General features: G+C 41.2%; 3 protein-coding genes across 3 annotated transcripts; all 3 read left to right on the forward strand.

Moving 5' to 3' along the window:
- The first annotated feature begins 2,149 nt into the window (after window positions 1-2,149).
- On the forward strand, window positions 2,150-3,157 carry LOC120930678 (olfactory receptor 10A7-like). The gene has a single exon (XM_040341852.1). The coding sequence runs from the start codon at window positions 2,231-2,233 to the stop codon at window positions 3,155-3,157; it is 927 nt and encodes a 308-aa protein (XP_040197786.1). The 5' UTR covers window positions 2,150-2,230.
- A 13,404-nt stretch (window positions 3,158-16,561) lies between these two features.
- Window positions 16,562-21,510, forward strand: LOC120930679 (olfactory receptor 1-like). The gene is made up of 2 exons (XM_040341854.1): window positions 16,562-16,570; window positions 20,545-21,510. Exons 1-2 carry the CDS (start codon window positions 16,562-16,564, stop codon window positions 21,493-21,495), a joined length of 960 nt encoding a protein of 319 aa, XP_040197788.1. The 3' UTR covers window positions 21,496-21,510.
- A 24,929-nt stretch (window positions 21,511-46,439) lies between these two features.
- On the forward strand, window positions 46,440-47,380 carry LOC120930680 (olfactory receptor 1-like). The gene has a single exon (XM_040341855.1). The coding sequence runs from the start codon at window positions 46,454-46,456 to the stop codon at window positions 47,378-47,380; it is 927 nt and encodes a 308-aa protein (XP_040197789.1). The 5' UTR covers window positions 46,440-46,453.
- Window positions 47,381-69,538: the final 22,158 nt, after the last annotated feature.

The following is a 69,538-nucleotide window of genomic DNA, read 5'->3' on the forward strand; positions in this document are numbered from 1 at the left end:
TATATATATATATATATATATATATATATACACACAGACAAAGATGTGTAAGTCAGTGTGTGTATGTATGTCAGTTACACATTCCATGGGATCAGCATGTAAGGAAGCTCTTAGGGACACTAGCATGTCTTTCAGGGTTGTTTCTGACACATGACCTACATACACCACTGACCTGACCTACATACACTGACCTGACCTACATACACTGACCTGACCTACATACACTGACCTGACCGACCTATATACACTGACCTGACCTACATACACTGACCTGACCTACATACACTGACCTGCTGACCTACATACACTGACCTGCTGTCCTACATACACTGACCTGCTGTCCTACATACACTGACCTCGCCTACATACACTGACCTCACCTACATACACTGACATGTCCTACATACACTGACCTTTCCTACATACACTGACCTACATACACAATCACTGACCTACCTCAGCCGTGGTGTGTGGCGCCGGCACATCCAATGTGCCTGTCATAGAGATGCAGCCAGGGAGGCTTAGGAGCCAAGGAGGAGAGCCATCGAGCAGGAAGCGGGGATGTGGCATGGCGTGGCGTGCAGCCGTGGTGTGCAGCGCTGGCTTACCCAATGTGCCCATCATACATATGCAGCCAGTCAGCCGGAGGAGGCTCAGGAGCCGAAAGAGTCGCTGAACCGAGCAGGGAGCCGGGATGTCGTAAGGCGCGCTGGGCGGCATTGTAATTTCCGCCTTCTGAGCTTGCAGCACCTATGATGGACGTCACACATCCCGCGGTTCCGGATTGGACCAGTGGGACGTCCATCATAGGTGCTGCACCAAAGAGCTGTCCAAGGATGTCAGGACAAGATTGGGTATTCATAGCCTGTCTCCAGACCTTAATCCCATAGAAAATATTTGGAGGGAGCTGAAGGTTCGAGTTAACAAATGTCACCCTTTAAACCTTAATGACTTGGACAAGATCTGCAGAGAGGAGTGTGCAAACCCGGTGGCCAACTACAAGAAACGTCTGACCTCTGTGATTGCAAACAAGGGTTTTGCAAATACTCACTGTAGGTATGGCAGCAGGCAGCATGTGTAGGATTATGCCCCGTACACATGATCAGAAATTCCGTCAACAAAACCGTGGATTTTTTTTCAACGAAATGTTGGCTCAAACTTGTGTTGCATACCAACGGTCACACAAATGTTGTTGGAAATTCCGACTGTCAAGAACATGGTGACGTACAACACGTACAACGAGCCGAAAAAATGAAGTTCAATAGCCAGTGCAGCAATTCTGCTTGATTTAGAGCATGCGTGTTTTTTTGTCCTTCAGAATTGCATACAGACAATCGGAATTTCCACCAAGAACTTTTGCCGTCGGAAAAGGTGAAAACCAGCTCTCAAATTTTTGTTGGCGAAAATTTCAAAAGAAGATGTCCGATGTAGCCTACACACACAAAAGCTTACATCAAAGATTTCTTGTCGGAATTTCCGATTGTGTGTACGGGACATAAGAGTGTGGAAGATATGACATCATTCAGTGTGTGCAGGAGAAGAGTGCAAAGGGTATAATGGCATGTAGTATGTGCAGTAGAGAGGTTATTTTTTATTCTCATTACAGGAATACTGAGGAAGTGAGCAGAATGGGAGATGGGGGTTTACTTACTGATGGTGTAAAGCTGAACGGGTGCCAGGAGCTTCTAATGCATAACAGGAAACAGAGAGTGCTCTTTTCCTACAGAATGATAAAGGAAGGAAAGAAAGCTCTGTTTAGTTGAGTAGCATATATCCCTGCTGGAATGGATACCAATGTCTACTTTCTAGTATACTTGGTTGTATTACCCAATAGAGCAGACCACATTTATTTGCCAAATTCATAAACTGCAGGTCACAAAAATAAGTCTGCAGTGTTCTATGGCACGCTGTACAAGGCTGTACCATGGTTTGACAAATGCCCAACAGAGTCAAGCTATAGATAAATAGCATATATTTGCATAAAAAGTGCATATATTTGGTTAGAGGGGTGGTGGAATAAATGAAAACAATAGGAGAATAATAAGAAAAATAACAATCTGGAAGTCATACAAGGTTAATGGTAACTGTTTTCTTGTATTATTAATATTGACACCTAGAATATTGAAATTATCCTGCAGTTTGTGCACATGTCCACATACCTTGTTTGTCTAAAAATAAACAATGCACTTTCTTCTCTATTTAAAATGAAACTATTGACCACAATCTGACTATGATCAGCAGAGTCATACTCTTGGGATTTCAGGTGTCTCCTCTCTTTCGAAGGATCCTCTTTAGTTTGTTTCTCATAATATATTGTGTGACAATCTATGGAAACCTCCAGACCATAACACTGGTGTCCTACAGCAAGAACCTCCAAACTCCAATGTATACCTTCCTCACCCAACTCTCCATATCAGACATTCTTCTGAGTTCAGATATTGTACCTAGCTTTCTCTATGTTCTACTAAGTAATAGTGGTGTCATGTCCTTTTCCAGCTGTTTAGCTCAATTTTATCTCTTTATATTGACAGAAATCTATGACTTAGTTCTCCTCACTGTGATGTCATATGATCGATTTATGGCTATCTGTAACCCTCTAATGTATAACAGCGTGATGAGCCATGTTTTCTGTGTGCAATTGATTGTTCTGTCATGGTCACTAAGCATTTTTGTTTCACTGATTGAATTCATAACAGTGTACAATTTATGGTTTTGTGGACCAAACATTATTGACCATTTTTTCTGTGATTTGGAACCTCTTTTAGGCCTTTCTTGTTCTGACATCTCCACAGTTCAGATAGAAATTATAATCTTATCTATTCCCGGAATTATATTTCCATTTTGTTTTATTAACATATCTTACATTAAAATTATTTACAGCATTCTAAGAATTTCATCGACTACAGGCAGGCAGAAAGCCTTCTCAACTTGCAGTTCTCACTTGGCTGTGGTCTCTATTTTTTATGGAACGCTGTTCTTTACTTATGTACTGCCCACAAGAGGAAAACCATGGGACCTGAGCAAAATTGTATCACTTTTGTACACTGTTTTCACTCCATTGATAAATCCAATTATCTATAGCTTGAGAAATAAAGATATTAAGTCAGCCTTAGTAAAATCTGTTCACAGCTTCCACTCAAATTTTCTTTCAAAGTAGATCAGTTAAAACAAGTTACTTTTAAAGAAACAATTAATTTGGTCTCGGGTAGCAGAGTTTCTCTAATAAAAAATTACACAGAAAGTTGACAACATAAATGCTGTTTCATTTAATTCTTGTGAAAAAAGTTTAGCCCAGCTCTTGGCTTAGAACCCCCTTTCCTTACATCTCCCCACTCCCTTTAAAAAAAATTGTATGCTTGCCTTTTTTCAGGTGTCTTCAGTCAGTTCTCTTCATCCTGCTATTCCTCATCCTAAATGCTGAAGAGAGTGGTGCCACTGGGTTGAAAGGGAGATTGTTGAATTACAATGGACATCATTGAACCTTGAGGCTGGGTTCACACTTAAAGTGGAGTTCCACCCATATATATATAACATTACATCAGTAGTTTTAAAAAAATGTCATTAGTCCTTTACAATTTTTTTTTTTTAGATGCCTTCAAAGTGTTGTTGCTAGGCAGAATAGTTAATCTTCCCACTTCCTGCACCTAGGTGCTTAATGCTTCCTAACCTACACCGCACAGACTCCTGGGAATGTAGTGGGTGTAACTTTCCAGGAGTCTGTGCACTCCCCAGTCTCAAAGAATCATGTGACTTGGACAGCACAGGTGCTGAAACCTGATCTGACACTGCTTGTGCAGCACTTAGCATGTGCGAGGTCTGCAAGGCTGAAATCCAGGAAGTCATACAGTCTGGCTTCATGATGCCCACACTTAAGATGGCCCCAGTCAATTTCTATTTTATAAAGTGTCTAAATGCTGTAACAACCTAACAAAACAGACCTTAGTTTACAGACTAACTTTACTAGAATACATTTAGCTTGTGTATTACAGGTGTATTTATATTTAAAAAGTGAAATTGTGGCCGGAACTCTGCTTTAATACTGATGCGTCTCACAGCAATGGTGCATCTTCGTTCACCATTTCAGGTATGGTTTCAGCCCAAATTTCTGACTGAATTCGGACCTGAAATGGATCAAAAGATACAAAGGGCTCCTGTGCAAATTGGTACTGGAGTCACAGTGGAAATATGTGAATCGGCTCTGTGACGGAACGTCCCACACTCTGTGCGAGTGCTTCCTTCAGTATATCACTTCCTAAGTCCTGGAACCCGAGACCAATGGATGTAGCTATAGTAACCCCCAAGAACTAGACAACACCAGTCTTGGAGTACATCAGGAATAGCCTTCTTTATTTGAGATCTCACACAAAAAATATATACACAAGGATGACAATACAAACTGTAACCAGAAACCTAATTAACATGAGCTAGTTTACTAATCATTTCCAGACTAGGGGACTCAGAGATATGACCTTTCAGCCTTGACGTCTCCTAGCTCACCGACTATACAATACACATTATCATAAATATCAACACAGAACTCCTTTACACAAAAGAAGAGTTAATTAGCACAAAAACAATGGGTGAATGACTCTTAGAAAACACACTAGACTGATTTACATTATAGCAGACAACAGACAGACAGGTGGCTAAAGTTGATGACATTGGCATCTTCTAACAGTATGTGTCCCAACAGTATGAATCAGTCACTATTTCTAATGTGGCATATACAGGGTATCCATAGTCTGTGTGTCTTTGGGAGACATGGACCTGAATCCAAAGTAACACCATCTCAAGGGTCCTCAGGGATACACCTCACAAAGAGCACTGTTCCCCCAAAATCCAAGGCCCATAATCAGTGGGCAAGAGGCCAGCATTCAGTCCCCTCCGAAAGCCTCTGTGCCCGGTGAGTCCATCACAGGCTCCATAGAGAGACAATCAAAAACTCCTGCTATTGTGAATTGGATGTGGGTTACACACATCCAATTCACAATGGTGTGAACCCAGCCTAAAGGGGGACTGTGCTGGAGAGAAGATGAGTACAGCAGTTAGAATTGCATTGTTTTATTTTTATAAGCTGCATGTTAACATAATTTCCCCATGCACAAATTGGGCTTTAAAAATATGATTTAAATAGAATGCATTGTACCGGAAATATTCCAGTCTTGTAGTGATCATCTGCTGAATATTAAGTTACAACCTTCTTTATAAAGCTTCATTATCCACAACCAACTGCCTTAAGTTGTCATGATGTCCTTCAGCTGCCAAAGTGGCTTGATTTACATCATTTAACCTTGACGAATTACAGTGCTACATCATTTCGTGGGGGGAAATTTACTAAAACCGGTGCACACAAAATCTGATGCAGGTATGCATAGTACCCAATCAGCTTCTAACTTTAGCTTGCTCAATTAAGCTTTGACAATAAAGCCTGGAAGCTGATTGGTTTCTATGCACCAGATTCTGTGTGCACCAGTTTTTGTAAATCCCCCCCCCCCCAGTGAGTCTGCAGTCAAACTACATCAGAGATAGGGCAGTACAGCAACTGGAGCATTTTTATTTTCATGAGGTGACGGGAGACCAATTTTTAGATACTTTGCCCCCAACTGGAATTGTACCTTAAGAATATAAATACAGTACAATAAAATGTATTTTACCTGAAAACACTCCAGTCTTGAAATGTCCATCTGCTGAATAAAATGTTACAACCTTTGTTCAGAAAGCCTCCTCATTTACTGCCAACTGGTCTGTTACACCACCACCACCAGCCTGAACCGTAGATATAAGGCAGGATGGATCCATGCTTTCATGTTGTTTATGCCAAATTCTGACCCTACCATATGAAGGTCCCAGCTAAAATCGAGACTCTTCAGATCAGGCAATGTTTTTTTTAAAGTGGACACCATAGAGATTGAAATAATGGCCGTTCCAATTTTTTATGTTATATGATATTAATAAAAAGGTCTAGGAATCACAAAATTTCAGTAAAATAGTAAATAGATTAAAGTTAATTTTAGGGCATGCAAATGCAATCATTTACCCAATTTTTGGGGTAAAATATAAAATATTATGTTTCACTATATACTGTAGATACCCAAGATGTCAAACCTTAAATTTGCGTGAGCATTTAAAAATAGTAACAAACCTCAGTACCCTACAGTTTAAAAGCCCCTTATAGATTAAAGAGTTGGTCTGGTGTTAGAAATAATGCTCTCACTCTGGCATGCACGGCAATGTGTAACATATGTACTGTATATCACAATCATAATTTTCATGTGTGGGTTTACATTTGTACGTACATGCATGTGTTTTTTGTTTTTTTTTTGGGGGGGGGGTGGATTTTATGTGCTTGATTGTAACTTTAATTTTGTATATATATATATATTTTTTTTTTTCCTTTACTGTATTTTATCACACAGGTGACAAAGGGTTCCCTGTGTGATGATGTTTTGGTTACAGTTTCTCTTTAATGAGACATCCAGGGTCTAAAAGGCCCTGGATGTTTCCGCTTAAACGTAATGCAGTGGATATTACACTGCATTCCATTGTGTCCTGGCCATGCTGGCTGGGGAAAGTGAGATGGGGACCCGGAAGTGACTTCATACATGTCACTAAAAAAAAGGGGAGGACAGCAGATGCATATCTACTCAGCTCCATCCTCTCTACCCAAAGTGGGCACCCATTACTGGGGGTGTTTAGAAGCACCACCTCCTCAGTCACCGGACTGCTTACATCTGACAGCCAGAAATCAGCCTGTCAAATATACCATATTTATCTTCGTATAGCGCGCCCTGGCGTATAGCGCGCACCACCAACCTGGAAGGGAAATTTCAGGACAAAAAGTAAATACTTACAGTTTGAATGCCCCTCTTGCCCGGCGTCCATCGGCAGCCTTGTCCAGTCCGGCGTCCGTCTGCGGCCTCGGTGGTGTCCTCCCCTCTTCTCCCACACTGTTTTTGAGTCGTTTCCCCGCTTCCTGCACTGTGTTTGAATGCCGCCGCCGACATATACCGAGCGCAGTACACTCGGGCACGCTCGGCCACGCTCGGAGGCAGCACAGGGCGTGACCGCGAGGGGAGCTGAGCCTGGCCGAGTGTACCCGAGTGTACTACGCTCGGTATATGTCGGCGGCGGCATTCAAACAAAGCGCGGGAAGCGGGTATTGGCGTATATCACGCACCCACGATTTTCCCCTGATTTTAAGGGAAAAAAAAGTGCGCGTTATATGCCGATAAATACTGTACATACAATCCTGGTGCTTGCACTGTGTGTAAAACCCCCAATGTCAGGTCAAGTTGATGTATGGACCTGACAGTGAAGGGACTGAGCTCATCCTGCTAGGGTGTTTGTTCCAATAAAAGGTTATATCAGAATATCCCATTGGTAGTTGCCTTCAGTTGCCTGGCAGTTTTTTTTATCTCTACAGAAGATGGTGGGACATTTATCTCTGCTCAGGTGGTGGGACATTTACAGGCTTTCATGGAGGTCCTGCAGAGTGAGATTGAGGAAGAATAGGTGACTTTGTGACTCATGGCTACAAGCTAGAATTTAGAGCCTTCCTCCTCAGCACTTCTTGCATTCAAATGATAATTCAGTTCCATAAACAAAGTGTACTCTCTTGCAGGCCCCCATTCATCTTCTATCACAAGAAGTGAATTTTCTAATGCTGGAGGACAAAAGTATTTATGGTTTTCTACTCAAGCTCCTTCACAGTCCCAAAACTGAATGGCAGTGTTCACCCGATCTTAAGTCTCAAGAAGATCAACACACTTTAAGCGGTCGAGAAGAAGCATATGGAACCTGTGGAGCATGTAATAGTATCTCTCCAGCTAGGAGTTTTTTTTTGTTTTGTTTAACATCAGTTGAAACAAAAGATGCTTACCTACACATTCCAGTTTTTCCACATGCTAAAGATTTTGCACTGGCTGCACGATGATGTCATGACACGTTGATGCCTGCATTAATGTGATGTGATGATGTAATAGTGCATGCACATGACCGTGTGGTCATACAATGTGGATTTGCCCAGTACAACCAAGAGGGTGCCACCACATATTCTTTACTTCATCAAAGTTTATTGAAAAGATAATTAAATGTACAGGTACACAGGAAATTATATTATGTACAAAACTTAAACAACTTATGAGTTGGCGAAAGAGAAATACATACTTCATGTTACATTGTAGGGGAAGCAGACATATCTGATATAAACAGGCCCTAAGTCAGGCCTTGGACCCATGCTATGTGTAATGGTTCCCCTACTCATTCCAAAGACCTTTCCAAATGTTAATCAAATAGGAAAGAAATAGTAGGAGAGAAGCCAAAGAAGAGGGGAAAAGAAAGGGGCAAGGTAGACAAGAGAAGACCGAGGTAAAAGGATGAGATTCTTCATGGTATATCTTTGCTTCACGACTATCAATTGGTAAGGTTATGTACCGTTTACTCTGTGATCTATGAAAGGCAGCTGAAGGTGAACCCTTAATCTAAAGCCGGAGGGATGTCCATGGAGGCGTACCGACCAATCAGCTGCATTGATAGCTAAAGCAGAGAGCATAATACAATAAAGATTAATTTGGAACATTGCAGGAACAAGTACCCAGGATAGCCAGGGAACAGTGAGCACAGGGTGTGCAGGGACCCAGAGCATCCCCGCTTAATCGTTCAAAAGGAGCTCGTACTCTTTCGGGTATCTAAAGGCAAACCAAGGAGACCAGGTCTTGTGGTATTTTTCTACATTCTCTGTGGATTGAGCCGCAGTGTCCTCCATCTCACAGATGTCAGCGACCCTGTGTAACCAATCTGACACATTGGGGACCCTAGTGGATTTCCAGTGTAATGGGACCAGCGACTTGGCTGCATTTAGCAAGTGTCTGGAAAGAGACTTTTTATAAGAGCTAAGGGAGAGATGCGAAATGTGCAACAGGCAACATGCCGCGTCAAGGGGAAGCTTGGTCTCCGTAATTTGCCTCATGACCTCCTTGACCTTCGACCAGTAAGGTGCTATTCTATCACACTGCCACCATATATGTAGTAAAGTTCCCTTTTCTTCCTGACACCTCCAACACCTGTCTGAGGACTGGGGAAACCATTGTGAATTCTTTCAGGAGTGGCGTACCACTGCGTCAAGATCTTGAACGCCGTCTCCTGCATTCTTGTGCTGAGAGAGCACTTGTGGGCCAAAATACAGGCCCTGGTCCATTGGGAGTCTGAGATCGGAACGTCTAGGCTGTCTGACCATCTCTCTCTATATTTGTCTGGACCGGAGTCCCTCATAGCCCGCAGCCATGAATAGGCCACAGAGGTCGCTCTAGGAACCTGTTCCCCCCTAAAGCATACCGACTCCAACTCTGTGAGATCCCTAGTGAAATGTCCCTTATTTGTGTGGCTAGCAACAAAGTTACAGATTTGGAAATACAACCACCAGGGTAGGAGAGGTATGTCATTGTCTGCCCTAAGCTGTGTTAGGTCTTTCATCCTTTGGTTTTCAAAACAGTGTAATGCAAGGAGAGGGGTCTCAGGATTGTCAGCTCTCAGAAGTCGGTTCTCCAGTCCAGGTGGGAAGTCCGGGTTGTTTGTTAGTGGGGTGACGGGGCTCAGTGGGGTAGAAAATTTGGGGTACTTGGTCAGTTGGTGAAAGATGCCGAGTGTAGTTACAACCAGTGGGTGGGAACTCACCGTTCTTGGATAAGTGATCTTAGACATCCAGGGAGTGTATTGCAGGGGCGTGGGGACGAGGTGGGACTCAAAACTAACCCAGTCCTTGCTAGCAGAGTGACAGTGCCAATCTATGATTCTGGCAATGTGCGAGGCAAAGTAGTAAGCTTTAAAGTCAGGGATGCCCATTCCCCCCCGCTCCTTAGATTTAGTCAGTAGGGTCGACTTAATGCGCGGTGGTTTATGCGCCAAAATAAATTTCATTTGAATGGAGTGAAGACTTTTAAAAAAACTGAGGGGTATTTTAACCGGCAGTGCCCGAATCAAGTACAGTACCCTAGAGAGAACCTTCATCTTGCAGATAGCTGCCCTACCGAACCAGGAAAACTGCTCAGAATGCCAAGCTCTCAAATCCTGCTCAATATTTTTAAGGAGAGGGGAGAAATTATGCTAAAAAATAGACGAGAGCCTGGGGGTTAGCCATACCCCAAGATATTTGATGGCTGAGGTCACCCATTTGAAGGTACTGTTATTTTGCGCTAGTTTCAGGGCTGTGTCAGGTAATGTGATGTTCATCGCTTCGGATTTAGAATAGTTTATTTTGAGATTAGATATTTGGCCATATGTCGAGAATTCAGTCAAAAGGGACGGTATAGACGCCTGCGGGTCCGATAGAAAAAAAGGAGATCGTCTGCGTAGGCGGCCACCTTAAATTTCTTGCCAGCCAGCTGAAAGCCCTTAATGGAAGAGTTTGCCAGTACCCATCTGATGAAAGGTTCTAAAGAGAGTATGAAGAGCAGGGGTGACAGCGGGCACCCCTGCCTGGTCCCATTGTTGATACTCACCCTGCTGGAGAGAGAACCATTTATTTTGAGTCTAGCCATGGGGTTCCCATACAGCGATAAAATCCATGCCATCATGTGTGGACCCAGGCCCACATGTCTACAGGTTCCCAACATGTAGTCCCACGCCACTCGATCGAAGGCCTTCTCCGCGTCTGTGGACAGGAGAAAGTCCTCGATCTTCCTCTCCCAGGCCGCATAAATGAGGTTAAGAGACTGGTCACATTATCCCTGGCCTCCCTCCCCGGCATAAAGCCCGCCTGGCAAGGACCTATCAGGTTATGCAGAAGGGGTCTCAGTCAATTAGCGACAATCTTCGCCATTAACTTTATGTCCAGAGTCAGCAGTGATATCGGCCTATAGCTTGCGCAGTGTAGGGGATCCTTACCCGGCTTTGGTAGCACTGTAATGTAGGCTGATAAGAAATCAGCCGGTACCTCTCTGTGAGTGGAAAGTGTATTTAGCGCATCCCTGAGGGGAACCGTGAGGATATCAGTGAACGTTTTGTAATATATGGTGCCAAACCCGTCAGGCCCTGGGCTTTTACCCGTCTTCAGGTCCTTGATGGCTAACCCCATTTCAGCTGCGTCTATGGGACTTTCAAGGAGAGAGGCGTCATCCGAAGTAAGCGATGGCAGACCTGAGGTCGTTAAATAGTCACGGATGGCCTGTGCCCTGAGCTCCCCAGCCCCCTGTGGCCCGTGCTGTGTCGGTAAGTTGTATAAATTGGTGTAAAATTCTTGGAAATGTTGTGTAATCTTGTCTGTTTCTCTATCAACTCAACCACTTTTGTTTACTATGCCTGTTATATTGCAGAGGGACTTGGAGCCCTTCAAGGCCCTGGCTAGTAAGTTGCCCGGTTTATCGCCATGCTCATAATAAAGTTTTTTCCTAAAAAATAGGAATCTTTTTGTCCTAAGATCTAATATCTGCCTCAAAGCCTTCCTGGACTCTAGCAGGGACGTCGCTGACTGAATGGATAATGATTGTTTGTGCTGGGCTTCCAGATGGCGAATCTGGCGCACCAACCTCAAAACCTCTCCATCCCTCTCCCTCTTTTTCCGCACGCCCATTTTAATTAACTCTCCTCTAATCATGCACTTATGAGCCTCCCACACCATTAGAGGGTCCACACCAGGTGTAGCATTGTGCTGAAAAAATTCTACGAGAGCCGAGCGTAAATCAGGGAGCAAGGCCGGGTCAGTCAGCAAGGAGGCGTTCAGTCTCCAGATTATAGATCTGACCGGAGGCGTTGTAAGATCTAAGGTGAGGGACACAGGGGCGCGATCAGACTTTGAGTCCCTATGTGTGCACCGGACACTGCGTGTAAATCCTGTTGTGAGATGAATAAGTAATCGATCCTGGAGTATCGATTATGTGGGTTGGAATAAAAAGTGAAATCTTTGTCATCTGGGTGCAGGAAGCGCCATGCATCAACCAGATTAAGGGAGTGTAGTAGTGACTTGATTTTTTTCAGTATCCCGGATGTGATATAGGTCTTTCCAGATGAGGTATCCGTTAAGGGGTTCAGGGGGACATTGAAATCCCCTCCAAGGATCAATCACCCTGAGCTGAAGCCCTCAAGTTCTCTAATCAGTCTCAGGCAAAAGGTCAGGTGCGTTGTGTTTGGGAAATAAGCATTCGCTAAGGTAACCGGAGTCCCCCCCACCTCCCCTTGAGAAAGATGAACCTACCCCCAGGATCCACCAGCTTGTCAGTCAACTCAAAGGAGGCAGTTTTACTGACCAAAATGGAGGTCTCCTTCGTCATAGAAACATCATTAGTGGCATGGTGAGCCTCTATGAAGTAGGAGTCTGTGAGCCTCGGGACCTGGCCCGTCCTAAGATGTGTCTCCTGCAAGAATACAAAATCGGGTCTGCCATTCCTGAGTTCCCTCAGCAGGGTAGAGCGTCTCTCGGGGATATTTAGTCCTCGCTCATTGTGAGAAACCACCGAGGGACTGCGGTCGAGACCAGAATACGCCATGTTCCGTTATCAGAACAAATGTTCCACAGTACTGTAACCCTGAATCAAATACTTAAACAGAGTACGTGAAAATGAGGAAAGATAAGTGATTTTGAAAGTAGAAAAAAAGGGGGAAATAAGAAGGAAGTGGGAATAAGAGAGCGAGTATAAGAGATGAGAGAGTGAGGTGATCACGTCTCCCGAACGTGTATAACGTCCCGGAGCGTTTAGATTAGTGCACCGGTCCGAGCCACACAGGCTCACCATGATACCCTACGGGGGAGCGCGAAATACGCGCCAGCCAGAAAGCAGCTAGACTATGTCTCGGACAGACAATTAACACAAAAGGTTAAATGAAGTTCTATAAAAGAAAGCAGTCGGGCCGCGGCCCTTCAGTAAGCAATGTGCAAGCTAAAGAATCTACTCTGCACGATAGGATCAGCTTATCTAAAAGCAAATATTTCAAAGACCACAGCTCACCTACAGGTGCATCGGTCAAGGGGAGCGGACCGAGACACGAGCCAGTAAGCAGCCCAGTTCAGCCCCCTCCCCCCGAACGAACCACCCAACCACCCAGACACTCCAGCATAACTAACACAAACATAGCAGGTCAGTGACAAACATATGAACAGTGTAAATTAAATAATACAGTAAAATAAAATACAGTTCCCCTTAGACTGATGTTCACTCCATCCACAAATCCGCACATATCATGGCAGTCCCGACCCACGTGGGGGTGTGTATGCACACTTGCAAAACCCCTCTGCGCCTACATGGCGACCTCCTCCCCACCCATTTATGAAAAATAAAAAGTAAAAAAGCAAAAGAAAAAAGATGCAAAAAGGATACCCGTTCTGTGAGGGGGAAGTGGAGGCGTGAATTACGCCAGTGATAGCAAATAACCTACTCAAACAGCTATGACAGTCAAGAACACAACTTAAGATTCGATTGATAATCAATGGTGTACCGCCAGTGGACAGTGGCCCAGAGGGGGGAGAGCGTCCATGGCTCAGGGATAGAAGCCAATTGTATCAACACACTCGATCCCCAGTATGCAGCTGTAGAACCAGCATAGCGCCGTCAGCAACCACGCGGGCACCTGGCATGGAGCACAGATCAGGGGCCATGATAGCGAATCGAAAAAGAAAAAAAGGGGTAACATATGAAAAAAAAAAAAAAAAAAAGGGCAAGCATAGCAGCATGAAAACGCCGTGTCACCAACCTATGTAAACAACTTACAGTGCCTGAGCAGTGAGGCGAAATAGCATCTTGAAGTTCAAGCTTCCAGCAGGCTTCTTGAGGGGTGAGCCCGGGCGCTCAGAGATCCCAGTAGCTGACCATCTTGGCGGGCTTGTTTCTGCCGTTTGGGTACTTGCTTCTCCGGCGATGTCAGGGGAGATCTCGACGGGCTCCGGTCTCTGGGCGGCAAGGAGTATTCTTGATACCATTCCTGCAGCTCGACCCGGCCTAACTGTAGAGCGTTGCAGAAGTCCGGGAGGTCCAAGAGGGTACAGAGCGTGTGCTGCCTGCCTCCATGCGTGACAAGTAAGGCGAAGGGGAAGCGCCAGGTGTAGCGTAACTCTTTCTCTCTCAGCTTGTCTAGTAAAGGTCGTAGGGCCCTGCGGTTCTTAAGAGTTATCTGGGAGAGGTCCTGGAACAGTTTGATGTTCTCCCCGTTAAACACGATGTGCTCGTTCCTACGCGCCTTCAGCATAATCTCCTCCTTGAGGCCAAAGTTTTGCAGGCAACATATAATGTCTCGGGGCGGCTGGGTGTCCAGGCCTCTGATCCTCAGAGCCCTGTGTGCTCTGACGAAATCAATGGCCGTGTCCTCCGGCCGTTCTAGGAGGCTGTTAAACACTCTCTGGAGGACAGGCACAATTTGGTCGGTATCCACCGTTTCCGGTATTCCACGTACTCTAATATTGTTGCGCCTCCCTCTGTTGTCGAGGTCTTCTAAATGCCTGCTCACCTCTATGAAATGGAGGGTTTGTGTAGACACAGCCCTATCCAGCCTCTGAATCGCTCTGTCCCTGTGTCTCCCATTCGTCTCTGCTGTGGCCATCTTGTCTTGCAGAAGGAGGAGGCTAGTTTTCAAGTCAGTAATTGCGGCTGAGAAGGAGGCCTTGATATCTGCCGCAAATCTGGACATATCCGCATAGGTTAGAGGGTGATCAGCCCGTGCGCTCTTTCTGCCAGAGTCCTCAGCCACCGATTGTGAGTCCTCGCTGAAGTCCTCATCCGCATGGACAGGCGCCATCTTTCCTCCCGCTGTGATCTTCAGCACCGTGGCCTGACTTCTGAATAAATCAGAGATTTTTCGCACAGAACTGGCTGCCGACGATCGCCTGGAATGAGTGTGGTGTGAGTGGCGACTCTGCTTGTTCATCCTAATGTGATCCCCATGCAGAGAGATGGGTTAGGGCCGCAAAACCGACGAAGCTCTCAAGCTAAGCTGCCATCTCTCCCGCGCCCCACACATTATAACCAAAATAATAAGTTTTACAAGCTCATTATTACTGTATATTGAATGCAACAATATATCATATAATCAAGAAGAGATAAAGTGACTGACCATATACTATTCATGCAAACGTGTGGGCCATCACACATGCTAGTAGAGATAATGGCTGAAAAAAAGTACGTAAAATATGAAGCAGGCAGTAGATGGACTCAACAGGACACAAAACAGGAGGAATTTTCCAGTATAGTTTAATCAATGTTTCAGCAGGGCACCCAATCTTTCTCAAGATGATGAAAACAAATATTTTTATTTTACTATATACTTATAAATGAGTTTTCCCTAAAATATATTTTTGATTCTTATATTTTTACATACAGTATATAAAGTGAAAAAAGAAAAAAAATCCAACATATATAAAAAGTATCTTTTCAGGATCTTGTCCTGGTTTAGATATATAGACAAAGTCCTCAGGATCTAAGGAAGAGGCCCTGTAATTTGTGGACAGTCCGAGACAAAACATTTACATTCTGATATTTACAAGTGAAAGTGACCCTCATAAGTCCACTTTTCTGCCCGGGGGACAAATTAAAACTCAAGTAGATGTTCTTTTGTAAAACATAAATCTTATGTAAGTAATAAATATAAAAGGAATCACATATATAAATATAAAAGGACATGTAAAATGTCAGTTTGAGAACTTATAAACCAAAAAAAAAGACATTATAGTTTAAACAATTTCTAACGAATCTAGGAAATGTAATTAACTGTTTTCTATTTTATATTTTTTTATGTTTGTCAGTAGGTTTCATTGGAGATTTGAATTAAACATTCCACTGAGTATTCAGACAGAAACTGTTCTTATAAATACGAGCAACTGTGTATAATAACACCACATGGACTTAAGCTCTTACTATTTAAGAGACTGATACTATACCAGAAAAGCCTGCAAGAAAAATCTAAATGACTCTCAAAGTACTTCTAAATATCTATTTCTTATTGATGCAATGCTAATAAATCACTTCAGTTGCATGAAGTAGAATTAAGGAAATGTTATCACAATAAGAATATATCTTTTTTTTTTTATCTTTTACAATAAGAATATATCTACAGAATTAAGTGTGCAGCTTTATTTTCATTCAGAAAGCTATCTTGTAACTTACAAAACTATCACCATTATAACGTTACCACCTAAAATGTCACTTTGTTTTCCCATTTTTGTTTTCATTTTTTATTTACTTTAATCAGTTAAAACACAGAGTTATTTTCACATTTAGCTGAGGGCCTATTAAAATTGACAACTTTTTTTTATACCATGATATGATACCGAACTGTTGTTTTTTTTTTTTTGTGGCAAACATTGCTTTATTCTTGTGACATTGTTTTAAAAAAGGGTATTTGATTTAAAAAAAAAAACAACAAAAAAAAACTAACAAAACTTTTATGATGAAATAGTATTTTTTTTTTTTATATTTTAAAGGCAATTATTTTATTTTTTTTAAGTTTGATCAGTGAAGATTCTAATACAACCACCATTGCTTTGGAAATAAAATAACAAAAAAAATTGTAGCAACAGTTCTAAAAGCCCTGCTGATTGCGAAAGCTAAACCTGTGTGTGATGCTGACACAGAAAGAACTTAAGATGTATGAGGTAAGTCCTGCGTCCTGAACTAATAAAGACATTACCAAGAGAAAATGAAATGCAAAAGAAGTATTAATAGTAGAGTTTTATTTGTTCCTTTTACTTATGCATTTGGTCAAACAGGAAAAGGTTTCCATGCCTCTAGTAGCAATGTTAGTAAATTCCACTCTTTATTGTGACCTTTTCTTTTTTTAGATTTATCTAAAGATGTTTTCCTTTTTTTTTGGGCAAAAACAAATGTTACCTACGCTTAGTAAACAAGAAAAAAAGGGGGAGATTACAGTAAGTTGCAAAATGTTTTTTACCTTAATGCAGGGAATGCATTAAGGGGGAAAAAATACTTTTAAGCCACTTTAAACATGATTGGACAATTGAAATTAACTCAGATTCACCCTGTGTATTTTTGTTCTTGCAATGTGAGCATTGGCTATGTTAAGTGAACAGAGTTTACTAACTTAACAAATCCACCAGGCCCTAAAGTACAGATATAAAATGATTAGAGTTACAAAAGGGAAATAATGTATATGCCAAATAGGGAAAAAGAGAACCCCAAGTCCCCAAACAAGGAGCCTGGAGTAGGGGGATATTTGGTGTGTCATATAATGTAGACATGTGTAATTCATTTCATTCTGTTTAATGAAGATCGACAAATTTGTTAATTTGGAAATATCTGAATTAACGAAAAAACTTTAACAAATGTTTCCAAATATTTGTAAATTTGAATATTCGTCAATTAGAAAAATTTGAAATTTGAAAATCCAAAGACCAGAAAATTTAAAAATTTGAAAGAATAACTAACTAAAATTATAACTATTACTAACTATTAAATGATAGGTATTGGAATTTCCTTTCATATTTGGCTGTTAGTGAACGTAACAAATACAAATTTATCCGAAGTTATGATATATTCAAAATAACGAATGTTGTATCTAAACAAATAAAACAAAATGAATTAATAATAAATAATAATAATAATAATAATAATAATAATAATAATAATAATAATAATAATAATAATAATAACAACTTATTATTTTTATAATTATTATTATTATTATTATTATTATTATTATTATTTACTATTAGTTTGTTCCATTTCATTTGTTTAGATGCGGAATTCGTTATTTCAGATAATTCATAACTTGATAAATTCGGATTCGGATAAATTTGTATTTGTTACGTTCACTAACAGCCACATTTGAAAGGAAATTCCAATACTTATAATTTAATAGTTAGTTACTATTAGTTTGTTAGTTATTCTTTAGAATTTTCAGATTTCCTTTCTTATTTTCGGATTTTTGAATTTTCAAATATTACGAATTTTTGAATTGTGATCATAATGAATGACCCGAAAGACAAAACAAAAACAAAAAAAAATCAAATTAAACAAAAATGAAAACAAACAAATGTGTTTGCAGTGCGCATTTCTAATATAATACACACAAAAGTAAATAAAATAATAATCTAAAATTTAACAAAATATTTATTAGAGTATAAAATATATAACTCTGATAAAAAAAATGATCCATATATATACATGTGATAAAGGTTTGTAAATTACACAATGTAGAGCCTAGTGGACCTACATATTTCACATAAATCTTGTGCTCCTTCAGGATCCACAAGCTCTCTATTAAAAATATCTTTATGCTGGTCACCCAGACCACAGGATTCTTCAATGTGGATGGATTTACTTTACTTTAGCACCCACAGCTCCTCTCTGGCCTTAGTCCTCAGGCTGTTTACGGCCTCTTGCAGTCACACATGTTCTGGCTGCCTCCTGCAGACCCTCTGACTCCTGCAGACCCCCTGTCTTTTATGGGGTGGAGCAGTCTCCAACTGGGAGCCATGAGGTCTTACCATACCCAAAGAGTGTGCTCACGTGAGCACACATTCTGCTGGTCCACAAAACCTGGACACAGTGTTGGAGATCCCGTCCCACCCAAGACACTATGGTATCTCCAAACTACATAGCACCATGCTGGAGTACCGAAACCTGGAGAAACCTGCAAAAGTAGTTTTCTCCAGTCCACATCTATGCTCTACAGTCTTGCACCAAGCCAATATGCATACCCTGTGTCCCCCAAACTACCAATTTTACAGTGACAACATCTCCTACTGTCACAGTATATATGTTTTAAGTTTGGGGAATAAAACTCAAGTATCAGGTGTATTTACAGCATGAGCAGCGCCAGTCCAAACTGTAGTTTTAAGGCGTGGCAGCCCACTTTTATTGAGTACAAATAAAGTTCACTTATATACCAGTTGCCCACGCAGGGGTTTCTTCCACAAACAAGAACACATGAAAATACCAAGCCATCTGGCTTACACGTTGGCAGCACTGCTGCTCCTCTTACCAGTCCTTTGACTGTGTCACTCAGCTCTTTCGCACACTTGGCTCTCTAGCCTTCAGTTGCAGCGCCCTGCTGCATGGCCCACCTCTGGCCTAGGAATTGGGGTTCTCCTGACACCCCTGATAGGAGCCGACCTGACTCCTGGGACCAAGATCCGCTGCCTTGGGGCTCTGGAGTCCTCTGACCCCTTGATGAGACCTCTGTCCCATGGCTTCTGGCTGGGGCCCCCATAAAGTATATGTTTTTATATAGATATCATATTTTCAGGAGAGGAATGTGACAATAGTCAGTATCTGAAGTAGATAATTATTGAGGGTATGGCCTTGGACCAAATGTATAGGAGGATAAGAAAACAAAATGTATAAGAGGATGTGGTAGTCTGTAGTATGCGCTGGATAGGAATGTGAAGAGTATGACAGTAAACAGTACAGTACGTGCAGTAAATGAGTGTGGAGGGTATGAAGGTGGGCAATATGGGCAGGAGAGAAATGTGGAGGTTATGACAGTGGATAGTATGTACAGGGGAGGAGTGTAGAGGGTATTACAGTTGGCAACCTGTGCAGGTTATTATTATGTGGATATGATAGCAGAAACTATATGCAGGAAAGGAGTATCATACAGTGAGGAAAAAAAGTATTTGATCCCCTGCTGATTTTATACGTTTGCCCACTGACAAAGAAATGATCAGTCTATAATTTTAATGGTAGGTTTATTTTAACAGTGTGAGACAGACTGCTTTGCTGTAGCAAATTGGATCATGCTCTGCTGGGGTTTTTTGCCTTCCTCTGGATCAACTGTGGGTATGGAGTTGGGTGTATGGGATTGTATTGTGTTTTTTATTTTGTTTGTTTATTTTTTTTGTGGTTGAACTGGATGGACTTGTGTCTTTTTTCAACCTGACTAACTATGTAACTATGTAACTATGTAACTATGTAACTAAATAAAAATTTCCAGAAAAATGCATTTTGAAAAAGTTATAAATTGATTTGCATTTTAATGAGTGAAATACATATTTTATCTCCTATCATTCAGCAAGATTTCTGGCTCCCAGGTGTCTTCTATACATGTAACAAGCTGAGATTAGGAGCACTCTCCTAAAGGGAGTAACAAACTCCTACAGCTTTTTACCTGTATAAAAGACACCTGTCCACAAAAGCAATCGGTCAATCAGATTCCAATCTCTTCACCATAGCCAAGACCAAAGAGCTGTCCAAGGATGTCAGGACAAGATTGTAGACCTACAAGGCTAGAATGGGCTACAAGACCATCGACAAGCAGTTTGGTGAGAGGGTGACAACAGTTGGTGTGATTATTTGCAAAATGAAAGAAACACAAAATAACCGTCAATCTCCCTTGGTCTGGGGCTCAATGTAAGATACCTCAATGCAATGAGGTATCAGCCCAGAACTATGCATATATTTGGTTAGAGGGGTGGTAGAATATATGAAAACAATAGGAGAATAATAAGAAAAATAACTATCTGGAAGTCATACAAGGTTAATGGTAACTGTTTTCTTGTATTATTAATATTCACACCTAGAATATGGAAATTATCCTGCAGTTTGTGTACATGTCCACAAACCTTGTTTGTCTAAAAATAAACAATGCACTTTCTTTTCTATTTAAAAGGAAACTATTGACCACAATCTGACTATGATCAGCAGAGTCATACTCTTGGGATTTCAGGGGCCTCCTCTCTTCCGAAGGATCCTCTTTAGTTTGTTTCTCATAATATATTGTGTGACAATGTATGGAAACCTCCAGACCATCACACTGGTGTCCTTCAGCAAGAACCTCCAAACTCCAATGTATACCTTCCTCACCCAACTCTCCATATCAGACATTCTTCTGAGTTCAGACATTGTACCTAGCTTGCTCTATGTTCTACTAAGTAATAGCGGTGTCATGTCCTTTTCCAGCTGTTTAGCTCAATTTTATCTCTTTATATTGACAGAAATCTATGACTTATTTCTCCTCACTGTGATGTCATATGATCGATTTATGGCTATCTGTAACCCTCTAATGTATAACAGCGTGATGAGCCATGGTTTCTGTGTGCAATTGATTGTTCTGTCATGGTCACTGAGCATTTTTATTTCACTGGTTGAATTCATAACAGTGTACAATTTATGGTTTTGTGGACCAAACATTATTGACCATTTTTTCTGTGATATGGAACCTCTTCTAGGTCTTTCTTGTTCTGACATCTCCACGGTTCAGATAGAAATTATAATCTTATCTATTCCCGGAATTATATTTCCATTTGGCTTTATTATCATATCTTACATTAAAATTATTTACAGCATTCTAAGAATTTCATCAACTACAGGCAGGCAGAAAGCCTTCTCAACTTGCAGTTCTCACTTGGCTGTGGTCTCTATTTTTTATGGAACACTGTTCTTTACTTATGTACTGCCCACAAGAGGACAGCCTTGGAACCTGAGCAAAATTGTATCACTTTTGTACACTGTTTTCACTCCATTGATAAATCCAATTATCTATAGCTTGAGAAATAAAGATATTAAGTCAGCCTTAGTAAAATCTGTTCACAGCTTCCACTCAAATTTTCTTTCAAAGTAGATCAATTAAAACAAGTTAGGCCTCGTACACACGTCCGGGAATCTTGTCAGGAAAAAACAGTTGTTTTCCCTGATGATTTTCTTGGCAAGAAACTCTTGCCGCTGGAGTGTACTGACTTTCATTTCAAAAGAGCCGAGGTTCTCTTGAAAGGAAAGAACGCGGTGACGTCATTGCGTATGACGAGCGATACCCTTGCTTGCTTTACCCTACCTATACCGTGGAAGCTACCGTGCATGGGTCAAAGTCATTTCGAGCATGCGCGGGTTTCCACGGCGACAGGTAAGTATACACACTCTCGGGTTTCTCTTCAGGAAACGGTGCCAACAAGAATCTCGACGAGAAAAAAGAGAGCAGGTTCTCTTTTTTATCATCGAGATACTGGCCAGATTTCCAGACGAGAAACCTAAATGCCTCATACACACAAATGGAAATCTCGGCAAAAAGCAGTTTTCTGCTGTTTTTTGCAGAGAAACTCGGCCGTGTGTACAAGGCCTTACTTTTAAAGAAACAATTCATTTGGTCTCAGGTAGCAGAGTTTCTCTATTAAAAAATGACATGGAAAGTTGACAACATAAATGCTGTTTCATTTAATTCTTGTAAAAAAGTTTACGCTCTTGGTTTAGAACACCTTTTCCTTACATCTCCCCACTCCCTTAAAGCTTTAGACCCTTTAAAAATTGTATGCATGCCTTTTTTCATGTGTCTTCAGTCAGTTCTCTTCATCCTGCTATTCCTCATCCTAAATGCTGAAGAGAGTGGTGCCACATAATGACATTTCCTACATTTCGGTGTGCCTTGATAACCTGGGCTGAAAGGGAGATTGTTGAATTACAATGGGCATCATTGAACCTTGAGGCTGTGTTGACACTTAATACCGATGTGTTTCACAGCAATGGTGCATCTCCGTTCACCATTTCAGGTATGGTTTCAGCCCAAATTTCTGACTGAATTCAGACCTGAAATGGATCAAAAGACACAAAGGGCTCATGTGCAACACTCCGTGCGAGTGCTTCCGTCAGTATATCACTTCCTAAGTCCTGGAACCCAAGACCAATGGATCTGGCTATAGTAACCCCCAAGAACTAGACAACACCAGTCTTGGAGTACATCAGGAATAGCCTTCTTTATTTGAGATCTCACACAAAAAATATATACACAAAGATGACAATACAAACTGTAACCATAAACCTAATTAACATGAGCTAGTTTACTAATCATTTCCAGACTAGGTGACTCAGATATGACCTTTCAGCCTTGACGTCTCCTAGCTCACCGTCACAGAACCGATACAATACACATTATCATAAATATCAACACAGAACTCATTTACACAAAAGCAGAGTTAATTAGCACAAAAACAATGGGTGAAAGACTCTTAGAAGCCACACTAGACTTATTTACATTATAGCAGACAGCAGACAGACAGGTGGCTAAAGTTGATGACATTGGCATCTTCTAACAGTATGTGTCCCAACAGTATGAATCAGTCACTATTTCTAATATGGCATATACAGGGTTCCCATAGTCTGTGTGTCTTGGGGGGACATGGACCTGAATCCAAAGTAACACCATGTCAAGGGTCCTCAGGGATACACCTCACAAAGAGCACTGTTCCCCCAAAATCCAAAGCCCATAATCAGTGGGCAAGAGGCCATCATTTAGTCCCCTCAGAAAGCCTCTGTGCCGGGTGAGTCCATCACAGGCTCCATAGAGAGACAATCAAAATCTCCTGCTATTGTGAATTGGATGTGGCGAACTCACATCCAATTCACAATGGTGTGAACCCAGCCTAAAGGGGGGACTGTGCTGGAGAGAAGATGACTACAGCAGTTAGAATTGCATTGTTTTATTTTTATGAGCTGCATGTTAACATAATTTCCCCATGCACAAATTGGGCTTTAAAAATATGATTTAAATAGAATGCATTGTACCGGAAATATTCCAGTCTTGTAGTGATCATCTGCTGAATATTAAGTTACAACCTTTTTTATAAAGCTTCATTATCCACAACCAACTACCTGAAGTTGTCATGATGTCCTTCAGCTGCCAAAGTGGCTTGATTTACATCATTTAACCTTGACGAGTTACAGTGCTACATCATTTTGTGGGGGAAAATGTACTAAAACCGGTGCACACAAAATCTGATGCAGGTATGCGTAGTACCCAATCAGCTTCTAACTTCAGCTTACTCAATTAAGCTTTGACAATAAAGCCTGGAAGCTGATTGGTTTATATGCACCAGATTCTGTGTGCACCAGTTTTTGTAAACCCCCCCCCCCCCCAGTGAGTCTGCAGTCAAACTACATCGGAGATAGGGCAGTACAGAAACTGGAGCATTTTTATTTTCATGAGGTGACAGGAGACCAATTTTTAGATAATTTGCCCCAACTGGAATTGTACCTTAAGGGCCAGATTCACAGAGAAAGTACGCCGGCGTATCTACTGATACTCCGGCGTACTTTCAAATTTCCCACATCATATCTTTAGTTTGAATCCTCAAACCAAGATACGACGGCATTTGGGTAAGATCTGACAGGCGTACGGCATTGTACGTCTTCGTTTCTTAGATGCAATACTTCGGCACCCGCTGGGTGGAGTTTGCGTCGTTTTCCGCGTCGGGTATGCAAATTAGCGATTTACGACGATCCACGAACATAAGCGCGGCCATCGCATTTTCTAATGTCGTCTGTAGTCGGCTTTTTCCGGCGTATAGTTAAAGCTGGTATTTTGCGGCGTATAGATAGACTTGCCATGTTAAGTATGGCCGTCGTTCCCGCGTCAAAATTTTAATGTTTTATTTTTTTTGCGCAAGTCGTCCGTGAATAGGGATGGACGTAACTCACGTCTAAGTTAAAAAAATGACGTCGTTGCGACGTCATTTTGCGCAAAGCACGGCAGGAAATTTCTGGACGACGCATGTGCAGTTCATTCGGCATGGGGACGCGCTTCATTTAAATGAAACCCGCCCCCTGATCGCCGATTTTAATTCCGCCGCCAGAAATACACTACGCCGCCGTAACTTAAGGCACAAAATCGTTGAAGATTCGAAATTCCGCCAGGTAAGGTACGGCGGCGTAGCGTATCTCTGATACGCTGCGCGGATCCAATTCTCTCTGGATCTGGCCCTAAGAATATAAATAAAATAAAATGTATTTTACTGGAAAACACTCCAGTCTTGAAATGTCCATCTGCTGAATAAAATGTTACAACCTTTGTTCAGAAAGCCTCCTCATTTACTGCCAACTGGTCTGTTACACCACCACCACCACCACCGGCCTGAACCGTAGATATAAGGCAGGATGGATCCATGCTTTCATGTTGTTTATGCCAAATTCTGACCCTAACATATGAAGGTCCCAGCTAAAATCGAGACTCTTCAGATCAGGCAATGTTTTTTTTTTAAAGTGGACACCATAGAGATTGAAATAATGGCCGTTCCAATTTTTTATGTTATATGATATTAATAAAAAGGTCTAGGAATCACAAAATTTCAGTAAAATAGTAAATAGACTAAAGTTAATTTTAGGGCACGCAAATGCAATCATTTACCCAATTATTGGGGTAAAATATAAAATATTATGTTTCACTAAGTATATACTGTAGATACCCAAGATGTCAAACCTTAAATTTGCGTGAGCATTTAAAATAGTAACAAACCTCAGTACCCTACAGTTTAAAAGCCCCTTATAGATTAAAGAGGTGGTCTGGTGTTAGAAATAATGCTCTCACTCTGGCATGCACAGCAATGTGTAACATATGTACTGTATATCACAATCATAATTTTCATGTGTGGGTTTACATTTGTACATACATACATGTGTTTTTTTTGTTTTTTTTTGGGGGGGGGGGTGGATTTTATGTGCTTGATTGTAACTTTAATTTTGTATATATATATATATATATATATATATATATATATATATATATATATATATATATATATATATATATTTTTTTTTTCTTTACTGTATTTCATCACACAGGTGACAAAGGGTTCCCTGTGTGATGATGTTTTGGTTACAGTTTCTCTTTAATGAGACATCCAGGGTCTAAAAGACCCTGGATGTTTCCGCTTAAATCATCTAAATGTACTGCAGTGGAGATCACACTGCATTCCATTGTGTCCTGGCCATGCTGGCTGGGGAAAGTGAGATGGGGACCCAGAAGTGACTTCATACATGTCACTTCCGGGTCCGTAAGAAAAGGGGGAAGACAGCAGATGCATGTCTACTCAGCTCCATCCTCTCTACCCAAAGTGGGCACCCATTACTGGGGGTGTGTAGAAGCACCACCTCCTCAGTTGCCGGACTGCTTCCATCTGTCAGCCAGAAATCAGTCTGTCAAATATACCGTATTTATCTTCGTATAGCGCGCCCCGGCGTATAGCGCGGGCCCCCAACCTGGAAGGGAAATTTCGGAAAAAAAAAAATACTTACAGTCTGAATGCCCCTCGTTGGTGTCTTGCCCGGCACCCATCGGCAGCCTTGTCCGGCATCCATCTGCGGCCTTGGTGGTGTCCTCCCCGCTTCTCCCGTGCTGTTTTTGAGTCGATCCCCACTTCCCGCGCTGTGTTTGAGCGCCGCCGATGACATATACCGAGCGCAGTACACTCGGGCACGCTCGGCCACGCTCGGAGGCGGAACAGGTTGTGACCACGAGGGGAGTCGAGCCTGGCCGAGTGTACTCGAGTGTACTGCGCTCGGTATATGTCAGCGGCGGCATTCAAACACAGCGCAGGAATCGTATATCGGCGTATATCACGCACCCGCGATTTTCCCCTGAATTTAAGGGGAAAAAAGTGCGCAGTATACGCCGATAAATATGGTACATACAATCCTGGTGCTTGCACTGTGTGTAAAACCCCCAATGTCAGGTCAAGTTGATGTATGGACCTGACAGTGAAGGGACTGAGCTCATCCTGCTAGGGTGTTTGTTCCAATAAAAGGTTCTATCAGCATATCCCATTGGTAGTTGCCTTCAGTTGCATGGCAATTTTTTTATCTCTACAGAAGATGGTAGGACATTTATCTCTGCTCAGGTGGTGCGACATTTACAGGCTTTCATGGAGGTCCTGCAGAGTGAGATTGAGGAAGAATAGGTGACTTTGTGACTCATGCCTACAAGCTAGAATTTAGAGCCTTCGTCCTCAGCACTTATTGCATTCAATTGAAAATTCAGTTCCATAAACAAAGTGTACACTCTTGCAGGCCCCCAATCATCTTCTATCACAAGACGTGAATTTTCTAATGCTGGAGGACAAAAGGATTTATGGTTTTCTACTCAAGCTCCTTCACAGTCCCAAAACTGAATGACAGTGTTCACCCCATCTTAAGTCTCAAGAAGATCAACACGCTTTAAGCGATCGAGAAGGAGCATATGGAACCTGTGGAGCCTGTAATAGTATCTCTCCAGCTAGGAGTTTTTTTTGTTTTGTTTTTTAACATCAGTGGAAACTAAAGATGCTTACCTACACATTCCAGTTTTTCCACATGCTAAAGATTTTGCACTGGCTGCACGATGATGTCATGACACGTTGATGCCTGCATTAATGTGATGTGATGATGTAATAGTGCATGCACATAACCGTGTGGTCATACAATGTGGATTTACCCAGTACAACCAAGAGGGTGCCACCACATATTCTAACTCTCCTAATGGGACCTACCCACCAGATCTAGGCCAATAAAAAATAACACATTATAACCAAAATAATACGTTTTACAAGCTCATTATTACTGTATATTGAATGCAACAATTTATCATATAATCAAGAAGAGATAAAGTGACTGACCATATACTATTCATGCAAACGTGTGGGCCATCACACATGCTAGTAGGGATAATGGCTGAAAAAAGTACGTAAAATATGAAGCAGGCAGTAGATGGACTCAACAGGACACAAAACGGGAGTCATTTTCCAGTATAGTTTAATCAATGTTTTAGCAGGGAACCCAATCTTTCTCAAGATGATGAAAAAAATATATTTTTATTTTTATTTTACTATATACTTATAAATGAGTTTTCCCTAAAAAATATTTTTGATTCTTATATTTTTACATACAGTATATAAAGTGAAAAAAGAAAAAAAATCCAACATATATAAAAAGTATCTTTTCGGGATCTTGTCCTGGTTTAGATATATAGACAAAGTCCTCAGGATCTAAGGAAGAGGCCCCATAATTTGTGGACAGTCCGAGACAAAACATTTACATTCTGATATTTACAAGTGAAAGTGACCCTCATAAGTCCACTTTTCTGCCAGGGGGACAAATTAAAACTCAAGTAGATGTTCTTTTGTAAAACATAAATCTTATGTAAGTAATAAATATAAAAGGAAATCAAATAAGTAAATATAAAAGGAAATGTAAAATGTCAGTTTGAGAACTTATAAACCAAAAAAAAAGACATTATAGTTTAAACAATTTCTAACAAATCTAGGAAACGTAATTAACTGTTTTCTGTTTTATATTTTTTTATGTTTGTCAGTCGGTTTCATTGGAGATTTGAATTAAACATTCCACTGAGTATTCAGACAGGAACTGTTCTTATAAATACGAGTAACTGTGAATAATAACACCACATGGACTTAGGCTCTTACTATTTAAGAGACTGATACTATACCAGAAAAGCCTGCAAGAAAAATCTAAATGACTCTCAAAGTACTACTCATTCTCTATTTCTTATTGATGCAATGCTAATAAATCACTTCAGTTGCATGAAGTAGAATTAAGGACATTTTATCACAATAAGAATATATCTTTTTTTTTATATATATCTTTTACAATAAGAATATATCTACAGAATTAATTGTGCAGCTTTATTTTCATTCAGAAAGCTATCTTGTAACCTATAAAGCTATCACCATTATAAATTTACCACCTAAAATGCCACTCTGTTTTGCCATTTTTGTTATCATTTGTTTTCATTTTTAAAACCCAGAGTTATTTTCACATTTAGCTGAGGGCCTATTAAAACTGTTTTTTTTTTTATACCATGATATGATACCGAACTGTTGTTTTTTTGTGTGGCAAACATTGTTTTATTCTTGTGACATTGTTTTAAAAAAAAAGGTATTTGATTTAGTTATTAAATAAAAAAAAAAAAAACTAACAAAACTTTTATGAAGAATTTGTTTTTCTTTTGTATATTTTAAAGACTTTTTTTTTTTAAGTTTGATCAGTGAATATTCTAATACAACCACCATTGCTTTGGAAATAAAGTAAAATGACAAATTGTAGCAACAGTTCTAAAAGCCCTGCTGATTGCGAAAGCTAAACCTGTGGGTGATGCTGACACAGAAAGAACTTAAGATGTATGAGGTAAGTCCTGCGTCCTGAACTAATAAATACATTACCATGAGAAAATAAAATGCAGATCTGTAAGAATTTATAATGTATTCAACTAGTATTGGCAGATGGTCATTATATATGTATATCTGTTGTGCATACGGAAAATCCCTGTATAATGAATATAAAACAATAAAATAATATTGTAAAGAAAATAAAATGCAAAAGAAGTATTAATAGTAGAGTTTTATTTGTTCCTTTAATTTATGCATTTGGTCAAACAGGAAAAGGTTTTCATGCCTCTAGTAGCAATGTTAGTAAATTCCACTCTTTATTGTGACATTTTCTTTTTTTAGATTTATCTAAAGATGTTTTCCTTTTTTTTTTTAAATGATTAGATTAGATAAAATGATTAGCGTTACAAATGGGAAATAATGTATATGCCAAATAGGGAAAATGAGAACCCCAAGTCCCCAAACAAGGAGCCTGGAGTAGGGGGATGTTTGGTGTGTCATATAATGTAGACATGTGTAATTCATTTCATTCTGTTTAATGAAGATCGACAAATTTGTTAATTCGGAAATATCTGAATTAACTAAAACCCATTTAACAAATTTTTCCAAATATTTGTAAATTTGAATATTCGTAAATTAGAAAAATTTGAAATTTGAAAATCCAAAAACCAGAAAATTAAAAAATTTGAAAGAATAACTAACTAAAAATAACTTACCGTATTTATCGGTGTATAACACACACAGGTGTATAACACGCACCCTAACTTCAAGAGGGAAGTTTCAGGAAAAAAAAGTTCCACAGCCCCCTGCGTATAACACGCAGCCACAGTTTACCCTCTATTTTCAGGGTAAAAAAGTGAGTGTTATACGCCAATAAATACAGTAACTATTACTAACTATTAAATGATAGGTATTGGAATTTCCTTTCATATTTGGCTGTTAGTGAACGTAACAAATGCAAATTTATTCGAAGTTTTGAATTATCCAAAATAACGAATGCCGTATCTAAACAAATAAAACATAATGAATTAATAATAATAAATAACAATAATAATAATAATAATAATAATAACAACTAATTATTATTATTATTATTTACTATTAATGTGTTCCATTCCATTTGTTTAGATGCAGAATTAGTTATTTCAGATAATTCGTAACTTCGGATAAATTTGTATTTGTTACGTTCACTAACAGCCAAATTTGAAAGGAAATTCCAATACCTATAATTTAATAGTTAGTTACTATTAGTTTGTTAGTTAGTTATTCTTTAGAATTTTCAGATTTTCTTTCTTATTTTCAGATCTTTGAATTTTCAAATGTTCGAATTGTGATCATAATGAATGACCCGAAAGACAAAACAAAAAAAACAAACAAATGAAACGAAAATGAAAACAAACAAATGTTTTGGTAGTGCACATTTCTAATATAATACACAAAAAGGTAAATAAAATAATAATATAAAATGTAACAAAATATTTATTAGAGTATAAAATATATTTGTTAGTTGTTTCCCTCCTTTCTTCTCCTCTTTTTTTGCTCTCTCCCTGATTGAATCCTGTAAGTGTATCATTCACTACAAGACCTGCACCACTGGGAATTTTCGTTTTTGGCCATTTTCCTGCGACCTCATCAAGATCCCGTCGGGACTGCCTGCATTAGGAGACGTATCCGGTACGGAGACCAAGGAGGGCAGTTGGCCCACACATGCTCTGAGGACCCCCCACCGTATGGTGAGCTGCGGGTCTACATCAGCTGGTAAGCGTATTTAATCTACCCTTACGTTAACGATTATTTCCTGGGAGATGTGGTGATATTGGAATCTAGGAGAATATAAACACAATTCCTGTGTGTTTGATTGGGACGACAGAGGAGATAACGCTTTCCTCATCCATCCATGAGATTAACAACATCATGTCTATGTGTTGAATTTGGACTACACACTCCACTTTTATGGTGGCACTGATTGCTTTTTATATTTTTCTAATTTTTTGGTTACATGTTTAATGCATTTGCAATCTATAAACCTTTTGGTTATTTGGTCACTATGGGCCAAATTCTCAAAAACATGTGTACATTTAGGATTATCTAACTTATGTCATTTAAGTTACGGCGCCCTAAGTTGGTGTCGTAAGTACCGTATTCTCAGTGCATTTGCGCACAAAACTGCGCCATCCTTAACTTAAGTTTCAATGCGTAAGGCGTGGTTATGGCAAGTGGGAATGAAGTGGGCGTGCTTCATTGTAATGAGCCGTGACCCCATGCAAATGAAGTGCCGGCCGTACTGCGCATGCGCGCACGAATCTGGACCTCACTGCGCATGTGCAGAACTTTGGTCAGCGCAATCAGTGAGATAGGTAAAAGGCCAAGCGTACTTAGTTTGAAGATCGCCCTGTGTCTAAATAGCCCCAGTCAAACAGACTTCAATTGCAAAAGTATTTCCCTGTGTTCCCTTCCTAAAGCAAGTTGCTTCTGCTTTGAACGTTTGTCAGTGTTTGTTGGTAAGATTTGTTTGTGAGAAAAGTGTTTGTGGAGTTGGAGGGTATAGTTGGTGTTTGTTTTTGATAATTTGTTCTTTGTTTTGATTGTTTGCGTGTTTGTTTTTGATAAGTGTTTTTTTTTGGTTGTGTTTATATTTTTTGTTTTCCTTTTTTGCCTGTTTGTTTTCGAATTAATAGTAGCTGTCTGTATCTTTTTTATTTTTGCTTGTTTGTATTTTCTTTGTTGTGTGTGTGTATTGTTGTTTGTTTTTTGGGTGAGTTCCCTGTTGCTGGGTGTTGTCTGTCATGGCTCCCAAGCGCAGGAAGCTTAATTTTACCCTGGCAGAGAAGCATATACTTGCTCAGGGCGTCATTAAATTTGGGCGATTTCTCCATGGCCCTGAGAGCCACACCACCACCCCGGCCAGGAGGAAGGAGATCCTTCAAAAGATCACCGATCGGATCAATGCGGCGGGGGGGGGGGGGAGACCAGGACCATCGCTGGAGTTAAAAAAAAAAAATGACTTGAGGAGCGTGTCCCGGAACAAGCTGGCAACGCTGCATGCCCATACCAGGGGCACTGGAGGAGGGGGACCCTGCCCAGTCAGGATGAGTGAGGAGGAATGGGCAGTGGCCCAGTGTTTCCACCCACAGCAGGTGGTGGGCCTGCCTGGCTTTGACAATGATCCTCTTATGAGGACAGGTAATTTTTTTGAATTTCTATCTGGTGATTAGCATGTGTGGGTGGGGGAAGGGAAGATGTGCCAAGTGTGTGGATCCAACAACCTGTGATTGTTTTGTGTCCTCCCCAGATGGCCAGGAGTTTGCAGCCCCATCAGCCCAGGAGGTGGCAGCCCCATCAGCCCAGGAGGTGGCAGCCCCATCAGCCCAGGAGGTGGCAGCCCCATCAGCCCAGGAGGTGGCAGCCCCATCAGCCCAGGAGGTGGCAGCCCCATCAGCCCAGGAGGTGGCTGGCCCATCAGGTCAGGAGGTTGCAGGCCCATCAGGGCAGGCTGCTGCACCACCCCCAAGACAGGCTCATGCAGAGTCCCAAGAAGGGCAGGATTCGCCATGGGAGGGGAGTGCCCACAACTCCCCTAATTTGGATGTTGAGTGGGAGGAGGATGAGGGGGAGGAAGATGACAATATTCTGATTGGGCAGAAAATAATGATGGGCCAAGATATGACCTTTGAATCATCCCCTGAGGGAACCCCACAGGCGCCCAGCAGTCAGGCCACCATCATGGGTCGCCCCTTCCAACCCTCCTCCAACATGCAGCAGCACCCATGGCTCACTCCAACTCCTCCTCCAAGGCCACAAGCCTCAGGGGCAAGTAGGATGCCGACCCCTGAAAACAGGGGGGGGTTGGTGCGTCTGCCGGTCAGTCTGTTGAGGGACAATGTCCGGCAGACCCGCAGTCTGTCTGCAATACAAAAAACAATGACCAAGGTGGAGCGCAGCCTGGGTGCAATGAGGGAGTCACTGGGTGACGTGGCCACCAACTCCGTGGGGGTCATCACCTGTTTGTGGGACCTGAGGAACGCCACAACAGGTGTGGCCCAGGAGGTGACTGCCCTCACCCAGGCTGTGCAGGCCAATACCCGGGCTGTGCAGGCCAATACGGCTGACATTACTTCCTGTCTGACAAGGATAGCCGTTGCCTTGGAGGGAAGGCCAGCAGGAGGACAGACACCAGGGGAGGCTGCTTCCTCCCCTGTACAGTCCCCCCCCCCTGAAAATACTCCCTCCCCTGCACAGTCCCCCCCCTGAAAATACTCCCTCCCCTGCACAGACCCCCCCCCCGTGAAGATCCCCCAGTCGGCCGTGGCCGTCCCCATGGCCGTGCCCGTGCCCATGCCCGTGCCCGTGGGCAGCCCAGAAGGAGCACTCGGCAACATCCTTAATTTGCAGGGGTACTTTTTTTTTTCTTTTTTTTTACACTGTACTTATGATTTGGTTTATGTGTGTGAATGATGTGTGAATGTGGGGGGGGTGGCATTCCTGAAAACATAAGGGTGTCACCCTCAGTTTTGGTGGAGTAGGGATCCCCAGGACCAGGGAGAAGTCATCCTAGGTTCCTGAATGGTGTATGAATGCACAGTGACATAATTGGAGCCGTGGCGGGGCGTTACTGCTCCCAAGTACCAAAGGGGGGGGGGTACTTGGATCTAATCCAATTCGATGTGCATGTGATGTGTCTGTGCTAGGGACCACAGTGACGTGCATTCATGCATTCTCATTGTGAGATAATTAATGTGCGTTTTGTAACCCAAAAAAAAACATTCTCATTGGCATATAAGTAATGTGCATTTATTTTGCAAAGTAAAGATTTAAAGGTCACATAATCTCTGTGATTTGTTCTGGGCAAAGCAAAAACAAAAATATAATTAGGATCCATTTACTGGGCAAAGATGCCTTCAGACAGTTGTCTCCTGATTGCCTGGCCCTCAGCAGACCGGGTAGAGGGGTTTGGGGGGGGATTGCCTGGGTGGGGGGTTAGGTCAGGACATATCTCCACATGCATGCCCCTTCTTAAAGCAAAATTGTGCAGTATGCAACATGCCCCAATAATTTGGCATACAAAGTCTGGGGAATACAATAGTGTACCCCCAGTCCTGTCAAGGCATCTGAATCTTGACTTTAGCAGGCCAAAAGTCCGCTCTACTATAGCCCGGGTCTGGATGTGCACCTCATTGAATTTTCGTTCTCCGGGTGTTTGGGGGTTCCTAAAGGGGGTCATCAGGTGGGGTCCCAAGGCATATCCTGAGTCACCTGTAAGGGAAAAGACAGGAGGATATTAGTCATGCATGTGCCCCTTGTGATGTCTGCATCATGGGGGGGCATACCTGACACCAATGTCACTCACCAATCAGCCAGCTGTCTCCATAAACGTTCATCTCAAAGTCTCTGTAGATCTTGGTCTGCCTTAGGATGTAACTATCATGGCACGAGCCGGGAAACTTGGCACAAACGTGCCAGATGAGGCCATGGGCATCTACGATCACCTGGACATTGATCGAATGCCAGCCTTTCCTGTTTCTGAACAGGTGTTCAGTATCATGGGGGGGCTGTAGTGCCACATGGGTGCAGTCTATCGCCCGATGGTCTTAGGAAAGCCAGCAATATTATAAAAGTCTGTCATTGCTTGCACACGCTGGTCCTCCTGGGTGGGCATGACAAACTGGTTGCTCATGCGCCGCAGTATGGCAGGGACCACCTGATGTAGACATTTGCTCATGGTTGACTGCACCATCCCAGCCACACCTCCAGATGCTCGCTGGAATGAGCCACTCGCTAAAAAATGGAGGGTTGCCATCACTTTTTCAAGAGGTGTCAGGGCATGGGAACGTAGGGTTGGGGCGATTAGATCCTAATGAAGGAGTTGGGTGATCTCCAGGATGGCCTCCCTATCAAAACGGTAGTTGCCAATCACCTCATAAGCTGGCATTTGCCAAATATCACGCCGTGGACGATAAACTCGCGCCTGTGCCCTCATCCTCCTCCTCTGTGCCCTCCTCCTCCTTTGTGCCTGTAAGGCAGCAAGTGCCGTCAAAATCATCGCTGGTCCTGGCATTTTTAAACAAAAACCTTCACAACTAGAGCTCTAACCTCTAGTCACTACCTTCAGCAAACCCTTCCACAGCATGTGTAAAATTAGGGCTGGTTTTATAATGTGGAAATTTAGTCAGAAAAACTAACAGGTGCGCACAGGGCGGAAAATACGGCACACACACTTAATTCTGAGAATCGCCCTAACTCCCTCATTTGCATCTTTGCCTATCAAAAACAGCGGCGAGCCTAGCGTAATTTGCGCCCGGGAATGCGCAGGTGTAACTAATTTAAGTACGGCTGAAAATACGGAAATCTTTGCTTAAGTCGTTTTGACGATCGTGCGCAAATATACGCGCCGTGTAAATTTAGAAAAATGGAGTTAAGTCTGCGTATCTCTTTTGAGAATTTGGCCCTATATACACACTGTGGGCTAGAAGTCAATTTCCGGCCCATTTTGGGTGTATTACTTGCACCTTTGTTTAATTTATATATAGATTTCACTATTTATATATAGCTACTGGGAACCAGATGTGATATCTGGGCCCATTTTTGGATCACGATCACTTATCACTTGGGGATCCCCTGCCCAGGGATACCTCGTTCTTTGACGCTGTACTTTTTCCTACATATAAAATATATACCTCTGATAAAAAAAAATGGATCCATGTATATATATATATATATATATATATATATATATATATATATATATATATATATATATATATATATATATATATATATATATATATATATATATATATATATATATATATATATATATATATATATATATATATATATATACTGTATATACACGTCATAAAGGTTTGTAAATTACACAATGTAGAGCCTAGTGGACCTACATATTTCACATACATCTTGTGCTCCTTCAGGATCCACAAGATCTCTATATCAAAAATATGGGTACAATGTCTAAAATTACATGGTGTACATCAATCAGTCTGTATGGTGAGATATTATCCAAGTAATGTATAGCAGTAAAGTGTAGATATCTTAAATTAGAAAGGCTCTGCATGTGAGCGGGGTGAGAGCCTATGTTCACATATTGTCCATTGCGGTGTGCTCCATATAATCAAGAAAAGGAGGCACTAAGATCCATGGGAGAAACCACACCACCAGATATAAAATGCCTATTCACACTTAAAAGGGGACCAAAAAGCCACAGCACAATGGATCCACTCATACTTGGAATACCAAGGCATGCACATCGACCATCACACAAAATGGCACCGCCTTGCATCAAACAACATCGGATATTACTGACATGACATCAGGCAATACATCCACTAAGACTCTGGCAAAATGGCGTCCTCCTCCCGCCTAGCGTGATGACGACACCACCCACTGACACATTGCACTAATCTTGGCTTTCCAGGCTCAGAGCTTTTGAGAAAACCAGTATTGGTGAAACGTAACATGTGGGCAGCAAAGTCATCACGCTGGGCAGGACAAGGACGCCATTTTGCTAGCGTCTTGGAGGATGTATTGCCCGATGTTGTGTCATTAATATCTGATGTTTGATGCAAGCTTCATCTTTTTATATGTGAGTGGATTTCTTCTTCTTTGCTCAGGTGTGATTTTGGATCATTCTTCCACACAGTCTTCAAATCTTGAGAGTTTCGTGGGCCTCTTCTATGAACTCTTTAGTTCCATAGATTTTCTATTGGATTCGAGTCAGGTGATTGACTGGGTCACTTTAGCAGCTTTAATTTCCTTTCTTTGAAACCAATTGAGAGTTCCTTTGGCTTTGTGTTTGAGTTTATTAATTGTCTTGATGAAATTTCCACCCTCGTTCACACTGACAAGGGGCAGGATCACTTTCTAATTACTGATAGATTTCAGCTGGTGTCTTGGCCTTCCATGCCTTTTTTGCACCTCCCTTTCATCATGTGTTCAATACCTTTTCCCTGAGTCATGCCATTGTATTACACACAACTTTATTTATGAACATATTTGTTTTAGTTTCTTTATTCGTATGGATTACATGGGTTGTTACTGACATATGGTGAACATTTCATGTCAATACCACCTTTAGAAATATATTTACCAAGAAAAATGGTGACAAGTTCAATACTTATTTTACCCGATATATATATATATATATATATATATATATATATATATATAGTGACATGGTTGCCATTAACTCTCGTTTAAGTGCATTTGTCAGTAATTCAAGCTAGTCAGGAACTACATTTTAGGGCATGGTAGCCTATATTTATTAAAAAGGCAAATATATCGTAATATAAAGGTTTGCCATGCAGGGGTTTCTTCTCTAAAAAATGCACACAGCAGAAAATACTAGCCCACCTGGCTCTCTCTTTAGCAGTACCTCTGCTCTTTATGCTGGTCACCCAGACCACAGGATTCTTTAATGTGGATGGCTTTACTTTACTTTAGCACCTACAGCTCCTCTCTGGCCTTAGTCCTCAGGCTGTTTATGGCCTCTTGCAGTCACACATGTTCTGGCTGCCTCCTGAAGCCCCTCTGACTCCTGCAGACCTCCTGTCTCTCTTGGGGTGGAGCAGTCTCCAACTGGGAGCCATGAGGTCTTCCCATACCCAAGGAGTGTGATCACGTGAGCACACATTCTGCTGGTCCACAAAACCTAGACACAGTGTTGGAGATCCTGTCCCACCCAAGACACTATAGAATCTCCAAACTACAGAGCCACATGCTGGAGTACCGAAACCTGGAGAAACCTGCGAAAGTCGTTTTCTCCAGTCCACATCAATGCTCTGCAGTCTTGCACCAAGCCAATATGCACACCCTGTGAAGCCAATGTGTACACCCTGTGTCCCCCAAACTACCAATTTTACAGTGACAACATCTCCTACATCACAGTATATATATTGTAAGATTGGGGAATTAATCTGAAGTATCAGGTGTATTCACAATGAGCAGCACCAGTCCAAACTGTAGTTTTAAGGCGTGGCAGCCCACTTTTATTGAGTAAAAGAAAAGTTCACTTATACACCAGTTGACCACAAACAAAAATACCAAGCCACCTGGCTTACGCCTTGGCAGCACTGCTGCTCCTCTTACCAGTCCTTTCACTGTGTCACTCAGCTCTTTCGCACACTTGGCTCTCTAGCCTTCAGTTGCAGCGCCCTGCTGCATGGCCAACCTCTGGCCTAGGAATTGGGGTTCTCCTGACACCCCTGATAGGACCCGACCTGACTCCTAGGACCAAGATTCGCTTCCTTGGGGCTGAGTCCTCTGACCCCTTGATGAGACCTCTGTCCAGTGGCTTCTGGCTGAGGGCCCTTGACCCCAGGTGAGACCTTCCAGACACCAAACTGGAAGCTGTCTCCAAAACAAGAGCCATAAGCAATTCTCAGACCTGACTATATAATGACCCTGCACACCTGTGTAGTGAGTCAGGTTGCAGGCATCTAGCAAAACCTGGACCCAGGATTGAATGTTCTGATTCAGAACTACAGAATCTGGAGAGATGCTAGTTCTGAACCTTGTATTAACCCTTAATGAGACTCCTGAGTCACCTTTTACTATAAACTTATAGTGACAGAGCCTCTCTATGTCACTATATATATATATATATATATATATATATATATATATATATATCATTTTTTTATTAGAATCGTATCATTTATACTCCAATAAAGATTTTGTAAAATGTTATATTTGTATATTTTTGTATTATATGACACACCAAACATTCCCCCACTCCAGGCTCCTTGATTGGGGACTTAGGCCCCGTACACACGGTCGGACAAAACCGATGAGAATGGTCCGACGGACCATTTTCATCGGTTCACCTCTGAAGTGGCTGTACGGCCTGATGTGTGTACACACCATCAGTTCAAAATCCGATCGGGTCAGAACGCGGTGACGTAAAACACACGATGTGCTGAATAAAACGAAGTTCAATGCTTCCAAGCATGCGTCGACTTGATTCTGAGCATGCGCGGGTTTTGAACCAATGCTTTTCTGTACTAACCATCGGTTTGTTCCGATAGGGCAGTGGTCCATTGATTCGGTTTTGAAGCATGTTTTAAAATTTTGGACCGAAGGAAAACAGACTGATAGCCTATACACATGGTCGGTTTGGTCCGATGAAAATAAACTTTGGTTCATTCTCATCGGACCAAACCGACCGTGTGTACGGGGCCTTAGGGTTCTCTTTTTTTTTTTGGCTATTATGATATAATGGGGGGGTGGTGTCAGGATTTTTTTTTTATTTGACTGTGACACAGTTTCTCCCTCCACATAAATATTTAGAAATAAAGTATATGTTTTTATATAGATATCATATTTTCAGGAGAGGAATTTGACAATAGTCAGTATCTGAAGTAGATGATTACTGAGGGTATGGTCTTGAACAAAATGTATAGGAGGATAAGAAAAAAAAATGTATAAGAGGATGTGGTAGTCTGTAGTATGCGCTGGATAGGAGTGTGCAGTAAATGAGTGTGGAGGGTATGAAGGTGGGCAATATGGGCAGGAGAGAAATGTGGAGGTTATGACAGTGGATAGTATGTACAGAAAAGGAGTGTAGAGGGTATTACAGTTGGCAGGTTATGATTATGTGGATGTGTGGTAGGTTATGATTATGTGGATATGGTAGAAGACACTATATGCAGGAAAGGAGTATTATACAGTGAGGGAAAAAAGTATTTGATCCCCTGCTGATTTTGTATGTTTGCCCACTGACAAAGAAATGATCAGTCTATAATTTTAATGGTAGGTTTATTTTAACAATGAGACAGGGGCATTGCTAGGTGGCAAAAAGACCAGGGGTTTCAGCCCGAAGCCGGCACCGGGCATGTGTGTGTGTGTGTATATATATATATATATATATATATATATATATATATATATACAGGCCTCAAAATTTCAAGTCCTGAGCTACTAGCCAGGCCTTAAGAGTTACTCGCCACCTGTTGCCCCACCCAAATTCTACCTTGCCCCGCCCCTTAAACATGCCCTTGTAAATTATCTCATGAAATAACACTGTTAAATGTTTTATTTAGTATGGCACAGTGGCTGCGTTTGATGGCATGGCACAGTGGTGACAATTGATGGCACAGTGGCTGCGTTTGATGGCATAGTGGTGACAATTGATGGCATAGTAGCTGCGTTTGATGGCATGGCACAGTGGTGACAATTGATGGCACAGTGGCTGCGTTTGATGGCATGGCACAGTGGTGACAATTGATGGCACAGTGGCTGTGTTTGATGGCATGGCACAGTGGTGACAATTGATGGCACAGTGGCTGCGTTTGATGGCATGGCACAGTGGTGACAATTGATGGCACATTGGCTGCATTTGATGGGCACAGTGAGGCTGCAATTTTTTATTAATTTGTGTTTGCGCCCCCCCAAAAATTTTGAGCACCAGCCACCACTGTTCCCCAGTACACCTCTACCTCCAATGCTTCCCTCAGAACTCCTCGACCTGCAACGCCTCCCCAGTACACCTCTACCTGCAACGCCTCCTCCAATGTCTCCCCTCACCATCACACCTTTGATTCGTCTCCAAATATACCTATAATCCATCTTCCCAGTATGTCTCTGCCTCCAATGCCCCCCGGCAAACCTGTGCTTTGTGCTTTTAACGACCCCCCCAGCATACCTCGTCTTCCAACCTCCCCTCACCAGCATATCTATGCCTCCAATTCCGCTCCCCCTCCCCCATTCTATCATACCTATGCCTCCAATTCCATCCCCTGCCCCCATTCTATCATACCAGCTATTCCTCCAATTCCATCTCCATTCTATCATACCTATGCCTCCAATTCCTCCACCATCTATCATATGGTATTATAGATGGGGGGGGGGGGGCAGAATTGGAGGAATAGGTATGATAGAATGGGGGGAGCTGGATGGAATTGGAGGCATATGCATGATGGAATGGGGGGAGGGGGGCAGAATTGGGGGCATAGGTATAAAGGATACTAAGTATGCTTTAAAATCTAGAGTCACTGATAACAAAATGATATAAAAGCCAAAAATGGCAGAAATACTGGAACGCAAATCTATAATCAATATAATAAACATTCAGTAACAATTTGTTCTACTTCTTTAGATTCCAAATAGGGTGAACAGAAAATATGACCATCAATAACAGTCATTGAGATGCACAAAGCTGTAGAAAATTCCCCGCCCCCCCCCAATCCAACATGTTTCTTCAATCCCCCTCCCAGCAAACTCCCAGTGCCTCCAGAACACACATCACAGATCTTTCTTAACATACCGTTTTACTGAGGGCACGGTGCACTGCTTGGATGTGTGGGAGCCTGGGAGGTGGAGAGGGGCGGTCCGAGGCGGAAAGGGGCGGTTCCACGCGGCGTCTGATATAGTAGTGGCGTGGGGAGACTAGTGTGAGAGATGGAGAGGGGCGGATCCGGGCAGCAGTTCCAGATCTGTTCTATTGGACTGTAGGCAGTGAAGAGGCGCGGTCCCGGGCGGCATGGAAAGGTTGTGGGACATACTAGCTAGCCTATGAGAGGAGGAGGGGGCGGTCCTGGGCGGCGTGCTGTCCAATCTGCTGCTAGCCTGTGCTAGCCTGTGAAGGGACAGCACGGCGCGGCAGCTTAGCTGAATTACTGTGTGTGTCTGAGCGGTACTCGCACAGTACATAAATCTCCTCGTGATTGGCGAGGAGGCGAGCACAAATTTTGAGCCCTGTATATATATATATATATATATATATATATATATATATATATATATATATATATATGTGTGTGTCTGTCTGTGTGTGTGTATATACAGTACAGACCAAAAGTTTGGACACACCTTCTCATTCAAAGAGTTTTCTTTATTTTCATGACTATGAACATTGTAGATTCACACTGAAGGCATCAAAACTAAATATAAAAATAAATAAAATATATTTCATATTCTAGGTTCTTCAAAGTAGCCACCTTTTGCTTTGATTACTGCTTGGCACACTCTTGGCATTCTCTTGATGAGCTTCAAGAGGTAGTCACCTGGTGCAGCACCCCATCACTCTCCTTCTTGGTCAAATAGCCCTTACACAGCCTGGAGGTGTGTTTGGGGTGATTGTCCTGTTGAAAAATAAATGATGGTCCAAATAAACGCAAACCGGATAGAATAGCATGCCGCTGCAAGATGCTGTGGTAGCCATGCTGGTTCAGTATGCCTTCAAGTTTGATTAAATCCCCAACAGTGTCACCAGCAAAGCACTCCCACACCATCACACCTGCTCCTCCATGCTTCACGTTGGGAACCAGGCATGTAGAGTCCATCCGTTCACCTTTTCTGCATCGCACAAAGACACGGGGGTTGGAATCAAAGACCTCAAGTTTGGACTCATCAGACCAAAGCACAGATTTCCACTGGTCTAATGTCCATTCCTTGTGCTCTTTAGCCCAAACAAGTCTCTTCTGCTTGTTGCCTTTCTTTAGCAGTGGTTTCCTAGCAGATATTCTACCATGAAGGCCTGATTCACACAGTCTCCTCTTAACAGTTCTAGAGATGTGTCTGCTGCAAAAGGTGGCTTCTTTGAAGAACCTAGAATATGAAATATATTTTCAGTTGTTTCACACTTTTTTCTTATGTATAATTCCACATGTGTTAATTCAAAGTTTTGAGGCCTTCAGTGTGAATCTACAATTTTAATAGTCATGAAAATAAAGAAAACTCTTTGAATGAGAAGGTGTGTCCAAATAAATATATATATATATATATATATATATATGTGTAAAGTATATATATATATATATATATATATATATATATATACACACACCTGACCTGTCCTACATACACTGACCTGCTGTCCTAGATACACTGACCTCACCTACATACACTGATCTCACCTACATATACTGACATTTCCTACATACACTGACCTGTCCTACATACTCTGACCTGTCCTACATACACTGACCTGACCTACATACACTGACCTGACCTACATACACTGACCTGTCCTACATACACTGACCTGACCTACATACACTGACCTGACCTACATACACTGACCTGTCCTACATACACTGACCTCACCTACATACACTGACCTGACCTACATACACTGACATGTCCTATATACACTGATCTTTCCTACATACACTTACATGTCCTACATACACTGACCTTTCCTACATACACTGACATGTCCTACATACACTGACCTTTCCTACATACACTGACCTACATACACAATCACTGACCTACCTCAGCCGTGGTGTGCGGCGCCGGCACGTCCAATGTGCCCATCATAGAGATGCAGCCAGGGAGGCTTAGGAGGCTCAGGAGCCGAGGAGAGCCGCCGAGCAGGAAGCAGGGATGTGGCATAGCGGGCAGCTATGGTGTGCGGCGCTGGCTCACCCAATGTGCCCATAATACATATGCCATCTAAATCAATAAGGAGGCTAGGTTTGTGTCCAATAAATATCAAAAAATGTGAACAAATTAATAAGTGGAATAAAAAGTTAATAGTCCAACAATGTGTCGAATTTGACCTTTCCTGGCGAATTTGATGATATTGGTTGGGACGTCTCACAACTCCACATTGCTCTCATCCCCTTTGCTTTGATTGATCCTGACGGATCACAGGTTCTGGTAAGGGTCAGTGTGTGTACTGGTGGTGGTTCCGTTTGTTCACACTGTCTGTTGCCAGTCACTGTGGGATGCTCTTTATGTATTGATTTCCTGCACGGATTTACACCATATCAGTTTATTTTCTCTGGTTGCTTTACTGGTGGATCGGTGACCCCTTGGAGGATCGCTTCAAAAGACAGGCTCCATTCCAGCATATGCGATCCAGTGATTTCAGCTTGACTAGATCCGTTAGGATCTTACATTCTGGTAAGGGTCAGCAAGCTATAGTTATCATTGGACCCAGAGTTTTTCTTCACGTTTGCAGCAGTGTGCTAACACTCAAATTCGACACATTGTTGGACTATTAACTTTTTATTCCACTTATTAATTTGTTCACATTTTTTTATATTTATTGGACTCATACCTAGCCTCCTTATTGATTTAGATGGCATATGAAGGCCTTTTCACTCTTTAGCGCTACTCCACCGTTTGTTTATGATTTGTATGTTTGTATAACATTTTTGAGTTAGCTGCTTTATTTTTAATTTCACTTTTTTATTGGTAAGCGCACTTTTTCACTTCTTTCATAATACATATGCAGCCAGTCAGCCAGAGGAGGCTCAGGAGCCAAAGAGAGCCGCCAAACCGAGCAGGGAGCGGGGAATGTCGCAAGGCGCGCCGGGCGGCACTGTAATTCCCGCCTTCTGAGCTTGCAGCACCTATGATGGACATCACACATCCCGCGGTTCCGGATTGGACCATTGGGACGTCCATCATAGGCGCTGCACCAAAGAGCTGTCCAAGGATGTCAGGACAAGATTGTAGACCTACAAGGCTGGAATGGGCTACAAGACCATCGCCAAGCAGTTTGGTGAGAGGGTGACAACAGTTGGTGTGATTATTTGCAAATGAAAGAAACACAAAATAACCGTCAATCTCCCTTGGTCTGGGGCTCAATGCAAGATACCTCAATGCAATGAGGTATCAGCCCAGAACTACACAGGAGAATCTTGTCAATGATCTCAAGGTAGCTGGGACCATAGTCACCAAGAAAACAATTGGTAACACTATGCCGTGAAGGACTGAAATGCTGCAGTCCCTGGAAAGTTCCCCCGGCTCAAAAAAGCACATGTACAGGCCCATCTGACGTTTGCTAATGAATATCTGATACATTTAGAGGGGAACTGGGTGAAAGTGTTGTGGTCAGAAGAGACCAAAATCAAGCTTTTGGCATCAACTCAACTCTCCGTGTTTGGAGGAGGAGGAATGCTGCCTATGACCCCAAAAACACCATCCCCACCGTCAAACATGGAGGTGGAAACATTAGGCTTTGGGGGTGTTGTTATGCTAAGGGGACCTGACAACTTCACTGCATCAAAGGGACAATGGAAGGGGACATGTACTGTCAAATCTTGCGTGAGAAACTCCTTCCCTCAGCCAGGGCATTAAAAATGGGTCACGGATGGGTTTTCATAGCCAGTCTCCAGACCTTAATCCCATAGAAAATATTTGGAGGGAGCTGAAGGTTCGAGTTAACAAATGTCACCCTTCAAACCTTAATGACCTGGACAGGATCTGCAGAGAGGAGTGTGCAAACCTGGTGACCAACTACAAGAAACGTCTGACCTCTGTGATTGCAAACAAGGGTTTTGCCACCAAGTACTAAGTCATGTTTTGCGAAGGGGTCAAACACTTATTTCACAAATTAAAAAGAAAATTAATTTAAAACTTTTTTGAAATGCGTTTTTCTGATTTTTTTTTTCTGTTCTGTCTCTCACTGTTAAAATAAACCTACCATTAAAATGATAGGCTGATCTTTTCTTTGTCAGTGGGCAAATGTACAAAAATCAGCAGGGGATCAAACACTTTTTCCCTCACTGTAGGTATGGCAGCAGGCAGCATGTGTAGGATTATGCCCCGTACACATGATCGGAAATTCCGTCAACAAAACCGTGGATTTTTTTCCAACGAAATGTTGGCTCAAACTTGTGTTGCATACCAACAGTCACACAAATGTTGTTGGAAAATCCGACTGTCAAGAACGCGGTGACGTACAACACGTCTGACGAGCCGAAAAAATTAAGTTCAATAGCCAGTGCAGCAATTTGCTTGATTCAGAGCGTGTTTTTTTGTCCTTCGGAATTGCATACAGACAATCGGAATTTCCACCAAGAACTTTTGCCGTCGGAAAAATTGAAAACCAGCTCTCAAATTTTTGTTGGCGAAAATTCCAAAAGAAAATATCCGATGTAGCCTACACACACAAAAGCTTACATCAAAGATTTCTTGTCAGAATTTCCGATTTTGTGTACGGGGCATAAGAGTGTGGAAAATATGACATCATTCAGTGTGTGCAGGAGAAGAGTGCAAAGGGTATAATGGCATGTAGTATGTGCAGTAGAGACGTGCAAAGGGTTATTTTTTTTATTCTCATTACAGGAATACTGAGGAAGTGAGCAGAATGGGAGATGGGGGTTTACTTACTGATGGTGTAAAGCTGAATGGGTGCCAGGAGCTTCTAATGCATAACAGGAAACAGAGAGTGCTCTTTTCCTACAGAATGATGAAGGAAGGAAATAAAGCTATGTTTAGTTGAGTAGCATATATTGCTGCTGGAATGGATACCAATGTCTACTTTCTAGTATACTTGGTTGTGTTACCCAATAGAGCAGACCATATTTATTTGCCAAATTCATAAACTGCAGGCCACAAAATTAAGTCTGCAGTGTTCTATGGCATGCTGTACAAGGCTGTACCATGGTTTGACAAATGCCCAACATAGTCAAGATATAGGTAAACAGCATATATTTGCATAAAAAGTGCATATATTTGGTTGGAGGGGTGGTAGAATATATGAAAACAATAGGAGAATAAAAAGAAAAATAACAATCTGGAAGTCATACAAGGTTAATGGTAACTGTTTTCTTGTATTATTAATATTGACACCTAGAATATTGAAATTATCCTGCAGTTTGTGTACATGTCCACAAACCTTGTTTGTCTAAAAATAAACAATGCACTTTCTTCTCTATTTAAAAGGAAACTATTGACCACAATCTGACTATGATCAGCAGAGTCATACTCTTGGGATTTCAGGTGTCTCCTCTCTTCCGAAGGATCCTCTTTAGTTTGTTTCTCATAATATATTGTGTGACAATGTATGGAAACCTCCAGACCATCACACTGGTGTCCTACAGCAAGAACCTCCAAACTCCAATGTATACCTTCCTCACCCAACTCTCCATATCAGACATTCTTCTGAGTTCAGACATTGTACCTAGCTTGCTCTATGTTCTACTAAGTAATAGTGGTGTCATGTCCTTTTCCAGCTGTATAGCTCAATTTTATTTCTTTATATTGACAGAAATCTATGACTTATTTCTCCTCACTGTGATGTCATATGATCGATTTTTGGCTATATGTAACCCTCTAATGTACAACACGGTGATGAGCCATGTTTTCTGTTTGCAATTGATTGTTCTGTCATGGTCACTGAGTATTTTTTTTTCCCTGGTTGAATTCCTAACCGTGTACAATTTATGGTTTTGTGGACCAAACATTATTGACCATTTTTTCTGTGATATGGAACCTCTTCTGGACCTTTCTTGTTCTGACATCTCCATGATTCAGATAGAAATTATAATCTTATCTATTCCCATGATCATATTTCCATTTGGCTTTATTATCATATCTTACATTAAAATTATTTACAGCATTCTAAGAATTTCATCGACTACAGGCAGGCAGAAAGCCTTCTCAACTTGCAGTTCTCACTTGGCTGTGGTCTCTATTTTTTATGGAACCCTGTTCTTTACTTATGTACTGCCCATAAGAGGAAAACCATGGGGCCTGAGCAAAATTGGATCACTTTTGTACACTGTTTTCACTCCATTGATAAATCCAATTATCTATAGCTTGAGAAATAAAGATATTAAGTCAGCCTTAGTAAAATCTGTTCACAGCTTCCACTCAAGGTTTCTTTCAAAGTAGATCAGTTAAAACAAGTTACTTTTAAAGAAACAATTAATTTGGTCTCGGGTAGCAAGGTTTCTCTAATAAAAAAATAAACAGAAAGTTGACAACATAAATGCTGTTTCATTTAATTCTTTTGTACAAACGTTTAGACCAGCTCTTGGCTTGGAACCCCCTTTCCTTACATCTCCCCACTCCCTAAAACTTTAGAGCCTTTAAAAAAAATTGTATGCATGCCTTTATTCAGGTGTCTTCAGTCAGTTCTCTTCATCCTGCTATTTCTCATCCTAAATGCTGAAGAGAGTGGTACAACATAATGACTTTTCCAACATATCGGTGTGCCTTGATACCCTGGGGTAAAAAGGGTGTAACAGCTCTCGTGAACGGGAGTGAACCACAACTGCGGTTAGCAAGGATTTCAATGCACTTCTTTATGTGAGAATTCAGTATTGGACCCCAGGTGTCACTCCACACAAACAGGAGTTTGGGGGTTCTCTACACCATCTCTATATCACATAAAGAAAGGCATTGAGCTACTAAGGTTGTATGTATTACAACATGCGACCAGACCTTAGTGTTTAAAATTATACCATACACGTGAAGATTCCAATGCACTTCTATATGCAAGTGATTATCAGTACGGGACCCCAGGCGTCACTCCACGCAAACAGGAGTTTGGGGGCTCTCTACATCATATCACTTAAACATAAAGAAATGCATTAGGCCACTAAGGGAGTTGGTATGAAATACCTTCAACCCTTAGAATAGAAAAGCTAGAGTGAACATGTTCAGCAACTTAGGGCAAGGCCCATAAACAAGTAACACTTATGTCAAGCACATAGTAAATAGGAATTGTAAAGACAAATTATAGTTGCATAAGAGAGGCAATTATAGCTCAGGTAATTTGAGAGTAGATCTCCCTTTAACATGTTCCTCAGCAAACAGCCATAGGCACAACAGTCAGTCCCAAGTAGTATGTTAATAGCTACAAGCCATAATAAATAACAGCAATTGTTTTAGGAGGAATATATGCAGCAGATCTTTCTATAGTACTACAAGTGAAACAATTGCTACTTATCCGTTTGCAGGGCTTGAGTGTAGCAACAAGGGATTCCATAGTGTAGGGTGTCAGCAAGGAAGGTCTCTAAGGTTGTCCCCGGCAATGGCAGTCTGATGCAGTTAAGATAACAGCAGATTCCTGGAGTTGCAGCCTGGAGTACTTTGCAGCATGGGGAGCAATGGCACCAATGGTTGTAGCGTGGCCGAGCTACGGCTGACAATAATATAACCACTTTTGAATGCAAGCTGGATGCCTTTATAGGCAGCAGACAGGTGCAAGTAATAGTGCATAAAGTACTGATTCGGGGCAACCGCCATGATTCGCGGCGCACTTCCGTGTTCCAAGCTGGAATGCATGTGGCTTTGCGCAATGACGTCATTGCGTGGGCGCCGTATGTGCTCCAGTACGGAACGCATTACGACGGCGCGATGAGCGCCTGTTACAGTACCCCCCTCTTGAGGGATAACCACCTGGGGATCTTTGTAGGTGAAGGCTTATAAGGGTATGTAGAATGAAATTGACTACATAAAGTGGGTGCATGCACTTCCTCTGAATTTTCCAGAGAATCTTCTTGTATACCATAATCCTTCCATATAATCAAGTATTGTAGACATCCTCTTCTTTTCCTAAAGTCTAGAATACATTCAACTTCATAATGTTCTTCACCCTGAACTAGGATAGGAGGCGAGGGAGAAGGATTCCTACCAGAAAATTGGTTGGGTCAGTAGGGTTTGACAAAAGAGACACATGAAAAGAGGAATGAATCCTAAGTTCCAGAGGGAGGGAAAGTTGCATGGTATTTTGATTAATAACTTTAGAAATTGGGAATGGACCAAAAAATTGTTTGGCCAGTTTTCTCGCCGGTAAATGCAAACGTAAGTTTTTTGTAGAGAGCCATACTTGATCCCCAACTTTGTAAGATGGTGAAGGTCTATGCCTAAGATCATAATAGATTTTTTGACGATCTTGTGCACGTTTGAGGTTTTGTTTCAAAACTTGCAATACAGATGAAAGGGTAGACCAATAATCATTGGTTGAGGGTAAGTTTGTAAGTAATGGAGACTCCGGTAGAATATTGGGATGAAACCCATAGTTTGCATAAAAAGGGGAGTAGCGAGTAGAAGAACTAGTTAAATTATTGTAAGAAAATTCAGCGAGAGGAAGAGGGGTAGACCAGTTATCTTGAAGATGGGTACAATAACATCTGAGGTATTGTTTAAGACATTGGTTTACTCATTCTGTCTGTCCATTTGTTTGAGGATGATATCCACTGGAATATCTATGGTCTATTTGGAGAATATGACACAGGGCCTTCCAGAAATTTGAAACAAATTGGGAACCTCTGTCAGAAAGCAGACGTGAAGGAACACCATGTAATTTAATAACATGATCAAGTAGAGTTTGCCCTGTTTCTTTAGAATAAGGTAATTTCTTAAGAGGGGCAAAATGAGCCATTTTAGTAAGCATATCAACTGTTACCATGATGGTGTTATATCCATTGGAAGGAGGCAATTCAACAATGAAATCCAAGGACAATGCTTCCCAAGGTTTTGTAGGAATAGGTAAGGACATCAGCAATTCAAAAGGTGGTCTTCTTTCATGTTTGGATCTCATACAGACCTCACAGGTGAATACGTAATCTTTTATGGTGCTAGTCATGTTGGGCCACCAAAAATAATGTTGGATAATGTCAGTGGTTTTATCTATTCCAGGATGGCCAGCTAGGGGAGCATAATATAGGACTTTTAGTATATGGATAACCATAGAAGGAGGAACAAAAAGTTGAGTATGCTTACAGTATAAAGGAAACCTTCATCTTGGGTTAAGCCTTGAGGGATAGTAGTATCTTGCATATTCAAACTTTGTTTAAGTAACTGTTTTAGAGGAAGTTCTTCAACAGGTTCTGAAAGTCTAGAAAGACAATCAGTATTTCCATTTTTCGCGCCTGGCCTGTAGGTAATCAAAAAATCAAATCTATCAAAAAAAATGCCTCCAACGTAGCTGTCTAGAGGAGAGGGTTTTGTTAGACTTGAAGTATTATATATTACGATGATCAGTATAAATCATTATGGGATGTGTTGACCCTTCTAGTAAGTGTCGCCAGTTCTCTAAAGCGCATTTAATTGCAAGCAATTATTTTTCACCAATAGGGTAGTTACATTCAGCTGCATTCAGAGTCTTTGAGAGAAATGCAACAGGATAAAGTGGTGAATCAGGAGCAGAACTCTGGGAAAGTATTGCGCCAAGAGCGCATTGTGACACATCAACTTCAAATACAAAATGATAATTGGGATTGGGAAGTTGCAGAATTGGAGCTGTGGTAAAACAATGTTTTAATTGTTGAAAGGCGATTTGGGCAGCTTTTGACCAGGTGAATTTTACCAATGAGCTGGTAAGTTGGGTAAGTGGTTTCACCAGTAAGGAGAAATCTTTTATGAACTTTCTGCAGAAGTTAGCAAAACCAAAAAAACTCTGTATAGCCTTTCTACAAGTAGGTGTAGGCCAATTCAAAATGCAAGTCACTTTGGACTGATCCATCTGTATTCCTTTTGGAGAAATGACAAAGCCAAGGAAGGAAATAGTGGTTTGTTCAAAGACACATTTCTCAAGTTTGGCGTATAAAGAATGAGCTCTAAGTCTTGCAAGTACCCATCTTACATTAGGGGAAAGAGACCGCCGCTCCAGATGAGTGCACCTCGGTGGTAAGTGTGGACTCAGAAAAATCCAGTGGGTGCAGGTAATGCACGAAGCATAAATGGAAGCAAAAAGGTATGGACAGCCGCACTCCGATAAATGTAAAAAACAATAAAAGCCTTTAATCCAGTAAAAAAACACTGCACAAACAGAGAAACAGCAAACGGTGGGATGATATAGCTGACGCATTTCACATTGTTATACAATGCTTAGTCATGTCTGTACCCATCTTACATGTTTCCGATGTTGCATCAAGTCATCTGAGTAAATGAGTATGTCATCCAAGTATACAACTACGCATATGTCGAGGAGGTCTCTGAAAATATCATTCACAAAGCTTTGGAAGGTTGCTGGAGCATTACACAAACCAAAGGGCATAACGGTGTATTCGAAAAGTCCATAACGTGTGCGTAAGGCAGACTTCCATTCATCACCTGACTTAATACGAATCAAATTATAAGCTCCTCTGAGATCGAGTTTAGTCAATATGGTAGAAGCCTGTAGTCTTTCAATCAATTCAGGAATAAGTGGAAGAGGATAGCAATTCTTCACTGTGACTTTGTTCAAGGCTCAATAGTCTATAATAGGTCTGAGGCTACCATCTTTGTTTGTAACAAAAAAACATACCAGCACTGGCAGGAGAAGTAGAAGGTTTAACAAAACCTTTTTTTTAGATTATCTTGTAAATATTTCTTTAACTGTTGAAGTTCAGGTTGGGAAAGAGAATAAATCCTACCCGTAGGTATAGGGTTACCTGGCAATAATTCAATGGGACAGTCATAAATCCTATGTGGAGGCAATGTCTCTACATTCTTCTCACTAAATACATAAGAGAATTCAAGGTACTGGAATGGTATCTCTTGAGGGGCAAGATGAAGCAGTGGAGCAACTTGATAACAAGTCTTTTTACAGTAAGGTGAATGCAGAAGTACAGTTGCATGATCCCAGAGAAAAGTAGGCATATGCAATTTAAGCCATGGTAACCCCAAAACAACAGGGAAGAGAGGAGACGGAATAAAATCATAGGTCAAAAATTCACTGTGATTATCTCCACAAGTTGTCAATAGAGGTTGAGTTTAGTATAAGATAGGCCCAGATATAGAAGTTGTTCCATCGATAAAACTCACAAAAATGGGGGATGATTTCTTCAAGTGTGGAATTGTTTGTGGAGAAACAAGGCCTGAATCGATGAAGTTACCACATGCTCCTGTATCCAACATAGCCTTAACAGGATTTCTAACTTGATCCCACTGTAAGATAAGAAGTAAAAAGATATAAGGGGCATGTTTGGAAACAGAACAAGTCAATTTGCAAAGGTGGATTGACTTACGTTCATCCTTTTCTTTTTTACAAGAGGACAAGAAGAGATGGCATGGTCTGATGAGGCACAGTAAATGCAAAGATTCAATGAGCGACGACAAACTCTTTCAGATGAGGTAAGTGAGGCACGCATAGTTCCAATTTCCCTTTTTTCATCATAGGGAATCAAACTTAATTTCTGAGGCATAGGGGCAGAAGTTATTGGACTTGATTGATGTTCAGCTCGTCTCTCTCTTAACCTGCGATCTATAGTGATCGAACGTTGTATGATGTCATTAAGAGTACGAGGGAGATCTGCTCTAGCCAACACATCCTTGAGAGGTTCGGAAAGGCCGAGGCAAAATGGTTATGCAGGGTGACATCATTCCACTCAATGGCCCACCTCTGGAATTCTGCTATGAAGTCCTCAACTGGCCGTCTACCTTGTTTAGGATTCCTAATGGCATTTTCAGCAGTGAGTTGCTTATTGAAGTCATCATATAGCAAAGACATAGTTGCTAAAAATTGTGTGCAATAATTTAGGATTGGATCCTCTTTTTCTAGGTAGGTAATTGCCCAAGCACAAGGTTCACCATTTAAATAGGATATATTCCCCAGGTGCGGCTGATGCAAAGCAGAACCTCTGGATATAGAGAGTAGAGACCACTAGGCAGGGGTAGAAAGAGTAATGGGAGGGAATATTCAGGGTGCCTAGATATAACGCATCCAGTTTAGGGCTGAAGAAAATAGAGATGCTTTACGGATGTATATGTGATTTTGAAGATATGTGAAATCTGTTGTGCAATATACCATGTAATATTTTGTAACGCATTTAAAAAAAAAAAAAAAAAGTCAGTATGTGTTTTGTATGTCAGAAATCCAATAAAAAAAGTATCTGATTAAAAAAAAAATAGGATATATTGGTGAGTACCTTAATCCTATCATTGGGAGAAGTGTGAGGGCAGAGTTCACACATTAATTTACATGCATTAACCCCCTGAGCGGTGTTCCCGAGTCTGACTCGGGGTGAGATTTTTGGGCTAAAATCGGTAACCCCGAGTCAGACTTGGGCTCGCCTCGCTGGATGTACAGGGAGTGTTTACTTACCTTGTCCCTGGATCCAGCGATGCCACCGCGCTGTGTGAGCGAGCGGGACCTCGCTCGATTCACACAGCGTCCTCCTGTGCCGCCGATCTCCGTTCCCTGCGACGTTACGACGCACGGGGACGGAGAACGGCGCCAAATTCAAAAAAGTAAACAAACACATTACATACAGTATACTGTAATCTTACTGTATGTAAAAAAAACACACCCCCCTTGTCCCTAGTGGTCTGCCGAGTGTCCTGCATGTCATTTTATATAATAAAAACCTTTTTTTCTCCCTGCAAACTGTAGATTGTCCATAGCAACCAAAAGTGTCCTTTTATGTCAAAAATAGTTTTAGATCAGCTAGAAAACAGCGATAATAAATTATAATCACTTGCAGAATTGTGCGATAGCGATTTGTGGGGAAATTCGTCATAAAAAAAAAAAAAATAATGACAGCGACAATTCTGCAACTGAGCAAATTTCAGTGATTTTGATTTGATTACATTATTGAATAATTTTTATTATAATTATATTATTATTTTTTATAATTATTTATAGTTATTTATTATATTATAATTTATAATTTTGTTTTTAAAAAAAATTCATACCCGGGATGCCTATTAGAATCTTGTTTGGTCAGATTTAAGTGAGTTATTTCTAAGTGAGTTATTTCTAAAAATTACAGGCCTACAATATAAAACGCCAAATTTCCTTGCAAATAATGGTACCGCTTTCAGCATGTTTTTTCTGAAAGAATCATACCGCCAGGGAGGTTAATGAACTCTCTATAGGTCTTTCAATCACCAGAAAAAAGAGGAGGTGGATTAACCTTAAGTTCAGGGGGGAGATGAGGCAAATTTGGGGTCAAAGCAACTAAATCTTGCAAGGCATGATTTTCAGCTTGTAGATTTGATTGATAGTTTGAACGAGAGCGTCTAGCTTTTGAGTAAGGGTGACAACATGGTTTGCAAGTTCCGCTGGGTTCATGGTATATGGATATGCAATAAAGTCTGGCAGCTTACCTGTCTCCATGTGTTCATTAGAGGCCTGACTCTGTTCTGGCTGCCTTTTTATCATCTCTCCTTCCTGTATGGCCCCACCCCAGGCCATCCCAGGAAGTCTATATTAACTGTTGTACTGCAAGTCTGCAGTGATGTTCAACCTTGTTGTTAGCTTAAGTTCCTGTCTGCAGTGTGCTATGTTTACCTTCCTGTGTACCGTTTTTGGCTCGTCCTTGAGTTCTCCTGTTTGCCTGTGACCCTGACCTTTTGCCTGTCCCTCGGTTACCCTTGGCTGCCTGTTGCCCTGACCTCGGCTTACCTATCACTATCGCTTGTCCTGCTTGCTGCTTCCCTCTCTCCCTGCGGAGCGTGACCATGGGGATCCCAGGGGTCGCGACCTGGATCCAGCTGCAGCGAAGGCCATCCTCACCACTAGAGGCTCTGGTGAACACAAAGCTGGGTCTTAGACTCCACGCCCTGGGGAATCTTAGGCTCATGCTTCCTCTCTGATTGCAGCAGTCGGCTATAGGGTTCACTACCCTGTGGTGCATCCCTGACCCCAACGGGGTGCACTTGTCACCTGGCCACAGGTGACCTGACAGTAGGGTTCTATTATTCTGTAATAGCTCTGGGGAACAGGAGTGAACCACAACTGCAGTTAGCAGTAATTTCAATGCACTTCTTTATGTGAGAATTCAGTATTGGACCCCAGGTGTCACTCCACACAAACATGAGTTTGGGGTTCTCTACATCATCTCTCTCTCACATAAAGAAAGGCACTGAGCTACTAAGGCTGGACGTATTACAACATGCGACCAGACCTTAACGTTTAAAATTATACCATACACGTGAAGATTTCAATGCACTTTTATATGCAAGTGATTATCAGTACGGGACCCCAGGCGTCACTCCACGCAAACAGGAGTTTGGTGGTTCTCTACATAATATCACTTAAACATAAAGAAATGCATTGGGCCACTAAGGGAGTTGGTATGAAATACCTTCAACCCTTAGCATAGAAAAGTTAGAGTGAACATGTTCATCAACTTAGGGCAAGGCCCATAAACAAGTAATACTTATGTCAAGCACATAAAGTAAATAGGAATTGTAAAGACAACTAATAGTTGCATAAGAGAGGCAATTATAGCTCAGGTAATTTGAGAGTAGATCTCCCTTTAAGAGGTTTCTCAGCAAACAGCCATAGGCACAACAGTCAGTCCCAAGTAGTATGTTAATAGCTACAAGCCATAATAAATAACAGCAATTGTTTTAGGAGGAATATATGCAGCAGATCTTTCTATAGTATTACAAGTGAAACAATTGTTACTTATCCGTTTGCAGGGCTTGAGTGTAGCAACAAGGGATTCCGTAGTGTAGGGTGTCAGCAAGGAAGGTCTCTAAGGTTGTCCCTGGCAATGGAAGTCTGATGCAGTTAAGATAACAGCAGATTCCTGGAGTTGCAGCCTGGAGTACTTTGCAGCATGGGGAGTGATGGAACCAATGGTTGTAGCGTGGTCGAGCTACGGCTGACAATAATAGAACCACTTTTGGATGCAAGCTGGATGCCTTTATAGGCAGCAGACAGGTGCAAGTAAAAGGTGCAATGCATAAAGCACTGATTCGGCCAACCGCCGTGATTCACGGTGCACTTCTGCCTACCAAGATGGAATGCACGTGGCGCCGCGCGATGACGTCATCACACGGGTGCCGTATGCACTGCAGCGCAGAACGCATTACGACGGCGCGATGAGCGCCTGTTACAAAGAGAGAATGTTGAATTACAATGGGCATCATTAAACCTTGAGGCTGGGTTCACACTTAATACCGATGCGTCTCACAGCAATGGTGCATCTCCGTTCACCATTTCAGGTATGGTTTCAGCCTAAATTTTTGACTGAATTCGGACCTGAAATGAATCAAAAGACACAAAGGGCTCCTGTGCAAATTGGTACTGGAGCCACAGTGGAAATATGTGAATCGGCTCTGTGACGGAATGTCCCACACTCCGCTTGAGTGCTTCCGTCAGTATATCACTTCCTAAGTCCTGGAACACGAGACCAATGGATCTGGCTATAGTAACCTCCAAGAACTAGACAACACCAGTCTTGGAGTACATCAGGAATAGCCTTCTTTATTTGAGATCTCACACAAAAAATATATACACAAGGATGACAATACAAACTGTAATCAGAAACCTAATAAACATGAGCTAGTTTTCTAATCATTCCCAGACTTGGTGACTCAGAGATATGACCTTTCAGCCTTGACGTCTCCTAGCTCACTGACTATACAATACAATACATATTATCATAAATATCAACACAGAACTCCTTTACACAAAAGCAGAGTTTATTAGCACAAACAACAATGGGTGAAAGACTCTTAGAAGCCACACTAAACTTATTTACATTATAGCAGACAACAGACAGACAGGTGGCTAAAGTTGATGACATTGGCATCTTCTAACAGTATGTGTCCCAACAGTATGAATCAGTCACTATTTCTAATATGGCATATACAGGGTTCCCATAGTCTGTGTGTCTTGGGGGGGTGTTAGAATATTATCTCAAATTCATAATTCGGCACCTATCGGTGTTATATTAATTCATGGCAAGCTTGCAAAACATATTTAGTTTTATGATTAATCATAATAATTAGGTATGAGTGAATGACCTTTATTCAATTGATATGACATGATTCTTCAATCTAAAGCTGAGCATTGCTGGATATTTCTGGTTAGCAATTTGAGAATGACACATAAGGAATCTTGGTGTAGGGTGACAAGAATAGATCTCCAGAATAGATCAGTATTTACGTAGTGAGATAAATAATATATTTGTTTATATCTCTTGTTAAGTTAGTTTGTGAAATCTTAGTCATACTAGTATGTATTAGTATATAGTTACTTAATGAAGTTATAGTTAGTAATATATGTTCATATAGGTTATGTGGTTATGACATTACATCATATGCACAGCACTTTAAGTAAAGAGTGCCACATGTGAGCCTGTCAATCAAACTCCATATGTCTCTCGTATATGCTAAGATCTTCTTTTGGTATAACATATTGCTGAACATAAATTAATGTGTGCCATACAAGGGTCTGAGGTCTCGTACACACGACCGAGGAACTCGTCGTAAATGAAACATCATTTTCCTCGACGAGTTCCTTGTCAGGCTTGTGGAGAAACTTGACAAGCTTTCTTTGTGTACACAATGTCAAGACCAAATCTCCTCATTCTCAAACGTGGTGACGTACCACACATACAACAACAGGGGAAGTTCGATTCCACAGGCACAACCCTTGGGGCTGCTTTTACTAATCTCATGTTACTGCGTGTTAAGTAAAAGTTTGGCAAGAGACGATTTGCACTTTTCAGACTGTTACAGCGTGACAAATGTGCTATCTCCATTACAAACGCTACTTTTACCGAAGGTGCGCTCCCATCTCATACTTTATTCTGAGCATGCACGGGTTTCTTAGCAAACACAAATGTGTTTCTCGTCGAAAACCAGCCCGACGAGGAACACGACGAGGAAATTGAGACTCCCGTCGAGGAAAAAGAGAACTTGTTCCTCGACAGTTTTCTCCATGCAAAACATACACACAACCGTTTTCCTCGGCAAAAAAGCTCTACCACCAAGTTTCTTGATAGATTCTGTCGAGGAAAACAGTCATGTGTATGAGGCCTGAGTTTGGCCAGTATGAGGTCATTTGCAACATATATATAAGCTATGCTTTAAGATGGGAGGAAACACTTGCACGACACACTTGCACGACACACTGACACTCACACACACAAAGACATACTCACTCACACCCACTTTAAAAGATAACAATGACATATTTACTCAAAGACTGACAAGGAGAACAGATGAACAGACCAGAAGTCTAAGAACGTCATTTCCTGTTTCTTCCTCACTTGGTTTCAGTCTGAAACCATTACACAAACACCACACATGGTTCTTTCTACCCATACACTCAGAAGGAAAACATATTACCCTACTCTAAGAAAGACACTTTGTATACTTTAGGCCGATACACAGCCTACCTCACAAACAGCTGTTCTAACAGACACCTCGCTCACAACAGAAGAAGCAAGAAGCTGAATCTTTTTCCTGTACTTTCTTTTAAGCGTTTATTCCTAATATATTTTGTTTCACTACATCAAGCTGTATGAAGATTTGAACTTTGTATGTTATTTCAAGTTGATGCCAAGTGAGATACAGCTAATAAACTCCCATGTTATTTTCAAATCAACCTGACTATGAATGCTGTTCATTCAGAAACGCCTATATTAATATCTATTCTTTCAGGGGGACATGAACCTGAATCCAAAGTAACACCACCTCAGAGATACACCTCACAAAGATCACTGTTCCCTCAAAATCCAAGGCCCATAATCAGTGCAGGCCAGCATTCAGTCCCCTCCGAAAGCCTCTGTTCCGGGTGAGTCCATCACATAGAGAAACAATCAAAATCTCCTGCTATTGTGAATTGGATGTGGGGAACCCACATACAATTCGCAATGGTGTGTTACAGGACTTAGGAAGTGATATACTGACGGAAGCACTCAAGCGGAGTGTGGGACATTCCATCACAGAGCCGATTCATATATTTCCACTGTGGCTCCAGTACCAATTTGCACAGGAGCCCTTTGTGTCTTTTGATTCATTTCAGGTCCGAATTCAGTAAAAAATTTGGGCTGAAACCATACCTGAAATGGTGAACGGAGATGCACCATTGCTGCTAAAGAGGGACTGTGCTGAAAAAAGTATGTAAAATATGAAGCAGGCAGTAGATGTATTCAACAGGAGGAATTTTCCAGTATAGTTTAATCAATGTAAATGTTTTAACAGGGTACACCATCTTTTTCAAGATGATGAAAACAATATATTTTTATTTTTATTTTACAATATACTTATAAATTAGTTTTCCCTAAAAAAAAATGATTCTTAAATTTTTATTTATATCAAATGAAAAAATAAAAATAAAAATCCAAAATATATCAAAAAGTATCTTTTCAGGATCTTGTTCTGGTTTAGATATATAGACAATGGCCCAGATTCAAGTAGAATTGCGCGATATTTGCGGGGGAGCAGGGCAACGATTTTTCCCTGCACCCCCGCAAATATTTTGCGCTGCCCTCGATTCACGGAGCAGTAACTCCGTGAATTGCGAGGGCGCACCAGCAAATTTGCCCGGCGTAAGCGCGCGCAAGTTAAATGATCCCGCCGGGGCAGGAATCATTTAAATTAGGCGCGCTCCCGCGCCGAGCGTACATCGTATGCTCCGTCGGGAAACTTTCCCGACGTGCATTGCGGCAAATGACGTCGCAAGGACGTCATTTGCTTCTAAGTGAACGTGAATGGCGTCCAGCGCCATTCACGTTTCACTTACGCAAACGCCGGGAAATTAAAATTTCACGGCGCGGGAAGGCCGGCTATACTTTAGCATTGGCTGCCCCTACTATTAGAAGGGGCAGCCTTGCGCTAAAAGTAGCCGTACGGAAACTCCATATCTGGCTTGCGCGGGGCCCGCGCAAGCTTGTGAATCAGTGGTAGTATGCAATTTGCATACTACACGCTGATACACAATGGGAGCGCCCCCTAGCGGCCCCCGCAAGAATGCAGCCTAAAATCTGCGAGGTATAAGAGCCTTATGCCGCGCAGATTTTAGCCTGCAGTCGGTGTAACAAGGTTCCTGAATCAGGAGCACTCGTTACACCGGAGCAAGTAAGCACTTGCGCTGCGTAACCTATGGTTGGCGGGCGCAAGTGCTTCTTGAATCTGGGCCAATGTCTTCATTCTGTCATTCTGTGGGCAGGATCTAAGGAAGAGGCCTTGTAATTTGTGGACAGTCCGAGACAAAACATTTACAATCTGATATTTATAGGTGAAAGTAACCCTCATAAGTCCACTTTTCTGCCAGGGGGACAAATTAAAACTCTAAAATAGTAATTTGTAAAACAAAGATCTTATGTAAGAGATAAATATAAAAGGAATTAAATAAGCAAATATAAAAGGAAATGTAAAATGTCAGTTTGAGAACTTATAAACCAAAAAAAAAGACATTATAGTTTAAACAATTTCTAACAAACCTAGGAAATGTAATTAACTGTTTTCTATTTTCTATTTTTTTTTATGTTTGTCAGTCGGTTTCATTGGAGATTTGAATTAAACATTCCACTGAGTATTCAGACAGGAACTGTTCTTATAAATAAGAGCACCACATGGACTTAAGCTCATACTATTAAAGAGACTGATACTATACCAGAAAAGCCTGCAAGAAAAATCTAAATGACTCTCAAAGTACTTTTCAATATATATTTCTTATTGATGCAATGCTAATAAATCACTTCAGTTGTATGAAGTAGAATTAAGAACATTTTATCACAATAAGAATATATCTTTTTATTTTATTTTTTATCTTTTTTTTATCTTTTTTTTTTTATCTTTTACAATAAGACTATATCTACAGGATTAACTGTGCAGCTTTTTCATTTTTTATTTACTTTAATCAGTTATTTTCACATTTAGCTGAGGGCCTATTAAAACTGACAATTTATTTTATACCATGATATGATACCAAACCGTTGTTTTTTTTGTGGCAAAATTTGCTTTATTCTTGTGACATTGTTTTAAAAAAAGGTATTTGATTTTGTTATGACAAAAACTAACAAAAAAATACTAACAAAACTTTTATGAAGAAATATTATATGTTTATATATTTTAAAGGAACTTTTTTTTGAAGTTTGATCAGTGAAGATTCTAATACAACCACCATTGCTTTGGAATTAAAGTAAAATAAAAAATTGTAGCAACAGTACTGAAAGCCCTGCTGATTGTGAAAGCTAATCCTGTGGGTGATGCTGACACAGAAAGAACTTAAGATGTATGAGGTAAGTCCTGCGTCCTGAACTAATAAAGACATTACCATGAGAAAATAAAATGCAAAAGAAGTATTAATAGTAGAGTTTTATTTATACCTTATACTTATGCATTTGGTCAAACAGGAAATGCCTCTAGTAGCAATGTTAGTAAATTTCACACTTTATTGAGACATTTTCACAATAGGGGGGATTTATATAAAGATGTTTTCCTTTTTCTTTTTTTTTTTGGACAAAAATAAATGTTACCTAAGCTTAGTAAACAAGAAAAAAAAAACACATTAAAAAAAAAAGGCGCTTGAAGTGGTTTTAAAGCCTTTCTTTAAAGGGTAAGTTCACCTTTACAGAAAAATCTGTATGGTTAACTTACACAGCTCACCCTCTTCGCCTCCCACTGACCTTGACCAATTTCCATTTTTTCATTCAATATATTTTTATTAAAAAAATAATTTTATATGCAAACATATTGCATACATAATAAACACAAGGGTAACAAACAGTACAATCAAGTTCAAGATTATAATTTCCAAAATAAAATTAAATTCCAGGATAACCTGTCGGTACACAACGTAGGCTTTCATTAAGTACATTACCGAAAGACCTTTGTTAGTGGGTCTCCAAACCCTGGGCTCCCCAAGAGGAACATACTGCACCCGGAAATCCCAACCTCACCTTATATAGCAATCAAGTTACATCACATACCCACAGTCACCCCATGAAGATCACTTGTGGAGTAAACGTCATGAAACAAGTGGTTGTGTACATTCTCAATGAACTCAATAGAGAGATAAACAATAAAAGAGAGAAAAAAGAGGGAGTTGATAGATATGAAGGAAAAGGAAAAGTAGGATGCAACATTTAGACATGCATTACCATCGTAACAGATATTATAGTCAATCCATATTGTTCCTATACCATTCCAACCAAGGATTCCAGACCTGACACCTATCACTATACTTATTTTGAGACACTTCAAACATAGTTTCATATGTGATATGTAAATTGGTAGACCTAACCACCTCCTCGAGGGTAGGGAGCTCTGTGGTCTTCCAATGCCTCATCAGTTCTAGTCTTGCGCTTAGTAAAACATGGGATACAATATTCCTATAGGAACAAGGTATAGCTTCTAAACCCAGAGACAGGATCGCTAAGCCTAGACTGTAGGGGATTTGGGAGTTAGTTAATTGTCCCACGAGATTAAAAATCTCTTTCCAATAGTTATCTAACCTAGGACAGTTCCCCAGTATATGAATCAAGGAGCCTCTATAGCCACATTGTCTCCAGCAAAGAGGCGAGATTGATGTATTAAAACCGACCAGCCTTGTGGGAGTCAGGTACCACCGCAGAAGTATTTTTTGAAATAATTCCCACAATTTTGCACTTCTTGTAGCCTTGTATATAGATGCAACAGCAGATTTCCACTGGGTAGATGAATAAGTACGATTTAACTCTAGTTCCCATGTTCTCATGGAAGGAGTTTTGGTAAAAACATTTTTTTGGCCTAGAATGCTATAATATAGGGACATACCCTTGATAGATGTATTAGCATTGGTCAAATAAAGAAATACTCGCCATGAAACATCAGTAGAAGTCTCGAATGGAGTGGCTAACAGGTGTGAAATTTGGGCGTACATTTAGTGATCTTTAATTCCTAGACCACAATCGATCTGAAGTGATCTAAAGGATTTAGTTGCGGATCCAATTCGCAAATCCGCAACAGTAGTTATGCCCCTAGATTCCCAATGTTTAACATTAAAATGAGGGCACTGAAAAGCCTCCAGTTCCTGCCATCTAGAGGTAACCTCACCTGGGAACCAGTATTTCAGCTGAGCCAAAAGAGCAGCCGTATAATAATCCCTGAGAAGAACATGACCTACCCCCCCGGTTAACCTAGATTTCAGCAGTTTATGGAAGGCGCATCTAGCTTTCTGACCTTTCCATAGGTATCTATTTATCAGAGACTGTGCACTAAGAAATAACTTGTCTGGGACCTGAACAGGAAGGTTACTAAATAGATAAATAAACTGAGGCAATATCATCATTTTAAATGCTGCTAAATGCCCCGACCAAGTCGATTCCCTCCAGGATAGTTCCTGTAGTTTTTGGTTTAGACTGTGAAGGAATGGGTTGTAATTAGTGTTTACCAGGTCATCTACGTGAGCTGTCAATGTAATACCCAAGTATTTTATACCCTCTGTGCTCCAGGTGAAAGGGGTATTGAAATTTAAGTCTAGCACAAGTAGAAGCATCAATTCCTAGGCCTAAAATAAATGATTTACTATCATTGAATTTATAGTAGGAAACCCGATTGAATAATTTCAATGCATCATACGTTGCAGCCAGGGAGGGGCCCACCTCTGTCATAACCATGATAATGTCGTCAGCGAAAAGACTAATCAAATGTGTATGTTTCCCCACCCGGGACTCTTTTATTTCGGGGTGTGCCCTTATATAAATAGCAAATGGTTCCATCAGTAAATTAAATATTAAAGGGGACAGGGGACATCCCTGTCTCGTACCATTGGATATGAAAAAGGGAGCTGAAAGGATGCCCGATATATAATCCCTAGCCGAAGGCCCAGAATACAAAGCCAGAACGGCAGATAAAATGCTGCCAGTAAAGCCAAAGGACTCCAGAACCCTGGCCAGGTACAACCAGTGGACCCTATCGAAGGCCTTCTCCGCATCCACAGATAGAAGCAGAGAAGGTCTTCGCTGCACCCGTGCTAAATTAATGATATTAATCAGGCAACGAGTAGCATCCGAAGTTTATCTGTGTTTCGTAAAACTGGTTTGATCTGGATGAATTAATGTCGGTAGGATATCCACTAAGTGCATAGCTATTAATTTGGCATAAATCTTAAGATCAATATTTAATAATGAAATTGGCCTAAAGTTTGAAGGTGAGGTGGGCTCCTTCCCTGGCATAGGTAAGGTGACAATCAAAGCCTCCAACATTTCAGGTGGGAAGGAGGCCGAGGCAGCAGCAGAAAGAAACATCTGTAACAAATACGGCGACAGTAACAATTTGAATTCTTTGTAATATTCACTGCCAAAACCGTCCGGGCCTGGTGATTTATTTATAGGAAGTGAATCAATCACTGTAAGGATTTCCTTTTTCATCAAATGGTAGATTTAAAAAATGAAGATGGTCCGGTGACAATTTAGGTATAGACAACTGCCCCAGAAATTGATTTATAATTTCAGGGGTTGGTTGGATAATGGAGGGGTCATCCTTCAGATTGTACAAAGTACTTTAGTAGTAACTGAAGGCATCAGCATTTTTTTGGGGGTGGTAATCTTTTTGATTGAACTTAGGGTGGATTACAAAGGGGACTTTAAGTTTATATCTATGTCCTTTAAGAGTTTGTGCTAAAAACATCCCTGCCTTCTTTCCGGTAGCATAGTAATTCATCTTAAGATGTTGTTCTTTCAAAATTCTCCAAAAGGAGCAATCTGAGATCATATCTAGGTTTTGTTAGTTGACTGGATAGAGTTGGGGATGCATTTTGCTTGTTTAAAGTTTCTAAATTGGAAATTTGGCTTGTTAACTCAGTGACTCGCCGCTGCCTCTGCCTATTAAGCCTCACCCCCATCTGTATACAAATACCACGCATGTACACCTTGTGGGCGCTCCAAAGCACAAAAGGACTCTGTAATGAGCTGGCATTATCACAAAAAAAATTGGTTAAATGTGAATTAAGCGTCTCTTTCATTTCCTGCTGCTGTAACAAAAAGGTATTAAGCCTCCAAAAAGAACTCCGCTGGGAGGGAATAGAGTCTTCAATAGACAAAACAATAGATGCATGATCAGACCAGGTTATATTATTTATAACCACTGATTTGGTCTTTTATAGAACCTGTTGATCCACCAAAAAAAGATCAATCCTGGTGTATATCCTATGCGGTGGAGAAAAATATGTGAAGTCTCAGCAGCATGGAAACAGCGCCAGGCATCATAAACATTCTGTCTGTGAATAGATGGAAGTAGAGCTGTCTGGTGACGATTAGATCTAGAAGTAGAGTCAATCACACGGTCAGGTGTAATGTTGAAATCACCGCAAACAATAAGTTGACCCTTCTGTAACGTGTTTACCTTTTTCATCAGCTTATAAAAAAGTAGATCTGATGCCTATTTGGTGAATAAACATTCACTATTGTATAAGTAGTGGAGTCCAGGTCGCAGAACAAAATATGAAACCTGCCCAGAGGATCTTGGATTTGAGCATGTAAAGAAAACGCTACTGAATCACGTATAGAGATTAAAACTCCTTTGGTCTTGGAATCCGCATTGGCAGTAAACACATGAGGGAAGCTCCTTTGAGAGCATTTTGGTGGTGCCTTGCTACTAAAATGCGTTTCCTGGGTGCATAGAACATCACTGTTGTGCATAAGTGCCTCTCTCCACATAGACTTCCGCTTAACAGGGTGGTTAAGTCCCTTAGTGTTCATAGACATAACCCTAATCGGCATGGCAAAGGGTTAAGGTGATTGCTTGCGGTGGGAAACAGAGTTTCCAGAGACCTCGCGGTTAATGTGGTCACAACATCTGACAGCCAGGATATTGTCAAAGCATGGGTATTGGTAGAGTACTCACATTCAGAAGACCAGCTCAGTTTGGACCAGGCAGGGATATTCTGACCAGACAAAACGCTAGGCAGGCCTGTCAGCAATTCTTCAAATACTCATCGGTTCTTTCCGGACTGTCGACATCCAAGAGAAATGCAGTAAATGTAGGGTGAAAACATGTGAAGGATCAAAAAGTGGGAAAATAAAAAAGAAAACATGAACAGAAGTAAAAGAACAGTTCTGAAACTGGAACAGCACACATAGAGGACACAAGGCCTCCAATGGCAGCAATTTGCTGCAACATGTATTTGGTGGATAAGTTCAATGGTGTAAGCTCAATAGTAAACTTGGGGACATAGTAGAAAAGTGAAAAACCCATCCAGTACTCTTTAAACATGAGTTTTTGCATTTTTAGCGGTAACCTGCTTCCATTCTTGTTCCACCCGTTGTGGGGCGCTGGTCATTGCCTGTACATCAGCCGCATCAGGAAGAATGCCCCATTCCCTAAGGAGATCAAGGCCTTTCTCCAGGGATGTCACTATGTACATACGGTTATCCTTGGTAACAGAGAGTTTCATTGGATAACTCCAGCGGTAAATCATTTTATGGTTGCACAGTATTTTAGTTACAGAGTTCAAGTTTTTCCTTTTTTGCAACGTATACTGGGATAAATCAGCAAAGAACTGTAAACTCTGATATTGCACAGGGACTTGCTCCTGTTTTCTCATAGTTGCCATGAGTTGCTCCTTAACGTGGAAAAAATGCAGTCGGAGCAGTACGTCTCTCGGGACCTGCTCTGCCAGATGAGAGGGCTTTGGCAGACGATGGATCCTATCAATTGTAACATCTAGATCAGTAAGACCTGGCATTAGTACCTTGAACATAACTTTGCCCTGATCCATTCATTATCTGCCTCTCTATCCTCATTGGCATCCACCAGGTCATTTATAGTGGTGGTGTATTCCTTCATTTTGGTCTCAATATGGTCTACCCTGCTCCCCACCTCCTGTATTCCTCCACTTAAACGGTGCAGACATGTCGCCATGTCTGCTTGCAAGGTGCTCCTTAAGGAGATCAACATGTCCTTAAGAACCATGTCAATCACAGGCTGATTTTGTGTGGGATAAGATTCTATAGATTCTGGCAAGTCTCTTGTATCTTCCCCTGAGTCTGAGGCCTGGCTCACCGCCGGGCTTGTGGATGGACTGAATCCGCATTCATCCAGTCTAGGTTTGGACTTTGCGAGGCTACAGGAGCATGGGGTAGGGGGGAGGGGGGAGAGATGAGGAGGTAGTGGCTGATGCTTTAGTTGGGACTTGGTTACCTTTTTTGGAGGCACTCTTCCTGGATGATGCCTGTGGCGGCGAGCAGGCCTCAGCGGCATCTTGTCCAGCACTCCCGCTGGCCGGAGCAAAGAAGTGCGTCAGCCAATGGGGCTTCCTATCCATCTTCCACTCTCCGGACATGTCGGCAGGTTAGCAGGGCTCTGGTCGCTGTTTGAGCGGGCAATGGGATCCACGGGTGGGTCGATTAGTGCCGCCGATGTCCCTGTCTCTCCGGAAATCCGGACTCAGACGTTTATCCGGCTCATTCGCCAAACCACGCCCCCCGAATCTCCATTTTTTAAGCCCTGTTATTAGTTATTTATTCTTTAGAATTTTCAGATTTTCTTCCTTATTTTTGGATTACAAATTTACGAATTTTCGAATTGTGATCAAAACAAATGACCCGAAAAGCGAAAAAAAAAATGAAAACAAAACAATTTTTTGGCAGTGTGACTAATATAGTACACAAAAAATTCCATCAACAAAACCATGAATTTTTTTCCGACGGAATGTTGGCTCAAACTTGTGTTGCATACCAACGGTCATACATATGTTGTCGGAAATTCCAACCGTCAAGAACACGGTGATGTACAACATGTACAACGAACCGAAAAAATTAAGTTCAATAGCCAGTGTGGCTCTTCTGCTTGATTCAGAGCATGCGTGTTTTTTTGTCCGTTGGAATTGCATACAGACGATCGAAATTTCCGCCAAGACCTTTTCCTGTCGGAAAAATTTAGAACCAGCTCTCAAATGTTTGTTGGTGGAAATTCCAAAAGAAAATGTCAGATGGAGCATACACACAGTAGGAATTTCCGACCAAAAGCTCACATCGAAGATTTCTTGTTGGAATTTACGATTGTGTGTACGTGGCATAAGAGTGTGGAAGATATGACAGCATTCAGTGTGTGCAGGATAAGAGTGCAAAGGGTATAATGGCATGAAGTATGTGCAGTAGAGAAGTGCAAAGGGTTATTTTTTATTCTCATTACTAGACATGTGCACAACAAAAAAATTGTTTTCTTTTGTTTTGTTTCGTCTCGTAAGACGCAAGTTTTCCTATTTGGACCCGTTCGTATTTTCGAAACAGTTTTATTTTTGTTTATACTGAATGATTCGTAATTCTGTCTAATTTATTTTCATTGATTTGAAATTCGTAATTTTGTTAGATAATAATTTTCGTTTAATGGATTCATAATTTTGTACTTTCGTAAATACATCGTGGTGCGGTCATTCGCAATCTCGTATTTTAGTTACATTTTCAACACGCGGCTAATCCATATTAAAGTCTCGTACACACGGTCAAAATTGGCATGTTTTCAAAAACTCCAAGCGTGTGTACGCTCCATCGGGCAAACTTTTTCGGTTTTCATCAGACAAGAGTTCGCTCTGCAAATGGACAAACTTTTCAACAAAAGTCCGGCCAACTCCCTTCGGACAAAAATCCACAAAAAAGTTTTTTGAAGTCTGATCGTGTGTACGAGGCTTTACACTGTCCAATGTGACTCAGCACAAAAGAGATAAGCTGATTGGCTGAGATATTAAGTAGGATACATCACTCACTAACTACACTGCCCAGCTCCCATTCGAAAGAACGATTAGAGAACACAAATTTACAAACAGACAAAGAAACGGATTTACAAAACACACAAATGAAAATACGAACATACAAATGAAAATACGAATATATAAAATAACAAACAGACAAAGGATTTAATATACGGAATGCAAATCGTTCGTTATAGATGTCACTTTCGTTCTTTTGCTGTTTCGGTGTTTCATATTTTAGTAAGTTTGTACAATGGTGCGTTCGTATTTTCGCTTGTTCGTTATTTTGCTTATTCGTAATTCTGTAATTTTCGTATTTTAGTACTTTCAGCTATTCAGATGTTCGAATTGATCCGAATGTACGAATACTAACAAATTTGTACGAAAATCCATTCGTTACGAACGGGAACGCACATGTCTACTCATTACCGGAATACTGAGGAAGTGAGCAGTATGGGAGATGGGGGTTTACTTACTGATGGTGTAAAGCTGAATGGGTGCCAGAGGCTTCTAATGCATAACAGGAAATAGAGAGTGCTCTTTTTCTACAGTATGATAAAGGAAGGAAAGAAAGCTCTGTTTAGTTGAGTAGCATATATCGCTGCTGGAATGGATATCAATGTCTACTTTCTAGTATACTTGGTTGTATTACCCAATAGAGCAGACCACATTTATTTGCCAATTCATAAACTGCAGGTCAC

Source organism: Rana temporaria, chromosome 3, assembly GCF_905171775.1.
Source record: "Rana temporaria chromosome 3, aRanTem1.1, whole genome shotgun sequence".
Taxonomy (NCBI): Eukaryota; Metazoa; Chordata; class Amphibia; order Anura; family Ranidae; genus Rana; species Rana temporaria.

Bases quoted from the DNA above. Each gene is read 5' to 3' on its own strand.
- LOC120930680 (XM_040341855.1), top strand. From the start codon at position 46,454: ATGATCAGCAGAGTCATACTCTTGGGATTTCAGGTGTCTCCTCTCTTC.
- LOC120930678 (XM_040341852.1), top strand. From the start codon at position 2,231: ATGATCAGCAGAGTCATACTCTTGGGATTTCAGGTGTCTCCTCTCTTT.